At 34.0% G+C, this 53,481-nt stretch overlaps 3 protein-coding genes across 3 annotated transcripts; all 3 read right to left on the bottom strand.

The window, feature by feature from the left end:
- Positions 1–23,387: 23,387 nt before the first annotated feature.
- Positions 23,388–31,388, bottom strand: LOC18604152 (glycosyltransferase BC10-like). The gene is made up of 4 exons (XM_088804344.1): positions 31,330–31,388; positions 29,232–29,291; positions 25,502–26,090; positions 23,388–24,023 (listed from the first exon to the last, which is right to left on the bottom strand). Exons 1-4 carry the CDS (start codon positions 31,386–31,388, stop codon positions 23,388–23,390), a joined length of 1,344 nt encoding a protein of 447 aa, XP_088660470.1.
- A 1,748-nt stretch (positions 31,389–33,136) lies between these two features.
- Positions 33,137–35,364, bottom strand: LOC108661431 (glycosyltransferase BC10-like). Its single transcript, XM_018118378.2, has 2 exons — positions 34,736–35,364; positions 33,137–33,827 (listed from the first exon to the last, which is right to left on the bottom strand). Exons 1-2 carry the CDS (start codon positions 35,315–35,317, stop codon positions 33,174–33,176), a joined length of 1,236 nt encoding a protein of 411 aa, XP_017973867.2. The 5' UTR covers positions 35,318–35,364; the 3' UTR covers positions 33,137–33,173.
- Positions 35,365–38,242: 2,878 nt separating this feature from the next.
- Positions 38,243–41,503, bottom strand: DELTA-ADR (delta-adaptin). The gene has a single exon (XM_007036503.3). It carries the CDS (start codon positions 41,290–41,292, stop codon positions 38,467–38,469), a length of 2,826 nt encoding a protein of 941 aa, XP_007036565.3. The 5' UTR covers positions 41,293–41,503; the 3' UTR covers positions 38,243–38,466.
- Between the last annotated feature and the right edge of the window lie 11,978 nt (positions 41,504–53,481).

Here is a 53,481-nt window from a genome sequence, read left to right as displayed (position 1 = left end):
AGATTGTTTTTTATATTTAAAATGTAAAACTATAAACTGAAGAACACAAAATGGATAGTGATTTAAAAATAATTATTCTATATATGTCTGTGATTAAGCAAAATATATGTGTGTGTTGGTGTATAATAGTAAAATTATGCATATTGATGACAATTAAAACTCTGCCTTTTTTTGTTCTTTATATATATAAACACACTTAAATGTAAAATTAGGTAATAAAAGTGACAATAAAGGGGAAAATTACTATCTCCGAATCCTTCACAACTCATGCAAAACAATAGGGTGAATATTGTATCATAACCTTTCACAAAGTTTCAGTTTATTTTTAACAAAAGAAATTCAAAACTTTCATCTGTAAAACCTTCGTAAATCATATCAAAATCATCAATTTGACATTAAATTGTTCAATATTTGACTAAAATCTCCGCCTAAGGGTCATGTGTTGGGCACATAGCATATACATGTGTCGTTCAGCTTAAACCTTTTTTTTTTCCTATTTTTCGTTCTTCCTATTCTTGTCTCTTTCAACTGTTGCCAATTGCCACTAAGGCGACCAGTGACTAATACTATCACTGGCGACCAGTGACTAATAGTATCACTGGCATACTTAATCTGCCGTAATTGTTTACTATGATGCTCAATTGAAAGATTTGCAAGACATAAAGAATTTAAAAAAATTTAAAGTATTTCAGAATATTTTTCGATTCTCGAGTTAGTATATATATGGACGTAGGAGAATATGGAAATAAAATAATAAAGAGAATCAGGTAGGAGTGAAAAGGGTTAGAGCCCTTATCGAGGTTAGGTGACCTTATGCAAAAGCAAGGTTACCATCACGCCCTTAAACAAATATGATTCCTTTCGTTTTTTCTTTCCCCTTATTCTTCCCTTTGTTTCTTGTTGTTTGTTTCCTTCTCTTTGGTCGATTGGCACCAGATGACAGCCTAATCCAATCCTTCCCCTCACCCTCGTTTCTTTCTCTTCTCTTTCCATCTCTTCCTCCCCCTTTTTTTTTTTTTATTAATATGTGTTTCATATAATTAATACAAGCATGAAAACAGTGTAGTCTGATACAAGTTGATGTAACACCCAAATTGTTAATTCGAATGGAGGGAAAAAAGGGAAAAACCAATGCCATCTAAGGTGTACAAGGACACAGCCAGGAAGTCATGACCAAATTCAAGATGTCCATTCAGATAATTGTATAAATTAAAGTTGTTATACCATATTATTATGTAATCAGATTATAATATCTAATTAGAATTAATTTATGAATAGAATTAATCTTTTATATATATATATATATAATTTATTTACTTTTTTAATATATACAATTTTTTTATAATATAATATTTTTTCCTTGTAACATGATATAAGAGTATAATATGCCTCTTGTACGTATTTATCTAATATATGACGCTAATATGATATTAATTAATAAAGCATATAGGAGATAAAGTAAAACCCTTTGGGAGTAGCTGTCAGCAATACTAAATTCACCAAAGCAACAGAAAGAAAATAATAATAATAATAATAACTAATACAAGGTTTCAAGAGTTAGGACAGGTATGCATTCCATAATATGAAAGGGAAAGAAAACCAAAAGTTAGCAAGTTCAAGGTTTGTGGTTATGAGTTGAAGTCAATGAATGTAATTGAAACAGCGAGTAGGTGAGACGGGAGCCCCCAAAGATATTCAGAAATTGCCAATGGTTGAATGATGATGAGACATGGACCACAGTCCAGCATGTACGCCAGGTCCAGGGAAGTTGCTTCCGTGGCATCTGCCGTGCAATTTCTAGGCTTTTTCTTCGGGTGTAGCTAACAATTTGCAGACCTACAAATTTACAGTTGAATTTTTGAATTGAACAGCGACGTGACAGAAGGTGCTCTACCCCCTTTGAGCTCCGCTGCTGCTGAGTGATGACTACTGGGTCCCAGTCTCACCGAATTTTCTTTTTGTTAACTTAAATAGTGTGTACTGTTATGATCCACACCAATGTCAGAATAAATAGGTATGGAATTCATGACTTTTCTTTAAAATTGTGATTTCTTTCTCATTTTAATAAGGATTCAATTGTCTTCAGTGATACATCGTCCGTATCTAAAATTGATTCAGATTTTCAAATGTCACGATCTATACCAACATACAAGGTTCCACAATTTTATTTCACAAAAAGTTACTCAAAGATTTAAAATAATATAAATACTTAAATATCAAGTCTCACTTTAATACACAGCTAATGCAAAATTCAAGGCTCTTATTTGAGACCATGACATGCAACATTAACCTGGCAATGTGTGTTTTCGTGCTTTAATCATATTATGTAAACATAGAACATTAATGATTATATAGATAAATTGAAACACGACATAATTAATTAATCATGTCACGATCTTAAAGACTCACATAAATACATTTAATAAAAGTATAACATGATACGACACGATTAATACGTTTGTTAAATATATCAAGTAAAATTTTATAAGATATGACAAAATTTGTTTACACGATTAACATGATCAAATTTTATACAATTTATAGCATGCTTACACTATTTACACAATTAATATGATTAAAACACAACAATTAATACAATGAAAATAATTAAAATGATTAAATTAAAATATAATTCTTTTATTCAATTTATCGTAAAAAAATATAAATATCATAATATTTATCAAATATAATAAAATTTAACATCAATAAATCTTAATAATTGTAAACATAATAATTTTTATACGAATCAATAAATATTATAGTATATGAAACACGATCTCCTTAAATTCAAATTCACTTACATTTGTATCATGTTATATACATAATTATCAAATCTATCCTAAAATGGTTTACTTAATTTTTTTCAAACACTTGACGTGACCTTACCAAACTCCACTTCAAACCATTCATTGCTTGTGTTGAATGTGGCGGAGGTTTCCCACTGCTGGTCTCACACCCAGGTCACAAACGCGAAGGACTGCGGTCAAGCGATTTCGTGGGCCAACCAAGAAGGCCCGGAACAAGTTTCTAACTCCATTATTGTCATAAGGATCCAATTATAAATGGTCAGCCTCATGTGGGCTGAATAAGAAACCTTCAACCTCCACGTGTTTAATGCTGAATCAAAGCTGACTCAGAGTATCATTTGGACCAAAGATTTTATTTGCACAAGGATTTGGATTATCATTTCTAATATAAGCTAAAGGAGATATGTATTAAGTTTAATGTTTTTAATCTCCAGTGTTATTTGTTTCTTTTGATGTAATGTTTTCGTATTGTAAGAGAAATTATATAATATGATTGTTGCTTTTGGGTGTAATTTGAATTTTTTATATTATACTCACATGATACTCTATGCACTTCATCTATATTGACCTTTGAGATAAGAAATCATTATATTTAATTTTATCGTTTGTGATACTATATGTTCTTTTTATAAATGTTTTTACTTGACTTAATATTCATGAAGTATATTAATTAAGTATATATTGAATGTAATTTTAATTAGTTGTAAAAATGAATAGATTCATGACTTCTATTTAATAAGATTAATTATATTCATGAACTTGTTTTAGTTACACAAATAAATAGAATAATGGTAATTCATAATTCGCTAATTAGGTAATATTCGTATAATCATAACATAGAATACATGTATTAAGTTCAATGTTTTGAAAAAAAATAAAAAATATCTTGATAAATTAATTTATTATTAATTAATGTATGAATTAATAAATTATAAATTTATCGATTAAGTAATATCTCGATTAATTAATAAACTTTTATAGTCCAAAGGGTATTAATTTATAGAGATTTTACTATATTATAAAATTTAAAGAGCAATAGAAATAACAATTTATATACATGAAAAAATCGAGAAAAAAATTAATCTTTCAATTTGTGGTATCATAAATAAATTTAGGGAAAATAAATTTGCATTATAAATAATAACATCGTAGAAATTGTTAATGTTACAAATTTTTGGTTAAAGCACTATTTATAAAAGGTGGTGGCACTTGTTTAGTAAAAAAACTCTTACGTTTCTAACTTCTAAGAATTAGTTGAATTGTACATTATTTAAATAATTAATTTAATTAGAATTTTGCTAGTTAAAGCAAAAAATAAATGGAGCACTCCTTTGTAACTTGGCTACCCTATATATCCAACTATTTTTCCCGGCTTTGCAAAAAGTAAATTCAATTCATTTGCACCTTCAACATTGGAGGAATTTGTATTTGACTTAAATAACCAACGTATAGACATTTTCTAGTGGAAAATCAATAAACACAATTAGAAATCTTATTTACAAATTAGATAAATTTTATTAATATTTTAAATAAAAAAATATCTTAAATAACCATTTAGTGATAAAGAACAAAAATGCCTGCTTTTTTTTATCAAAATTTTGTCAACATCTCATTCCTTTTACATATAATTGTCGTAACGTGCAGGTTCGAAAACCCGACCTCTAGACGTGGGCGAAAATTATATATATGTGGGAGTCGCCATCAATCTTTTTTTTATCTAGGTGTGATTGGTCACCTATTAATCCAATTCTAATCGACGAAGTCCTAAATTAATTTTAGGTCCGTCGAAAGAACGAGAACTGATCCACGTTTTTTAGAGATGGGTTCGGGAGTGTGGTTACGCACGGAGAAGGGTTAGCACTTCTGTGGCACCCGTTCCACGAACGGTACCATTTAATCTTAAGTTATCTTAATATAGCCTACTTTTAATTTAATCGTCAGTTTCACGAACGGTACCATTTAATCTTAAGTTATCTTAATATAGCCTACTTATTAATTAAATTTTTATTAAATTGACTGATTGAGTTTTTTTATTCGGTTTTACGTATGCATATGATACAAGCGTAAAATGATGTCATGACTTGTTTATTTTAAATAATGGAGTCGGTAATCTTTTATTGAAAAATCATTCGAAGATCATCCCAACGCTTTGGTGAAGTCTCAAAATTTTTCGCACCTAGAGATATCTCCAGAAAAACTCGTCTCTACAAGCTCCTCGGGGAAATCCCATCATCGGGATTCCCACGTCATTTGCAAAATAAATGTGACGTGCTATGACAAGATAAAATACTGATGTCTACATGCTCGCGTTTATTGACTTAGGTGATTCATAATTCATCTAACTAAGTATTTAAATATTTATCACCTTGTTAATATACTTAGTATTATTTGTTATTAATTATTAATTATTATTTTTTTAGAGTTTCCTATTTAAATCAATATTCTTCAACTAGCATAGTGAATTAATATTCCATCTTATGTATTATTTTCCTTTTTTAATCAAATAAATAATTAATTAAATTAATGGTTAACTTAATTTTATTTAATAATATTTACTTGCTAATTAACTAACTACACTAACCTAGATTTAAATGTAATATTATGTAGATTTATTTTTTTCAATATTATTATTTTAGCAACGATTATTTGAGTTAATGGGTATTGAAGTTCAGAGTTCGGATTTATCCCGACGCTTCGGTGAAAATCCATCTCAAATTTCGTGTTAAAAAAAATCCCACTTAGAAAAGGCAACTCTTTACCTCTCTTAGGTGAAAATTTTCAAATAATCATTTCATTCATTTTTTTTACTTTTTTTCCATTTACTTATCATTATTACTATATTTATTTTAAAAAAAAAAACTAAATCTATTATGAATTTTCTTTCTATTTATTTACTTATTTTATATATATATTCTTATAAACTATGCATTTTTACTAATATTTTTTATTATTACTATCATTAATATTTTTTGATTTTCTAATATTAAATATAAGCATTCATAATATATATATACATATATATAAATAACTTTTCCTAATATGGTTTAAATCATAACAATAAAATGTAATTTATTTAACCAAATGGGCCAACCCAAAATTAATTGAGACAAGTCCAAAGCAAAGAAGATGGGTTATACCTTTCTGGGCTCAAATTAGCCCAACCCGCTGGCCCGCAGAAGCCCAAATCTGTTACACCCGGTCTGCTTCCTGAGGTCCACAAAGCAGAATTCAAAACGCACCGTTTGGTGCCTGTAGAGCCGCTCAAAACAACGCCGTTTGGGCCTGGACCTTCCAACTTTTGCCACTCCACTAAAACAGCACCGTTTTGCTCTCCTACACCTGGGTATAAAAACGCCTTTTTAGCCTTTTCTTTTCATTTTCAACTTTCATTTTTTCTCTCTAGTCGTCGGCCTCTCCACCTTCTCTCTACCCGCAGGCCACTACAAGGCCTCCCTTTTCCTTTCACTTCACCGGCGGCGGTTAAGATCTCCCTCTCTTCGCCGGTGCCGGTCTCTCTATCTTCTCTCTAACCCCCAACTGGTAGCCTAAAAAAACAACCCTTCCCTAATCAAAGGAGCACCCAAAGCTTTTCCCTTTTATTGCCGACAGCAGCTGCCTAAACTCCCTTCCGAGCTTCAACCGATAAACCCAAAAAATCCCGTTTTAATCCTAGAAACCCAGACCCGAAAAAGTCCCCCAAGACTCACTCCTTTCTCTCTTTTCGTTTCTTTTTGTTTTTTGCATGTTTGGGATTTTTCGTTGCTGTTGATTGTGGTTGTTTTCGGCTGCTAGAGATTTTAGGTCTTTTGGTTTTTTTGAAAAAGTTTCTTCTTGATTCTTCCCTTTGGTTTTGTAGGTTCGATTTTTAACAGCCTGGTTGTCCAAAAATTTGGACAACCCGGCAATAGGGTCCTGGCACCAAGGAGTTGGTAGCCAGAGCTCCATCATTCAAGGTGGTTGGGGGAAGGGATGGCTGGGCCTACGCCTAGCCATTCCTTCTCTTTTTTTTTTTTTAATTTATTTTACTTTATATTTTATTTTATTATAATTTAATTTTTTCATTTATTTTTTAGGTGTCTACAGTTGCCCCTCTTTGTACATTCTTGAGAATCAAAAATAGTACAAAGACGTAGACACCACATTCGGCTTATCTCGAAGCCAGTTGATTTAATCAAATCGATCTAGGCTTGATTTATTTCAAAATAAGTTTGATTTAAACAAAAATGAAATTTCTAGACTCGATCTAAGCTTGACCCATATCAGAACAAATCCGATTAAAATTTCTAGATTTAATCTTGGCTCGACCTATCTCACAATAGGTTTGATTTAAACAAAATTAAAATTTTAGACTTGATCTAGGCTTGACACATATTAGAATAAATTCGATTAAAATTTCTAGATTTAATCTAGGCTCGATCATCTTACAACAGGCTCGATTTAAACAAAATTGAAATTCCTAAACTAAATTTAGGCTCGGCCTATCTCATAATAGGTTCATTTAAACAAAATTGAAATTCTTAGACTTAATCTAGGCTCGATCTATCTCACAACAGGTTCGATTTAAATTAAATTAAAATTTCTAGACTTAATCTAGGCTCGACCTATTTCACAACAAGTTCGATTTAAATATTGAAATTCCTAAACTTAATTAGGGTCGACTTATCTCATAACAGGTTTGATTTAAACAAAATTAAAATTCTTAGACTTAATCTAGGCTCGATCTATCTCTCAACAGGTTCGATTTAAATATTGAAATTCCTAAACTTAATTTAGGCTCAACCTATCTCATAACAGGTTCGATTTAAACAAAATTAAAATTCCTAGACTTAATCTAGGCTCGAACTTTCTCACAACAAGTTCAGTTTAATTCTTTATGCTAACTTAATTGGATTAACATGAAATGAAAAAACTCAAATCCTTCCATCAAAGTTTTATAATCTTAACACTTTAGCTCGAGTGAATTTCTACTTTCGAAGCTTGGGACATGAATTAATTTTGATTCTTGTCGGGTGCATGGCTAGACATGTATGCATGATTGACATGATGAAATGTTTTCATGTTTATGATTTATTAAGGTTCCAAAATCCTTCTCTTGTTTCATCCGATTTTTCACTGCAACTTTCAATGACCTTCGTCTTGTACCTTTCTTCATTGGCTGACATTCTTGATTTTCCTTAGGCGTGCCCCCCCCCCCCCCCCTTTTTTTTTGACATTTGACCCCTTTTTTGATCAAGTTTAAAAACTCTACCATTCTTTTTTTCATCATCAAGTCTTTTGTTGAACAATGAGTGTAATTTCTTGCTTAATTAGTTTATTTCTTTCACCAGTCATCATTCATTTCTATGACAGCCATTATGTGAAATCAATGGGATGGTAAACAACGAAAAGGTTAAAATAAAAAGGTGAAGGAGAATTTCATATATGAGAAGTCAGATAATTCAAGGCAAAAAAGAATTTACAAGGCAAATATTAGATCTTTAAGTAATGAACACCTAGACCACTTAGAGAAAACAATCTGATATTCGACTTCAAGAATTGTCCTTGATTGGTGCTTTGAGTAAATCTGTAGGTTGCAAACTCCATAGCTTCCCTTATTTTGTGAAATTGTGGAGCTCCCTTCATGGTGTATTTCTACCTCAATCTTGTGTTCCCTTTAAGTTGACATCTTCAAATTCCATTCTAACTTCTTGCTTTTCGGCCTCAAGCCGCCCTTTTCGGGTTTTCAGCATGAGCCTCCTCCTTTAGGTACGAGCTACCATTTTCGGGTTTTCAGCACGAACCTCTTCCGTTTTTTTTTTTAAAGCATAGTACTTCTTCACCGCATCCGCATTTATCGGATTAGGCAAATCTTCCCCGTCCATGTCAGCCAAAATCAAAGCTCCTCCTGAAAAAGCTTTCTTTACCACATATAGCCCTTCCCGATTAGGCATCCACTTTCCCCGAAAATCAGTTTGATTAGGGAGTATTCTCTTGAGAACTAACTCTCCCTCTCGGAACTGCCTGGGACGAACTTTTTTCTCGTATGCTCTTATCATCCTTTGTTGGTACATCTGGCCATGACAAAGAGCTGCAAGCCTTTTCTCCTCAATCAGATTTAATTGCTCGTAGCGGGAGTGAACCCACTCAGCATCTTCCAATTCTGTTTCCCTCAACACCCTCAATGATGGGATTTCCACTTCAACAGGTAGAACTGCTTTTGTACCATACACTAATAAGTACGGAGTTACCCCGGTGGAAGTATGCACAGAAGTTCGGTATGCTTGTAAGGCAAAAGGAAATTTCTCATGCCAGTCTTTATAAACTTCAGTCATCTTTTCGATAATCTTTTTGATGTTTTTGTTGGCTGCCTCTACCATTCCGTTCATCTTCGGACGGTAAGTTGTCGAGTTATGATGCTTGATCTTGAATTTAGTGCAAACCTCCTTCACCATCGCATCATTCAAATTGCTTGCATTATCAGTAATGATCTTTTTCGATAGCCCATACCGACATATAATCTCCTTTCGGATGAACTTGCACACCACCTTTTGTGTCACATTGGCATAGGAAGCTGCTTCTACCCATTTCGTGAAATAATCAATGGCCACCAATATGAATCGATGTCCATTAGAGCCTTTCGGCGTAATAAGCCTAATCACATCCATTCCCCACATTGAAAATGGCCAAGGTGCTGTGAAAACGTGTAATGGGGCTGGTGGAGCATGGATTCTATCAGCGTAAACTTGACACTTGTGGCATTTTCGAGCAAAGTTTATGTAGTCTGATTCCAATGTCAACCAATAATAACCAGCTCTCATAATTTGTCTAGCCAACATATGTCCATTAGTATGAGCTCCACAAGTTCCTTCGTGGACTTCTTTCATTATTTTGTTGGCTTCTGTAACATCCACACATCTTAAGAGTACTTGATCTCGACTTCTTTTATAGAGCACTTCTCCACTAAGGAAGAAACCCATTGCTAATCTTCTAAGAGTTCGTTTGTCATTGTCCGTGGCATTCTCAAGATATGCTTGGTGCTTGATGTATTACATGATATCATGATACCACGGCTTACCATCAACCTCTTTCTCAACATTTAAGTAGTGTGCGGAGACTTCACGGACTTCTAAATCAAAAGGGCGTACATCAGCCGCTTCTTTCATTTTGAACATTGCTGTGAGGGTGGCCAAAGCATCAGCAATCTGATTCTCTTCTCGAGGCAAATGGTTGAAGCTGATTTCTTTGAACTGTTTGCTTAATTCTGTAACCAGCTTTTTATATGGAACTAGTTTAGAATCTCTAGTTTCCCATTCGCCTCTCATTTGACATATCACTAAAGCCGAATCTCCGTAAACATCTATCGCGTCAGCCTTCATCTCAATTGCTGCTTGTAATCCCATTACCAACGCTTCATACTCCACCATATTGTTAGTACAATTGAAATTCAATCTTGTCGTGGCTGGATAGTACTTTTCATTTGGAGAAATCAACACTGCCCTAATTTTATGCCCCAAAGCATTGGATGCTCCATCAAAATACATCATCCATGGATTAAGTTCATTGGGACCATCCTCTTCTATATGCAAGACGGCCATTAAATCTTCATTTAAAAAATCGAAACTTACAGATTCATAATCCTCATTAGCTCGATCTGCGAGGAAATCAGCGATGGCGCTCCCTTTGATTGACTTTTGGGACACACATACAATATCATATTCAGACAATAGCACTTGCCATCGAGTTACTTTTCCAGACAAAAAGGGTTTTTCAAAAATATACTTGATGGGATCTAATTTTGCCACCAACCATGTTGTGTGATACAACATGTATTGTCGGAGCCTCTGGGCGGTCCATGCTAGCGCACAACACATCTTTTCGAGCGCAGAGTATTTGGACTCATACTCCATGAATTTCTTGCTCAAGTAATATACGGCCCGTTCTTTTTTTCCAGTTTCATCATGTTGTCCCAATACACATCCCATAGAATTCTTGTTCACAGTCAAATACAAAATAAGAGGTTTTCCAACCGTCGATGGCACCAACACCGGTGGATTTGTGAGATATTCTTTGATTTTATCAAAGGCTATTTGACATTCTTCATTCCACTCTCCTGGGTCTCGTTTTCGAAGCAGCTTGAAGATTGGATCACATTTGCAAGTGAGCTGGGATATAAATCGAGCAATGTAATTCAACCTCCCTAAAAATCCCCTCACTTTTTTTTACGTTTTGGGAGGTGGCAGCCCTTGAATAGCTCGTATCTTATCTGGGTCCACTTCAATTCCTTTTTCACTTACTATGAACCCCAACAATTTCCCAGAAGTTACACCAAAAATGCATTTTGCAGGATTCAACTTAAGCTGAAACTTTCACAATCTCTCAAATAGCTTTTTGAGATTGACAGTATGATCTCTTTTTGTATGAGATTTTGCAATCATGTCATCCACATATACCTTTATCTCTTTGTGCATCATATCGTGAAACAAAGCTACCATTGCCCTTTGGTAGGTGGCACTTGCATTCTTCAATCTAAATGGCATTACTTTGTAACAAAATGTCCCCCACATGGTTACGAATGTTGTTTTTTCCATATCTTCGGGTGCCATCATGATCTGATTGTAACCAGAAAAACCATCCATAAATGAGAACAAAGCATGCTTTGTTGTGTTATCCACAAGAGTATCAATATGTGGCAAAGGGAAGCTATCCTTCGGACTCGCTCTGTTCAAATCCCTGTAATCAACACACATTCAAACTTTTCCATTCTTCTTAGGAACTGAAACTATATTAGCCACCCATTCAGGATACTTAGCCACCTTTAAGAATCCAGCATCGAATTGCTTCTTTATTTCTTCTTTAATCTTCAACAATATTTCTGGCTTCATCCTTCTCAACTTCTGTTTAATAGGCTTGCAATCTGGTCTCAAAGGTAACTTATGGACAACAATGTCAGTGTTGAGACCTGGCATGTCTTGATATAACCAAGCAAACACATCCACATATTCACGGAGCAGTTTTTCTAACTTCTGTCGTTCATTAGATGACAACGAGGTGCCAATCTTAACTTCTTTCTTTTCTTCCCTATTTTCGAGGTTAATCATTTCTGTGAGTTCCTGATGAAGTAAAATTTCCCTTTCCTCCTATTCCAACATTCTCGACAAATTAAGGGGTAAGCCATAGTCATCCACCTCCTCTTCATTTTTCAATTCATCAACATTCGGAATCATCTCAAAATCGATATTCAAATCATTGTCTAGATTGCCTTTGTGTTCATCATTTAAAGACTTGCAAACAGGTAGAATTGGACACGTGTATGAGCAAGTATTTATTGGCTAAAAGAATAGATGAAAGGAAACATGCAAAAAGATTGATGAATTATGAAACACATTATGCACTGTCATTTATTTAAATGATGAAGGTAACAGAAAGCCCTACTTAAATAAGAAATTACTCTTAACACCCTTGGGCATAGGCATTTGTTCATTACATTTTTGAAGACTTAAAGATGATGGGCAATTTTGTGACTGTCCAATTGCTTAGCTCCTCTCTTGACAGTACTAAATACACCACAAGGATCTTCTCGTTAGGTTCTTCATCTTTGATCATATGGATTGATAGCTCATCAAATATCCGTAGAACCTGATTGACCTTTGTTGGTGCTACGGGATGAATGAAACCTGCAGAGCAAAAAGTCTCATATAAGTGTGGGATTGTCCGTTCCCCAAATTCTTCTTCCTTTCGCTCAAGTTGAGCCATCCTTTTAATCTTCTTTCGAGCTGCCAGTTTCCTTCTCTCTTCTTTGGTAGGCTTGTACCCCAAACCAAACCTTTCTTCATTCTTTATTGGAGTCAGAAGACAGTTAATTCCTTGTAAATTCTTTCCTAACCCCAAACCGACACGGCATCCTTTACCCACTATCTGTTTACCCTCCCATTTTAGTTACTACTGATAAACGAGAAGTCGGTATCACTTCTCTTTTCCCCACATAAGTAGCATTAACAAATTCAAAAGATCTGAAAGAGCATTCTGGGACTTCTTCTGTCGCCTCTACATTGGGAGCAGATGATGGTTGAATAGCCAGTATGTCTTCCTCCGCAGATACACTTATCAGTTGGCCCTCAACTATGAATTTAACTTTTTGATGAAGGGAAGATGGTATGGCTCCCGCCATATGAATCCATGAACGCCCTAACAAGCAATTGTATGACGGGGCAATGTCCATGACTTGAAATTGGACCTCAAAAATGCAAGGGCCAATTTTTATCGGTAGTTCAATGTCTCCTACCACCTTCCTTATGGTCCCATCGAAGGCCCTTACAACCATGCGACTGGTTCTCATATAAGACACATCTACTGGCAACTTGGTTAAAGTAGAGCGAGGCATGACATTTAATGTTGAACCATTGTCGACCAAGACCCTAGGTATGGCATGGTCCTTGCATTTGATGGTAATGTGCAGAGCTTTGTTACGTCTTCGACCACCCGATGGGATTTCTTCATCATTAAAGGCAATGAAGTTCCCCACTGTAATGTTTCCCACAATGTGGTCTAACTTTTCCACTGATATATCTTGTGACACATAAGCTTGGTTCAAGACTTTAAGCAGCGCGTTCCTGTGTGCTTCCGAATTCAAAATCAAGGACAACAGTGAGATGCGAGCAGGCATTTTGGTTAATTGTTCTACCACACTGTATTCACTATGTTTAATAAACTTGAGAAATTCACTTGTTTCTTTCTCGATAACAGGATTTTTGACCTCATTGTTCGGAGCAACTACAGATTCGACAACTTGGTCCTTGGAAAAGGTATCTGCTTTCTTCAGGCCTCTCTCTCCCTGTGCAGGTTTCCATTTTCCAACTCTTTCCGCTATCTCAGGAGAATAGCATCGCCCACTTCGCGTTATACCCCCCACACCAGTTAGATCTTCAAAAGATGCTTGGGGGGCGAACGAAGCTGTGCCCAAAATATTACACTCATAATTCCATGGGACAGCCTTATTGCTCTTGTAAGGGAATGGGCTGGGGACTTCGATGGTAATATCACTTCTGATCATAGTAGGGGATGTATAATTCATTGGGCTCCTGTTTTCTTCATAGAAGATGGTGAGAGGTTTAGGTTTGTTCGCCTCAAATGAACTTGATGCCACTTCAGCTAGGGTGTCTCCATTTATGGTTCCGACCAAATTCTCTTCGGCTTTTTCATAAAACTCAATTACCGATTAATCCATCAATTCTTGCAACTTACAACGAAAGCTATCAAAATTTTGAATGGAATGCCCAATTGCCTCTATATGAAATTTGCAAGAATAAGCGAGATCATGCCCCAATTCCTTTGTGTCGATGGGTTCTGGAGTGATGGCATTTATCTTGGACAACGCCTCAAACACTTTATCCATTGGCGTTTGAATCTCATCAATACTCTTTTTCACCATTTGAATCATCCCTTCATGTATGATATTCACTGTCGGTCTTCCATGATTAGGTCAAGGATTCCTATCAACACGTGAACTATCTTTTTTGGCAAAATTTAAAAGTCCTGCCTTAATGAGTGCTTGGACTTTATGTTTTAAAGCAGTACAATTCTCGGCGGAGTGCCCTTGAATTCCAAAATGGTAATCACAATGTGCATTCGAGTCATACCATTTCGGGAAAGGTGGTCGGAGTGGTTTTAAAGGGGTTCGATCAATGAGTCGATTTTCTATGAGTTGTGGCAGCAATGTAGTGTAAGGGACTAGAATAGGATCAAACTTTGGTTTTTCTAAGGTAGTTTTTGGTCCTCTTTGACCATGACCAGGATTATTGGTTGAAGCTACCAGTCTTGGTGGTGGAGTTTGTGGAAGAACATTGATCTGAAACGTTGGTTGCGGGGCAGGTTGGTACACATATGGGTTTTGTGTGATGTTGCATATGTTCGGATAGAAAGGTTGGTATGGGGGGTACGAGCAATATGGGTTAAAATTGTGGGCTTGTTAGCCGTCGTGAGCGACTGCTTGCACATCCCCTTCTTTTTTCTTGGGCGTATTCCCTTTCTTTGAGCTGGCAACTTCATGCCCCTCAATTTTTTCATTTTTGATAGCTCCTTCTATTATTTCTCTCGATAAGACCAAATCTGCAAAGTTTTTTGTGGCATTGCCGATTAAACGCTCATAAAATGGTGCTCGAAATGTGTTTATGAACAACACAGTCATCTCCTTATCAGTAAGAGGTGGCTGAAATTGTGCTGCTATATCTCTCCACCTTTGGGCATATTCCTTGAAGTTCTCACTTTGCTTCTTTTCCATAGTCTGCAATGACAACCGATCAGGGGCTAATTCAGCCACATGCTTGTATTGGGCTATGAAGGCTCTTGCTAGGTCTTTCTAAGTCTTAATACAATTTCGATCTAGCTGTACGTACCACCGAGCAACTGACCCAGTCAAGCTATCTTGGAAAAAATGGATCAGTAACTTATCATCATGAGACTGTGCAGTCATCTTCCGACAATACATGGTAATATGTGCCATGAGACACTTTGTTCCGTCATATTTTTCAAATTTCGGAACCTTGAACTTGGCAGGGATCAATACATCCGGCACTAAGCATAGCTCGATTGCGTCCATGGTACCAAACCTATCAACTCCTTCGATAGCACGAAGACGTTATTCCAATAAATCGTACTTTTTTTAGTCTTTTTCATTTTCTCCTGTTTGTGACGAGTCTTTTCTTAGTTTCTCTTGCTCTTTTGGGTCGTTTAAATCTGGGACGTGTATTGGTTCAGCAGGATTTATCCCAAAATATGACCCAAATTGCCCATGAGTCGATTGATGGCCCATCGGGGTTGGTGCATTGTAATAAATGGATGGCATCACTTGGGGGTGGACCCTTTGAGCGGTTTGGGCATGTGGTGGAGTGAACCCTGGGGGATAGGGTGGATCATCCCTTTGGTTTCCACTGTCTTGAGCTGGTGGGTTTTCTAACGGAGCTGGCTCTTCAATCGCTCTTTTTCCTTTACTGAAACTCATCATCAATTCCATCATTTTTGCTAACTGTTCTCTCATTTCTTCCTGAGCTCTTTCCATTCTGTCCATTCGCTCTCTTTGTTCTTCTTCCATGATCCTTGCTCGCTGACACGTATTATGAACACGTTGGTCACTTGGCTTAGGTGATCGAGCTATTTTGGAACCTTATTGTAATCATAAACATGAATTAGATGCGTATTCGATGCATGAATGAAAAAATGAACCCATTATCTTTATTTTTAGATGAAAATACTTATTGTTATGAAATGATTATTTATGCATGTATGAATGATTATGTACTAAAAGTATTCGTCACATGACACCCAACAACAAAGTCATCCATTGCATAAGATATTTGTCTTTGATTACAACTCAAGAGTCATCTAAAAATATTCGCCAATCTTATTAGAATGGCTATGCACCTCATCTAAATACTTAATCAACTGTTGCTCTTGTTTTCCAACTGGAAAAACCTAGCTCCTTAATATGTCCGTCTTCCAAGCCATGCTTCTCGCCTTGTAAGCCACCTCCCTCATTTGCCAAACCAAGTAATCCATCTGGTCGTGTTTCTCTGTATAAGCTTGTTTGTAAGATTCACCCTACTCTTGAATTCTGGTGCTCTATTGCTTGAGGAGTTCATATTCCTATTGATAAGTCGTCATGACCCCTTCGAGCTCTTCATACTCCTATTTTAGTAATTGGATGGACTCTTGTTGGAATCGCACTTGACTTCTTAGTCCATCATTATGTGCTTGAAGTTCATTGCCTCGATTTTCTCTCACTTGTATTTCCCTTTGAAGTTCACTGGTTGTGGCAGAAAACTTATCATTCAGGCTCTCATACTTCCCTTCTATTTTTCGGACCTTCTTTCTTTGTTCAATTACTTTTCTTTTCATTTTCCCACACTCTTTTTAGAGGTCTTCATACCGTTGCTTCCAACTGGCATTTTCAGCTTCGGACTTCTTTCGAGCCAACTCACTTTCGAGCAAAGCGTCTTGTGGTTCTGGATCAACTGGGCCACGTAGTGCATCTTCTTTCGGATATACCACATCCTTAACTCGTTGGTCATTCCATATCTGATATCCAGTAGTCACTTCATCGGTGTACCTCCCTTGATCAACTCGGTTGGTTTTCTTCCAAGCTTGCGCAATCTCCTCAATCCTTTTCAGAAAACCTGGCTCTCCATAAGCAAACTCCAAAGTATTAAGTCGGTGTGTTATTGACACAAAATGCTCTGACCCAAATTATCTTTTCACCATAATTAGGGCGTAACTGATTGCTCCCCATGGCCCCATTAACGGTACCCAAGGTTCATTTTCTCATTTGTATAAGACCGAGTGATGCGGCATCCACGGAACTCTCCATGTTACTTCCATACACATGAGTTCCCGAAGTTTAGAGATCTATTGCTCCTTAGTCCTATTTTCTGGCCATTCACTCTCACAAAATTCTCTGATAGGGGCGGTTTGCGGATGAAATGGCTTTCTGAACTTATCGACCTTGCATTTAAAGTGACTTACTATCTAGATGGAAAGAAGCTGTGCACATCCCACAGATCATCCTTCCCCTTTTCTTCGACAGTAATTCAGTGATCTGAGAGTTTTCGCTAGAATAGAGGGTGAAGGATTGGCCTTGTTGATGACTTGCTCGAAGAAGTCTATAATTTCGACCTCTATATGTCCCAAGACCTTGGGAAAGATTACTAGCCCGTAAATTCCCAAGGCCATCACAAGCTGTCCTTGCTCGGTGTCCCGATGCTTCATGATATAGCTATGTAGAAAACTCCATGGGATACATTCATTGTCCCCTTTTTTCCTTAGGTTCTGATCAACTTTTGCCGGGGTAATACCCATCATCTTGGCTAACTTTCGCCTGTGTCCGATCTTTTGTCCTCTCTAATATATCTTGTATGGATTATCAAGATCGATTTGTAGGAGAGTCGAGTACTCTTCGATTGTGGGGACCATATCCACCTTATTGAACACGAAGCATCTATACGACGGATCCCAAAATTGCACAATGGCCTTCAACAACCGTTCATCTATCTGGACCTTAAGGAGTCGAGCTATGTGGCCATATTTCCTATCAAAATTTGCCCGAGTGGTAGCCCCCCACTTATCCCATATGTTGAGCAAATCGGTGAAGTTGTTCTGTTTAAGATCGAGGTGGACCCTATCAGGTAGTGACGAGAAGTGATCTTTTGGCAAACAATCTCCTTTACTTTGTTGGGCACTTGTCATATGCTGAGTCACTTCGTATATTCCATCGTAACTCAAGGATGGCCATGATGACTCCATGTATGCAATTGGATCTACTCTATCAACGGTTGTCAAGTGACAAAAACATTTCCTATATGCAAAATTATGATGCAAATATGCATGTGACAAAAAGTTTAAGTCAGTACCGTGAACAAAAATTCCAAAAGATGAATGAAAGTAATTAATAACCTGATACCTTTATTACTCGCGGAGAAGAATTTAGAACGAGGGGATTATGAAAATTCCTTCATGTGTACCTAGTCAAAAGGTATATTCTCACGGGTGAAGCTCTACCTAAGCAAAGGCAACTCTCGGTATTCTACATGCTGAGTTTGGGTTGAAAATGGAGCTAAAGGTTCCCAAATCACTTCTCACTGTCGTCCACACGAACTAGTAAGGCATCCCGATCCTCACCCATTACAGGCTTCAAACGGACTAGGTTTGATCTGAGTGGGAGTCTTCACTAGCCCATGCGGAGGTTATCACCTCACGAGAGCGTAGCTACTTAACTCCTTCCTAATTAAGAACAAAGCCCGGGTGGAAGGCTTATGCATGAATGTAAGATGTGTAGTGTGTGAGAAGGAATATACTGACCTTTGACCAATAATTTCACACTCCCCTTATCCTAAATTTCTTGCAATTATTAAAAACAGTGAAGTAATAATATATATGTGGGAGTCGCCACTAATCTTTTTTTTATCTAGGTGTGATTGGTCACCTATTAATCCAATTCTAATCGACGAAGTCTTAAATTAATTTTAGGTCCGTCGAAAGAACGAGAACTGATCCACGTTTTTTAGAGATGGGTTCGGGAGTGTGGTTACGCACGGAGAAGGGTTAGCACCTCCGTGGCGCCCGTTCCACGAACGGTACCATTTAATCTTAAGTTATCTTAATATAGCCTACTTTTAATTTAATCCCTACTTATTAATTAAATTTTTATTAAATTGACTGACTAAGTTTTTTTATTCGGTTTTACGTATGCACATGATGCAAGCGTAAAATGAAGTCATGACTTGTTTATTTTAAATAATGGAGTCGGTAATCTTTTATTGGAAAATCATTCGAAGACCATCCCAACGCTTTGGTGAGGTCTCGAAATTTTTCGCACCTAGAGATATCCCCAAAAAAAGTCATTTATACAAGCTCCTCGGGGAAATTCCATCATCGGGATTCTTGTGCCATTTGCAAAATAAATGTGGCGTGCTATGATAGGATAAAATGCTGATGTCTACATGCACGCGTTTATTGACTTAGGTGATTCATAATTCACCTAACTAAGTGTTTAAATATTTATCACCTTGTTTATATACTTAGTATTATTTGTTATTAATTATTAATTATTATTTTTTTAGAGTTTCCTATTTAAATCAATATTCTTCAACTAGCATAGTGAATTAATATTCCATCTTATGTATTATTTTCCTTTTTTAATCAAATAAACAATTAATTAAATTAATGGTTAACTTAATTTTATTTAATAATATTTACTTGCTAATTAACTAACTACACTAACCTAGATTTAAATGTAATATTATGTAGATTTATTTTTTTCAATATTATTATTTTAGCAACGATTATTTGAGTTAATGGGTATTGAAGTTCAGAGTTCGGATTTATCCTAACGCTTCGGTGAAAATTCGTCTCGAATTTCGCATTAAAAAAATCCCACTTAGAAGAGGCAACTCTTTACCTCTCTTAGGTGAAATTTTTCAAATAATCATTTCATTCATTTTTTTAATTTTTTTCCATTTACTTATCATTATTACTATATTTATTTTTAAAAAAAAAACTAAATCTATTATGAATTTTCTTTCTATTTATTTACTTATTATATATATATATATATATTCTTCTAAACTATGCATTTTTACTATTATTTTTTATTATTACTATCATTATTATTTTTTGATTTTCTAATATTAAATATAAGCATTCATAATATATATATATACTATATATAAATAACTTTTCCTAATATGGTTTAAATCATAACAATAAAATGTAATTTATTTAACCAAATGGGCCAACCCAAAATTAATTGAGACAAGTCCAAAGCAAAGAAGATGGGTTATACCTTTTTGGGTTCAAATTAGCCCAGCCCGTTGGCCCGCAGAAGCCCAAATTTGTTACACCCGGTCTGCTTCCTAAGGTCCACAAAGCAGAATTCAAAACGCACTGTTTGGTGCCTGTAGAACAGCTCAAAACAACGCCGTTTGGGCCTAGACCTTCCAACTTCTGCCACTCCACTAAAACGACACCGTTTTGCTCTCCTACACCTGAGAATAAAAACCCCTTTTTAGCCTTTTCTTTTCATTTTCAACTTTCATTTTCTCTCTCTAGCCACCGACCTCTCCACCTTCTCTTTACCCGCAGGCCACTACAAGGCCTCCCTTTTCCTTTCACTTCACCGGTGGCGGTTAAGATCTCCCTCTCTTCGTCGGCGTCGGTCTCTCTATCTTCTCTCTAACCCCCAACCGACAGTCTCAAAAAACAACCCTTCCCTAATCGGAGGAGCACCCAAAGCTTTTCCCTTTCATTGCCGGCAGCAGCTGCCTAAACTCCCTTCCGAGCTTCAACCGATAAACCCAAAAAATCTCGTTTTAATCCTAGAAACCCAGACCTGAAAAAGTCCCCCAAGACTCACTCCTTTCTCTCTTTTCGTTTCTTTTTGTTTTTTGCATGTTTGGGATTTTTCGTTGCTGTTGATTGTGGTTGTTTTCGGCTGCTAGAGATTTTAGGTCTTTTGGTTTTTTTGAAAAAGTTTCTTCTTGATTCTTCCCTTTGGTTTTGCAGGTTCGATTTTTAACAGCCGGGTTGTCCAAAAATTTGGACAACCCGGCAATGGGGTTCTGGCACCAAGGAGTTGGTAGCCAGAGCCCCATCATTCAGGGTGGTTGAGGGAAGGGATGGCTGGGCGTACGCCCAGCCATTCTTTCTCTTATTTATTTATTTATTTATTTTACTTTATATTTTATTTTATTATAATTTAATTTTTTCATTTATTTTTTAGGTGTCTACAATAATATTATAAATAGATATAATTTTTTTTTAAAGATTGCATTAAGTTCCATTAAGGTTTGTATTGTTGCTCTAAAGGTGAGTCCTTTTATAGGCATAGGTGTCTATTTCCAACATATACAATTATATCTGTTTCAAACAATCGGGTTTTTTTTTTTCAAGAAGCATGACTTTTTTTTATTTTTTTATATCCAACGTACATGACCCTTATTTTATTTTTTAATTTTTAATTGAGATAACTTTTTTTTTTCATTCCAAATTGGGAATGTATCCTATATTTATTTGAAAATGTCCAACATAAATAATTACCATATATACCATAATTATCTTTTATATCTCTCCACTATTATTTGCTGTACTTGAGCATTTAACTTAATCATAGGTGTATGTGATATTCTTGTTCAAAAAGTCATTTTGAATCCTTCCTTTTCCAATTAAAAAACGATTTTTTTTGCCTTTGTATTTATTTCCTTAGTTTCGTAGTCAAATTTCATTGTAAAATTTAATATAAATTTACAAATACTATTATTATGAAATGGTGTATTCTATAATGACTTTCTCTCAAAAATTATTGAAATTTAAAGTTTTGTTGTATAGTGTTGAATTGGTATGATTACAAAATTAAAAAAAATTTCTTGGATATGACTCCCCGTAATTTCTTTTGTGTCGCTTATATTATTTAATATATTCATCATTATCATTCAATTATGTAAAACCTAAACATGAATTATGGATTCCAAACATGTAAATGGTAAAGAAAGATACTAATAAAGTAATGGATAAAATTTCAACGAAGAAAAAAGCAATGGAAAAAAAGCTGAACAAAAACTTTTGCGCTCTTCATGATCCTTTATCTTGTTTCTATTTTTCATGGTTTGATTTCACCAAGTCCTTGAGCAATGACTCAATTTGAAAAATGGCATGGTACGCCAACATTTGGGTTATTTGGATTGCTAGAAATGAGGCGGTTTTCAATGAGAAAGAATGATATGATTGTCAAATATCCTCACCAAAGTAAGAGCTGTTTGGTGGATGAAGGCCACATGGCTTGATCCCAACCGTTCAATTAGAGATCTTACTAGATATCTGAATGAAGAAAGCAATCCAAGTCGAGGAATAAAGGTCAAGGGAAGGGCGATGTGGGATAAACTAGAGATTGATACTCTCAAATTCCATATGGATGGAGCTTCAAGAGGAAATCTGGAAGGATCCGAAATTGATAGCATTTTGAGAGATGAGAATGAAAATACTCTTATCCTATTTTTTGAAGTCTATTAGCCATTCAGACTCCAACTTGGCAGAGCCGTTAGCACTTAAAGAGGCAGTACCTTCTAAATGGAGCTCAACTTATCCCTTATCTTATTTCTTGAATGTGACTCTTATAACGTGGTGCAATGGACTCTTAACCCAACCAAGGTGCCTTGGAGAATGAGGTCGATTGTCACTCAGCTTTCCAATCTTCTTGCTTAAATCCAGTGTTGGCAGATCGAACATATGCCTAGATGTGCCAATGAGACAGCGGATGCGTTGGCTAGAGAGGGGTCCAAAGGACCTAATATCTACTATGGATCAAACCTGAGGTAATGTTTTTTAATCCAGGGCTTGCTGAATTTGAATCTGCACATATTGAGAATGACTGAATTGCTGGTATGAATCTGCACATATTGAGAATGTTTGAACTGCTGGTATTAGTTGTCGGATTCTGTGTTTTTGATTTAATGGTCAATGTTTGTTGAAACCAAGCTAGTCTCTTGGAGACCACACACGTAATGAGACTCTGAAAGGTTATTGTTTTTGCTGATTTTTCCTGTCCTCTGTTAATGGCACTACTCTGCCCTGTTTGCTGGAATTATGCATCTTGTATGGCTTTTTTGGTATTTATCAGATATCGGACCGAAATTACACCCAGGCTGCTTGGAAAGGGTGGTTGTGCTAATCCCTTTGTGATGAGTTTTCTCGGTCTTGGCAGGTTTTCTTTTTGCACAGGCAATGGTTTTTGTTTTGCCTTTTCCAAGTTGTACACGTTGAGCAATGAAAATGAAATCTTCATGTCTTTAGAAAACACAATATAATGTTGGCTTGGATGGATGGATTTCTGTATGGTCGAAGTTGTTCAAACGAATTTGAACTTGGATCAGTTAAGATTTAGGAATCGGCTAATTTAATTCCATACAGAGGGAATAACCAAAAAGATTAGCTTTCATCAAAATGAAAATGCGAAAGAGGAAAACGTAGGGTATTTCCTATATTGTATCTTAAATCCATTATAGTCCAGATACAATAAATTGTCAAACAAAAGACTTAAACTATACAAAGTAAAGAAGCAAACTAAAAATACATGACTTCTGGGGCAAAACTCAACAACCTATCTAGAGTATTAGCTGCAAACTTCCTTGCAAACAAGTAGCAAATATCGGCTTTCTCTCCATTATAATAGCAACTGGAATTTCTGAGCGTCTCCAGAAACTCCTTGGTCACATCTGAGCTTTCGAAGGTATACGGATGAGGTCCTCCCTTGGACCAGTCCACGTATGTCAAAGTCCTATTCAAGTTTCTCTCCAAAAAGTTGATACCAACAAATGTTGGCAGGTAATGCTCGTCCCCATAACATGCATCTTTGCAGAAAAGGTTGAATACGGGAAAATATGTTTGGTCAGAGATTACCTCGATGGCTAGAAAACGATCCATCTCAAACCATTGAGAGCCCTTTCGCCATTGTTCAATCGTAACCACGGGTTCCATCTCGGAGCTGTACCGGCCACGCCCTACGGGGCCTGGTAAATCGAACGACTCCACATGGGATTTTTCCGAGTGTATGAGGTGTTTGTAAATGGTAGTGAAATTAAAGAGAGGGATACATGACTCCGAAACCAGAACGAAACGCTCGTTTGAGATATCAAGCAAAGCATTTGCTAAGAGGCGGCGTTCTGCTGCGACCATATTCATTTCTCCCCAGCTCACGTTCTACATTGGTTAATGTTCAAAGAACACCATCATATATATAGGGTGCTAGGCCAAATAATAATGTACGTGCAGGTGCAAGCATGCAAATGAATGGATTAGTTCAATAACTTGACTAAAATCTACCCCCAATTGTGACAAAACATATTATCCCAGGTTATATGCCAGAACATTTTGCTTCAATTTTTCTCTATAACATGAGACAAACAATGAAGAAAACAATGTAACAAAGTGGAGCTAGAATGTGAAGAAAGGTGGATTAAAGAAGTAGAACAAAAGCAATGCATGAATATTATTTTTCTTAAAAAAAATAAAACAAGCATTCCATTTAAAGGTTAAAAAGAAATGTTAAATTACACTACAATTCCACTCCTAACAAAAAAAAATGTCCATAAATTAACAGTTTATTATTTTTATAAAGGAGTTGTTGAATAAATATCGAATTTAAAGATTTTAAGACATCTATATATATATATATATAAAATATTCTTTCAATATAATATAACATAAGTACTATTCTAAAAGGACATCCTTAATGATTATATATCTAAACTATTATTGTATATTAATTTTTGTAAATTATTACTTGATAATAGAATTTATAGATAAGAGAGAGTTGTAATTACATTGAATTACTTTCATAAAAGAAGTTTACTTCTAATATAATAGTAATTTCTTTTAAATGATCAAAAAAGAGATTAACTATAGTCACTTTTTGATATAACAGTGTTATTATTTATATAGAATTGTTATAGTTGATAAAATTTATAATTTTAATAATATTAAATTACTTTTAGATTTCAATTATTTGTTTTTAGACTTTATATTTTTAAAAAAATTATATATATATATTAATTTATTATTTAGTATTAAAAATAATGATCACCCACTTTGTGTCTATATTCATTATTTGGTGTACGCTGCATCTGTCTAATTATAATATAATTAATCCAGAATAAAACACATGCAATAATCACATTACTATGATGCCCCCACTACAGATATTTTACAATAAAAGGAGTGGAGAAGAATGAAGAATTATGTTAAACAATAGCCCCCTAATAGAAATATTCCAGAAAAAAAACAGTTCATAATATTTATTTGCACAGTTATGATTGGCCTTAAATAGTTAATAGCATCAAAATTGAGCTGTTAATGTTTCATTCTTTGGTGTAACATTTGAGTCAGACTTTATGTTTCTATAATAACGGGCCATTAATTAATGCAGCGTCCAAAAAACCAGGGTTTCGGATCCTCCTTCATTATTATTATTAATTACCTTGCTTAAATGGACGAAAATTGAGTTGTAAAATCTATATTTATGGCAAGTAAATCACAATTTATGCAATATTTCTATTTCCAATTTTAACATCTTCACAATAATTGGATGAAAACTAATTAACACAATGAAATTATAATGGCTATAGCTATGTTAGATGTAAAATGAAAAGAATGAATGGGAAAATTTGTGATGGACTGACCTTACTAGGAATCTGCCTGCCATAAAACACCGAACCTTGGGGCACTGTTTCATTGAAAGAAGGACTGGAATGGACGTAAATGGAGTATAACCCTTGATGTCCTTGAAAGAATTTCTCCCAAATTGGAGCTAATAACACTTTCCCTCTCGTCAGAAACAAAAATGCAAGTTTGGGGACTCGTTCGATTGGATATTCTTGGATTTTCGGAGCCATTGACGCTCTCCAAAACAACTCTTTATCCTTCATATCATGCATAGTTATTTCCGGCGGTTGAAAAAATTCTTCTATAGTGTACTTTTTGGTTTGGTTTGAGACGATGTTGTCTTGTGGAGGAGATGTTGAGACGGTATCGTCTTGAGGAGGAGATGGTTCGATGAGAAGAGGCAATATTCGGGTTTCCACCAAATTCTTATTTTGATTGGAAATGGAGGATGAATTAGTGGATGGCGGAGGAGGGTTTAGAACGGCACATGGTACCAGGAATGGAGAAGTGGAGAGTCGATTAAGTTGGGAATCCAAAGACGATTCTTTGAGATAGAAGCTGAGAGTGATTCCAAGGCCTAAACCGAATCCAAAGAGAAGCACATACCTAACAACATCATTGTATTGAACTTGTGCATGCAAACGCTGCTGCTCCATCACATTCATATTCATATTGGAAGAGAGAGCTGTAGGGATCAACAACGAAGATAGGAAGAAAGAGCACGCGGATGGAGAGCTGGTGCTTTATATAAAGAGCGGATGTATATTGTTTTTAATGTGAGAGAGAGTGGAAGAGGGCACAGATTCTTTTAAGTTACCTTTACAAGAATGAAGCTTCGGCTTTCATTCTCTAAAAGATTCTTGGATTAATTTGAAGAACCAATAATATATAGACTTAATGTTTATTTTCTTATGAAAATGGTTTTTACTTTAATTTAATAATTAAATTATATATAAAATATTTTGTTTAGATAATATCGATTAATAATGAAATTTATCTACATATCTACCCATTCACATACATTCTCACTCACACATTATATTATAAACAATCAAAATTTTATTTACTATAAAGAATGAAGCTTCGGCTTTCATCTTCCAAAAGATTCTTGGATTAACTTGAAGAACCAATAATATACAGACTTAATGTTTATTTTCTGGTGAAAATGGTTGCATTTTAATTTAATAATTAAAGATTATTAATTAAATTCTACATAAAATCTTTTGTTTAGATAATATCGATTAATAATGAAATTTATCTATATATCTACCCATTCACATACATTCTCACTCACACATTATATTATAAACAATTAAAATTTTATTTACTATTTTATATGCATCACATAGGTTGAGAACTAGTTGTTATATCACACAATGAAACTACTTTTAAAAAATATGATAAGTTAACAAAATTTAAGTATATGTAAAAAAATTGAAGTATATCTATTCAGAAAATCAATCTACGTAATAATTAAATTTTCTTATTAATAACAAGTTTTTCAATAAAGTTGTTTAAAAAAGTTAAAGATCACATAAAATTTGAGGAAAGAAAAAATAGGTAGAAACTTTTGGGATATAGCTAAAATTGTAAGAAAATTAAGAGGTCAAGGTAGAAGTTATATTATTGAACCAATAAGGCATATGTTATATAATTTGATTTATAGAAAGAAATATAGGAGGATATTATTAAGATATTTGGTTGGCAAAATCATATTGCGGAATGTGCAAGGATTAGCAAAAAAAAAAAATACTATTTTACCTTTCAATGAATACCAATAAGTTAATTAAAAATAAAAGTTTTTTTTTTTTTTTACATTTTTTCTTTTTTCCTCTTTCCCTTTTCATTTTTTCCTTTCTAATGTTTCCTCCATGAGTCGAAGACATGACTAGCTATGCAACGGCTCAAGTTAGTATACTTAATAGTTTTTTTCTTTGTTTTAATAATTTCCACAAAGAATTAGTAGTTTCAAGAGGCTTGAGATTAAAAAATATATATATAATTATCTAGGTGCTAGTTGAACTTTACGTATTTTCTCTCTTCAAGTGACAAATGTAAAAACACAAATATATCAAATGTCGTATCATTATTTTCTCAACAATTATGTTCGTTATAATTGCATTTTTCATAATTATATTGTATTGTAGGACACTAAACGCCATCAAATAATAATTACACATTTATTTCAAAGAAAAGATTTTTTAATTTTAAGTCCTTTATATTAAGTTATCAAATGAAAAAAAAAATACTAAAAGTCTAGGCATAATATCTAAAAAGTTTTTAAATTATTCAAAAAATTTTAAATAAACCATTATACTCTTATTGCGTTTAACGAAATCATTGTACTTTTATTTTAAATCAAATAAGTCATTATATTTTTATTTTTGATCAAATAAATCCTTATAACTAATGGTTAGTTTAGTCAAAATATCACTTGTCGTTTTATAAAACGTAATGCTAACCTGACACTAACATAGCATATTGACATCTCATTATTAATGGATGATTACGTTGTATATTGATGTGGCATGATGAGAAAAATGACTATTTACATATTATATCATTATTTATGTCTTTTCATTTTCCATTTTGACTATTTAACATATTTCTAAAAAAAACGTAAATTGCTTTGTAATTGAATTTACTTGTGCCTTTAAGACATTTAAAAGATAAAACAAAAAAACCCTTGCCTAGCTATCAAATAATTAGATAGCTATAAGCAATTTATACTTTAATAATTTTGCATTGATTAGATCTTGAAATGGGGGTATGCTGTTTTAGCTAAGTTTAAACGTCCTTTTATTTTTTTTAATGTTTAGAGAAAAGAGGATTCATGGTGATCTTAAAATTTTGAAAACTCGCTAATAATGTTTAATAGGGAGACTTGTAACGACTAGACTGTGGGTCATATGTACTAGTCAAGTCTGTCCAATTTGGCTCAATAGCTCAATGGCACACAAACTAACATGCTATATGTGTCACATGTACAATGTATCCATTCATCATTGATTTCTAGTGGGTTACAGTGGGAGTCGTTGGCTCTTGCATTCAAAGGTTTTCTTTCTGGTACTAGACCAATTTCTTTGGTCAAGGCTACTATTTTCTTTTGTTCAAAATATCCTCTGTTAAACGGTAGATATTGAAAATCACTTTTCATGAAAATTATTGATAAGATTTGAATTTAAGATCATTTATATATCAAAATAAACAAACTTACTTGAATTTACTAATTGAGTCAATTTACGGTTGTTAAAATTAAACTGACATTCAAAAAGATAAAATATTTCAAGAAATGTGATGATTGAAAAGGGTGAAAACAATGATAGATTGATGATAGTGTGGTAGGAACTAGGACATATGTGTGAACTAACCTTGCTTGGAATTCTTCTTCCATGAAAAACAGAGTCCTTTGGCACAGAATCCTTGTAAAGAGGATGGGGGTGAACATATATGTTGTGAAGCCCCTCATGTCCTTTGAAGAACTTCTCCCACAAGGAGGCTAGAGGTATAGCTCCCTTTGTCAAGAACATGAAGGCGATTTTAGGGACATTCTCAGATGGAAACTCTTTAACTCTCGGAACAAACGATGCTCGCAAAAACTACTCTTCATCACCCATCTTGTGCATAAAAGGTGGCCATATATTTGAGTCAAAACTACTATAATGAGGTACAAATGGGGAAGGTGGTGGAGGTGGCAGAGGCGGCGGCAAGGGTGGTGGTGATAGTAGGGGTAGCAAGGATGAAAACGAGAAGAGATGATCTATATGTAAATGGGAATTGGAACTAACTATAATTCCTAGGGACAAACTAATAGCAAAGGACACAAGATGAAAGAGATGAGCAAAGTGGAAATGGGAACTGAAAAGCTTGGCAAAAGTTGGGGTTTTCTTGAGTTTCACTTCCCATTGCCTTTGCCTCCATGGGAGAAAAAGGAAGAGAGATAAGGAAATCTTTTTTATTGAGTCTATAGCAAAAACATTGAAGATAGTCCAAATGGACGACCTAAGGACATCGAATGCCTTTCTACCTAAATCATGGGCACAAAGTTATAAGGATTCAAACACAAGATTAATTAGGAAGAAAGGGAGAAACCATAATTAAATAATTTAATTATTTTCTGATGAAATTTACGTTTTCAGTTTGAAGGCATTGTTTGATGATGTTGATGATTTCCATATTTGTAAGAGGAAAACCAATGTTATTATAACAGAGCAATTGAAAATGCAATGAAATTGCTCCATCATCGTGTGGAATAGGGTACACAAGCCACACGTCAGGCGCGTTTTAAGGGAAGAAAAGCTAAACCATTTTCTTTAGTTGAAGACTTTAATGGGAAGAAAAGAGGAAGCAATCAAAGTCATAGATTACAACTATTTTTGGATTTTTTTTATTACATCTGAGGTCGTCAAAATATGAATTTATAGACAAATATACGGGAAGTAATAACAATTTTGAAAGGGTGATGAAGACTTATAATTTACCACTGAAATTTAGAATCAAACTTTGAGATAAAATTATTAAAAATTTATGCATAAAAGTAACTTGCATATCAAGTAGTAATAATTTGTATTGTCAATAACTTAGTTAGGTTAGAATTCTAATATGTACATTTTTAAGCGTCAGTTAATCAACCGTTAATCATAAAAATCTATTTTGTTCAAAACAAAAATACATGCACTTGATTGATTGAAATAAAATAATAATAATTTTATTAAAATTTTTCTAAATAATTCAAATTTTTTTTAAAAACATTATACCTTTTATTTATATAATGCATATAAACTTTGAGAAATAATTCCAGTAACAAAATCTATAGCTGCTAAACTAACCTCAGCAAGAGATTCCTAAAGGCTAAAATAAACAACTAAAGGTTCCAAAGATGTGCTAAAAATTTAATTTTAGAGCAACATAATTTTGTTAATATAATTAAGAATGTGGATTGGATTATGCATTATACTGCCCACTTGATTCCCCTTCAAGGTTATGTTCCAACCAAATTGTAACATACTGGCAAAATCAGCAGGATGAGCCTAATTAACGTCCATCTACAAAAGAAGTAGAACAAAAACACCACAATTTCAACATTAAAGCCCACACAACGACATGAGCAATCGCTTGAACAAAACCATCAGATTGTTAGTAAGGTAAGGTAAACTCAATTCGTTGCATTGAGTTAGTAAAGCCTAATCCATTGACTGAATAAGGCGACGAGGATGCTGACGACTTCCACATCCAACACAAGAACATGCACAGCATGTAGATATTATATACTGGTGAGTAAAACATAAGTTGTTGACTGAATAATGTGACTATGATGCTGATGATTTCCACATCTAACATAAGGACATGCACAGAGATGTAGTATTCACAACGGGAGTGCAAGAAACACAAGGTTCCAATTAAAATAATAGTACAACTCGAAACATAGGCGTTTCAAGACTCGAAACTATAACATAGACAAGAATATATTCATTTTGAAGCTCAGGTGCCAGAATGTTTCGAAATTGAAACTTTACTTCACAAAATTTAATGCTCTATAAGGAAATTAGGAATCACAGGTGTTTGTGGGGAAACATTCAAGTGCTTGTCTTTCTCTTTCCTCAGCATTCTTCTTCCTTGGACTTTTATGTCTTCTCTCTTTACCACGTTCTTACTTTGATTGGAAATGGAGGATCGATGAATCAGCAGGTGGCGGAGGAGGGTTTAGAACGGCACTCGGCAAATTAAAAGGATAGGAGAAGAAACCTCGGAGGGTTGATTAAGTTGGGAATCCACAGACAAATCTTTGAGATAAAAGCCGAGAGTGATCCCAAGGCCGAAACCGAATGTAAAGAGAAGAATATACCTAGCAACGTCATTGTATTGAACTTGTTCCGGTAACTGTGGACGTTGGTGCTCCAACATATTCTTTGTCGTTGAAAGTGCGATAGGGATGTTGGGATGGAGAGCTGGTGTTATATAAAAATGACGTTATCTTTGGCTTTTAATGCAAGAGAGAGTTAGAGAGGGAAAGGGCACAGATTCTTTTGAGTTTCATTCTCCAAAATTCTCGGATTAATATAAAGAACCAACAATATATAGATTTAATGTTTATTTTTGTGTGAAAATGGTTGCATTTTAATGTAATTGTTAAAATTTATTAATTAAATTATATAAAAAATATTTGGTTTAGATAATATTGATTAATAATGAAATTTATCCATATATGTACCTATTTACATACATTTTCACTCACATTTTTATAAACCATTAAAATTTTATTTATATGTATCACATAAGTTGAAAACTAGTTACTATGTCATATAATGAAACTACTTTTAAGAAATGTGATAAGTTAAAAACAAATTAAGTATAAGTTGAATTTATCCCTTCGTTAGTTCTAACAAGTTGGAATTCTCTTTGAGTTTAATATTGGTAGCCAGAATCTTCAGGATACCAACTAACCTAGGGTCAAAAATTTATAGACATGGACATATTGTTAATAAAAAATAATTTCAAGAAAATAATTTTATATTGAGTATTTACACATAACTATAGTTTTGGTCTCATCCGTAGCACATGATCCCATCGTTAAATTTAATTTCTTTTCATGTTTTGATGAGAATAGTTTGATTATATATAATTATCTAATATTAATTATTCTCTTCTAAAAGAATAATAAATTCAAATCAATATAATAAAGAAGAAGAAATTCTAATTATATTGAATCACTTTTCTTATAAGACATTTAGTTCATTAAATGAAATAAAAAAATAATAGAATAACTATTTTGTGAAAATAAAAATAGAAAAAGAATAACTTTTCTTACACAAAATAAAATAAAAAGATAATAGAAAAACAAACTATTCTATCACAATAGAATAGAAAAGAAATAATTATTATGTAATTTGATTTATAGAATGAAATATATGAGAAATATTATTAAGAATTTGGTTGGTAAAATCATATTGAAGAATGTATGAGGAATAGAAAGAAAAATACTATTTTTCCGTTCAATGAATAATAATAATTTGATTAAAAAATAAAAATGTATTTTTTTACATTTTTTCCTTTTTCCCTTCTCATGTTTCCTCCATGAGTCGGAGACATGACTAGCTTTGAACTGGCTCGAGTTGGTTGTCGAATTACCGATCTAGGACTTCCAACCGTCAGATCTGGAACTCAAGTTGATAAGTTTAAGATAGGGTATGAATAGAGATTTTAAGTTCGAATGGTACCTTTTTTGTACCCAAAAAATTAAACACGTTAATAATCAAAGTTTAAATTTTCAAAAATTTAACCAATTAGGTACATTTAATAGTTTTTTCTTTGTTTTAATGATTTCTATACTAAGAATTAGTAGTTTCCATAAGACTGAGATTAAAAAAATATACAATTATGTAGTTGCTAGTTCAACTCTACATGTATATTTTCTCTCTTTAAGTGACAAATATAAAGACACAAATATACTATTATTATTTTCTTAATAATTACATTTTTTGTAATTATATTGTATTGTAAACAGCGAACATCATTAAATAGAACGCACACATTTGTTTCGAAGAGAGAATTTTTTAAATATAAATCCTCTCTATTAAGCTATCAAAACGAAAAAAATGGAATATTAAAAGTCTAATAATCTTACAAATGGCTTTTTGAAAAAAAAATCTTATAAATACAATTGGGTAGCTTAGTATTAAATGGGTACACTCATGTCAAGAATTGATTAGAGCTTAACAACATGGTTGCAATGTCCAACAAGGGTTGCAATGTATTTGGCAGGAATTTCCTAGCAAACAGAAAGCACATGGAAGTAATATTCCCATTATAACAGCAATTACCAGCAAACCTTACTTTATTCAGAAAATCTTCCGAAATAGCTCCCTTCCCAAATTTCCCAGGGTGAGGACCAGCCTTTGACCAATCTACCCAAGTAACACTCCTATTCGAGTTTTGCTCTGGCCAAGCAATGTACACCAAGGTTGGTATGTAGTGCTCGTCCATGTAGCAAGGAGGGCTACAATATTTTCTAAAACTCTCGTAGTATTTTTTGTCTGATACGATTTCGATAGCAAGGCTGCGAGTCACTTCAAACCATTGGGAGCCTTTACGCCACTGAGCTATGGAAATGGCAGGGAACATTTTGGGATTGTATCTGCCACGGCCTACCTTCCTTGGATCATCATATGAACCTATATAACTTTGATTGGAGTTGAGGAGGTAATTGTATATTGTTGTGAAGTTGAATAAAGGAATGCAAGTCTCCGAGAGCAACACAAATCTGTCGTTTGTGAAATCAAGGAGAGCATTCGCTAAAAGCCGTCTCTCTGCATCGATCATCGTCTTTTTTCCCCATTCCACGGGCTGCGATCAAGGAGAGAAAATGACTATTTACATATTATATTATTATTTCTGTTTTTTCATTTTAATTCTATCTATTCAACACATCTCTCAAAGAAAATAAAAGATACGTAATTGTTGAAGTTGTTTCTAATTGGGTTTGCTTGTGCCATTGAGACATTAAATAAAAAAAAAAAAACCCTTCTCTGGCTATCAAGTAATTAGATAGCTATAAGCAATTTATACTTTAATAATTTTGCATTGATTAGATCTTGAAACGGGGGTATGCTATTTTGGCTAAGTTCAAACACTTTTATTCTTTTATTTATTTTTAGAGAAAAGAGGATTCATGGTGATCTTAAAATTTTGAAAACTCGCTAATAATGTTTAATAGGGAGACTTGTAACGACTAGATTGTGGGTGACATGCACTAGTCAAGTCTGTACAATTTGGCTCAATAGCTCAATGGCACACAAACTAACATGCTATATGTGTCACATGTACAATGTATCCATTCATCGTTGATTTCTAAAGTGGGTTATAGTGGAAGTCGTTGGCTGCTGCATTCAAAGGTTTTCTTTCTGGTACCAGACCAATTTCTTTAGTGAAGACTACTTTTTTTGGTCAAAATATCCTATGTTGATAGGTCACTTTATTAGTTGGTGCATGATTTTCTACTTAAAACGTAGAGTTCGAATCCCCTTTTCTCAAATAAAAAAATTATATATCAATAAGACTTGAAATTAAGATCATTTATTTCAAAACAATCAAATTTACTAATTGAACCAATTTAAGATTGTTAGAATTAAAGGATTTTTATCTTGAATAACAAAAAGAGAAATTATTTCAAGAAATGTGATAATTGAAAAAGGTGAAAACAATTTGAGATGGATGATAGTGTGGTAGGAACTAGGAAATATGACTGAACTAACCTTGCTTGGAATTCTTCTTCCATAAAAAACAGAGTCCTCTGGCACAGAATCCTTGTAAAGGGGATGGGGGTGAACGTATATGTTGTAAAGCCCCTCATGTCCTTTGAAGAACATCTCCCATAAAGGGGCTAGAGGTAAAGCTCCCTTTGTCAAGAACATGAAGGCGATTTTAGGGACATTCTCAAATGGAAACTCTTTAACTCTCGGAACAAACGATGCTCGCCAAAACAACTCTTCATCACTCATATTGTGCATGAGAGGTGGCCATATATTTGAGTCAAAACTACTATGATGAGGTACAGATGGGGGTGGTGGTGGTGGAGGTGGCAGAGACGGAGGTGGCGGCAAGGGTGGTGGTGACAGTGGAAGCAATGATGGTGGTGGTGGTGGTGGTGGTGATAGTAAGGGTTGCAAGGATGAAAACGAGAAGAGATGATCTATGTGTAAGTGGGAATTGGAACTAACTATAATTCCTAGGGACAAACCAATAACAAAGGACACTAGATGAAAGAGATGAACTAATTGGAAATGGGAACTGAAAAGCTTGGCGGAAGTTGGGGTTTTTTCAGTTTCATTTCCCATTGCCTTTGCCTGTATTGTATGGGAGAAAAAGGAAGAGAGATAAGCAATCTTTTTTATTGAGTCTATAGCAAAAACATCGAAGCGTACGTTAAGATGGAATTCATGTGGTTGGGTCCAACCTAAGGATATCGAATGCCTTTCTACCTAAATCATAGGCATAATGTTATAAGAATTCAAACACAAAATTAATTTATTATAACTAGTCAATAAAGTAAACGGGTGCTTCTTTAAGCTAACATACTTGAATATCTCGAAATTTTGATAACAATCTTCCAATTAATTAGGAAGAATAGAGAGAAACCACAATTAAATAATTTAATTCTTTTCAAATTCAATTGACGTTTTTAATTTGTTTTATTTTTTAAAAATACGAATATTACATAATTATTTTTACTTGTTTTAACTATAATTAATTAAAGCTATCACAAAACATCTCCATATTTGATTTAATAATAAATACATATATTTTCTTATAATTGAATTGCAATCCATCGTTCCCTTCTTTAAAAAAAAATATATTATCAAGTGAATCTTAAAAAGGAGAGATTTTGACGTTTGACTCTTGGCGGCTACTCTTCAATAAAGAAACAAAATGCTTTCCATACCTTTGAAGCCATTGTTTGGCGATGCTGATTACCCTAATTGTAATAAGAAGAAAACCAATATTATTATAATATACCCAAAACCTTATTAATTAGTTAATACAGAAAACCCTCTTAGGATGTGACTAGGTAGTGCAATTGAAGATGCAATGAAATTTCTCCATTGCCGTATGGAATAGGATACACAAACCACACGTCAAGCTCATGTTTAGGTGTTGCTTTGGGAAGAAAAGTTATGACCATTTTGAAGACTTTATACCATGTTTGGTTCATTAGAAAAAATAGAATGAGAATAGAATAATCATTCCAAAGAAATAGAATAGAAAAAGAATAGCTATTATGTAGATTGATTCATGAAAATGGAATAAGATAAAAATTACTATTATTATTTATTCTATTATTTGGTTGGTAAGAATAATTTTAAAAATAATTAAGGAATAATGGGTGAATGATAAAATACCCTTTATTAAAATTTGAAGATTTTTTAATTAAAAACAAAAAAATTATAATGAGAGATAAATATTCTTTATTAAAATTAAAAAATTTATTTTGTTAAAAGATAAAAATATTCTGAGCAATAAAATCAAAATAACTTTTATTATAATTAAATAATATTTTCACCAAAATACAAACATATTTTTATTATAATTTAATAATATTTTGTATTAAAAGATAATTAAACCTTTTATTATAATTAAATAATATTTAATATTAAAAGATAAAATATATTCTTCATTAAATTTAAATAATACTAAATAATATACTTTATTACATTTATTATATTCAAATAATAATATTAAGTAACATGCTTTATAATATTTATTATAGTGAAATAATATTAATATATTAAATAATATTTAAATATTTTCATTTTCCTTTTTTTTTAAATGAAGTAAAAAATTTTGTGTCTTTTGTGCTTTAGAGAGAGGAGTGAGAAGGAGAGAGAAAAAAATAAGTTTCATATTTTTTTTATAAAGTAATTTTTTAAATTATAAAAAGATATATTTGTCTAATCAATTTCTTTTTTTATTCTCAACAATTTGGAACAACTATTACCAAAAAAGACCTTGGTAATAGCTATTCAGGCTTCTCTTAAAATGATTATTCTAAAAAATAACTATTCCATTGAACTAAATGCAGCTTTATTTCAAGAATGAGAATAAGGGAGGAATGGCTATTCCATTCCCCTAACCAAACATGCACTTAATGGGAAGAAAAGAGAAAGCAATCAAAGTCATGGATTACAACATTTTTTATATTTTCTTTTATCACAAATAAGCATAAAATGCAGTGAAATCACATTGTCACACGACAATTTTTCATCTTCCACGTGAGCATAAAATGATAAATGAAATTTTGACTAACGACAGTTAATTTTATTTAAATTTTATTAAATAGTTCAAAGACTTTTTATAGCATTATACCATTTATTTATGTAATGCATATCAAAATTGAGAAATAATTGCAGTAACAAAATTCGCTGCTGCTCAACTAACCTCAGCAGGAGAATTCCTAAAGGCTAAAATAAACAACTAAAGCTTCCAAAATATATATTCTAAAATTGAATTTTAGAGCAACATAGTTTTTCCAATATAATTAAGAGAGTTGATTGCATTATGCATTATGCTACCACCTGATTCCCCTTCACAGTTATGTTCCAACCAAATTGTAACATACTTGCAAAATCAGCCGGATGCAATCGTATAACAAAAACACTACAATTTCAACATAAAGTCCACACAAGGATATGAGCAGTAACTTCAACAAAACCATCAGATTGTTAGCCAAGGTAAACTCAATTCGTTGCATTGAGTCAGCAAAGCCTAATCTGTTGACTAAATAATGAGACAACGATGCTGATGAATTCCACATCTAACACAAGAACATGCACAGCGTGTAGACATTATATATTGGTGAGTAAAGCATAAGTTGTTGACTGAATAATGCGACTATGATGCTGATGATTTCCACATCTAACATAAGGGCATGCACAGAGATGTAGATATTATAACCTAGTATTCACAATGGGATGATTGCAAGAAACAGAGGGTTCCAAGGAAAATAACTAGACTATGGCCCATGCGGTGCACACACGGGCCACTTTCTACCTGCTTTCTTCTTTCTCTTTTTACCTCTCTTTTTCTTTCTTCAATACTTTTTTTCCTTTTTTCTATGGCCTCCACGTGGCTAGAGGAGGAAGCTCCTTTGAGGCTTCCTTTTACTTATGTAATAGATAGTACAACTCGAAACACATAGGCATTTCAAGACTCAAAACTATAACATACAGAGAATATATTCATTTTAAAGCTCAGGTGCCAGAACATTTCGCAATTGAAACTTTACCTCACAAAATTGAATTTCAACATGTATAATGTCCAAAACCAATCCCAGAGTTTAAATTTCAATAAACCACAAACCCCAAACAAAAACAGAAAGTATAAATTTACAGCAGAACTAACCTTAGCATGCAAGAAGGCAGAATACAGGGGATATTATCGGCCAACTTCTATCAAGCAGTTTCTGACTATTGGATCAAAAAATTTAATGCTATAAAAGGAAATCAGGAATAACAGGAGTTTGTGGAGAAACATTCAAAAGCTCATCAGCTCTTCGTCGAGATTTATGCCTTCCATGGCGATGACTGCTCTTCTCTTTTTCTTTCTGACCATTATCTTCTCTTTCCTCAGCATTCTTCTTCCTTGGACTTTTATGTCTTCTCTCTTTACCATGACTATGGTGTTTTCTCCTTCTTGAACTAGGATTTCCATCATCAACTAAATTTTCTTTTGATTCCACATGAGGATCTGTATCTTGTTTTTCCTTCCCCCTTCTCTTGCTAGATGGCTTACCAGAAAGGTTGCTTCGTGATGAAGTGGGTATCACATCTTCACTACCTAAAAGAATATCCCGCACAGCACCTGAGAGTGAATCATCCTTTGCCTCAGGCTTCTTCATTGCAATAGGTTTCTCATCCACTTCATCCAATTTTACCACTACAGGCCTAGGCTTGGCATGGTTTGGTTTTTTCTTTGGGAAAAGTGATTCCTCTGTAAGTTTAGCAAGATCATCAGAATTATCATTGACATTACCCTGTGATGTGGGGTCATTTGCAGGAGGATAATCATTGGAAATTATTTCACTCTTCCCTGAAGGAAGATAATACAATCCATGGCGCTTACGATGCTCAGCTAACAGAGATGTGGACTCATTTGATTGCTCAAAGTCTTCTTTGATCTGAAGGTTAGAGAAAGAAACACCAACCTTCTCCTCATAAGGACTTCCAAAAGAAAATGAGTTTGATGAAGGTAGTTCAATATCACCACAGATCATTTCCAAGTCGCCAAGGTTCTCCTTAAGCATTAACCCATCCGGTAGAGGAACTTTTCCCTGGGCAGTTAAAGAGACGGGACCAAGCTCCTCAGAAAAGGCATCATGCATCAGTTCAATGGTTTTGTAAGCTTCAACTCCTTTTCTCTCTAAACCCTTGTCCTCTTGAGCAGAAGGATTAAGTAAATCTAGTTTTGTCATATCAACAAAGCCAAGCACATTCCGTGCTCTCCCCTGTACTTCCACATCATGGCTTCCTAATAGAGGGCCCAAAGCTATTTCAACCAGATTCAACAGGTTTACAATAGATTCATCAGTCATAGAAGCAGAAGTAGATGTCAGACTGTGTGTAACAGCTGCATCCCCACCATTTTCTACAGACAGACCGTCAAATGATTCATAGGACACAGATGCTGAAACTCCTGAGGGCAAATTATCAGGACATGCCGAGGAAGTGGTACTTTCCCGTTGCATAAGGTAAGTATGTAGGCAAAAAACTAACACTTTAAAGGCAGACTGAATATAAATTGCCCTAATAGATGGTGGCAACAAACTAGTACGAGGTTGTAATAGTGCTTCCATAAGTTCTAATGGGTTCCTTGAAAACTCAACATATTCTCCAGATGCCCAGGCAGCAGCAGATAATACCCTATGCAAGAAAGGATTTCCAAGTAAAGCAGGATCAATCAGCAGATCACGAGCGACACGAACAAGTTCTGGCCTAACTTGCTTGACCCTCAATCCAATATCAATAAGCTGATTTTCAATTTCTTCTCCCTTCTGGCAATGTGGGATTCTTGACATCTCCCCAAGAAGTGATACATACCAATCAAAGTCAACAATAATTTCATATAGATTCCTAGAACAAGTTGATAAAATAGAATTAAGAATCTCGTTACAAAACTCAGGATCAGCTTTAAGTGCATAGTTGACCAAAACTCTGGAAATTTCAGCCACATTATGTTCAGACACCATTGCCATCACAAGATGCAAGGACTCAATCTTAATATTAGGATCTGCATCACTCAATGACTTAATCACAACTTCCTTATTCTCCGACACAGCCCACAAGTGCTTGGGTGCTACAATTGAAAGAGCCTGCAATCCAAGATACTTAAGATTTGGATCCTCATCCACCAAAAACTCTCGAACCTTTCCCACTGCAAGCCTCACAGCAGAGTCATACTCACTCAAACTAGTAACCACAGTCCTAACACACTCAAACAACAGCGACTTCGCCCCGGTTCTCCTCATATGATCACAAACCGGCTCAACAACCCGTTTTGCTAACCTCGGTTCCAAGGGAGCCAACTTAGCTAAAATCTTCAAAACCTTAATCAAAACCCAATTGTTCTTTGAATCAACCAAAATCTTATAAAACTCAGGCGCCAAAGGAAGATACGATCTGGGATCTTTACAAGCAAGTTCACAAAACACCCCAACAACAGCAGACAAAATCTGAGGATCATAATTCTCTAAATTTTCAACTAAACGTTTAAAACACACCCTAACAGAATCTGGGTATTTCTCAAAAACCCTTAAAACTACAGCTACCGCCCTTTTTCGAACATAAAGTTTATTACTAGACAGTAGTGTGAAAATTTCCGGGGTCAAATCCCTAGCAAGATCAACATTAGCAATTCTAGATAAGCATTGGAGAGATAAACTTACTTCAAACTCATTGGTACTGGTAAGATCCTTGCGTAGATGATTAGTTATAAGGAGAAGAACAGGAGTGGAATCATGGAAGGAAAGTGAGATTGCATGGTAAGCAATTTTTTTGTGGGAAAAACGAGGGGAAGAGAGGACTTCCAAAGCATGGAAACTTGCAAACGCCATGTCGTGGAAGTGAAGGGAGGAAAGGTAAGAGAGTTTAAGGAGAGCTGTGGATTTGGTTGAGAGGTCAGTGGATTTAATTTCTTTACGGATTTCTTCCAGGGCTTTGGAAATGAAAGCTTGCTCACCGATCAATTGTTGTCTGAGGCCTTTGATCAAGTCCTCTAAAGTGCGTTGAAACAGGGAATCTATGAGTGATGGACCTGACATTATTGGGAAATACGGAGGAAATGGAGATTAGGGTCCTTGACAATTTTGGGTTATTTGATGGAATATTGCATTGGAATTTGGGAGGTTTTTGGTTTGAGGAATGCAAGGGGAGAACTAGAAATTCTCTGGGAATTTTGGGTTGGAGAAAGAAAGGGGATTGTTTTTCTTTTTATTTTAAAAAAAATACTTTCCTTTTTTAATGAGAGAAACGACAGACGATGGTGGGATTCATAATGCTTTTGAATACAAATGTGATACCCACCAAAAGGGGCTTGTTTGGTAGCTGGGAAAAAGCTGGAAAATTTGTGATTTTAAAGCTGGCTTTGTTTGTTTTTCTTTTTTATATGTTTTATGATGAAAACAAACACTAATCTCCGAATCAAAAGAATTTTGTCAATGAAATTACTATGAAATTGAGATTTGTTTAGAGCAATTGTGCATTTAGTGTAACAAATTGTTTTCTGATTTTTTTTATTCATTATATAATTGATTGATTGGAAATAGCAATTTATGTCAATTAAATATCTATGTTTTCAAAACTTATTAACATATAAATTAATTTTTTTAGAACATAAATATAAATATTTTTAATACAAGAATCTCTAAAAAAATTTTAAGCACAAATACTTAAAAAGGTTAATTGATAAATATATAATATTTTTTTGAAAAGTAATAAATAAATGTATAATATTAGGATTAAGAAATACCATGAAACTATGAAAGATTGATTTTTTGAAAAGAAAATGAAAGATTAGAATTTATAAATTTTAATAGGGTTTACAAATAACTCATGAAATATAATAACTTATGTTTGAGAAAAAAAGAAAAATTTACTACCAATACATTTTACATTTCATTAAATTTAAAACATAATTTTTTATTTTAAAATATTTTATATTAATACTATTATATTTAATATCCAAAAATTAAAAAAATCATAAATAATAAATTTAGAATATATTTTCTCTATCTTATTATTATTATGTTATTTTTTATCAAACGACTTCAATTTTGATCATTAATTTATTAAAATGCACTAAGCTTGTGTAAAACGGTTTGCTTTAGTTCATTTGAAATTGGATATAAGAGAAATTGGTATTGTTGGAAGTTACAAGATTGTGCAAAATAAGATCCAAACCCAAAATTTTCTCAATCTTTCATGATTTGCTAAATAATTTTTCAAGAAAATTTTATTATTAATGAAATTAAAAATAGTCTATGAGAGTTTAGACATAATAAATTTATAGTAAATAGAAGGAAAAAATTCAAAAAACTCTCTCAAAACAGTTCAAAATGACACTTTAATCTCTATTGTTTCAAATGATGTTTTACACTGTTAACATCATTAGTCAATAGTTAAAAAAATTAAACTTAATACTACATAAATATTTTTATATATAAATATCTCTTATATTAATTTTTAATTTAAGCATATTCTCTTTTAAAAAAAAAATCTGCTCATCCTTCTCTCAAAAACCTTAATAAAAAAATCTAAAAGTTTTTTATTTGAAGGCTTGGAAATTTGAAGCTACATCTCCCTTGAAAACCATAAACTTCTTTCTTGAGATAAAGTCTATTGTCATAAAACTCTTTATTTCTACAACAATTTGAGAAATTTTTTTCATTGGAAAGAATGTATTAAAATTAGATCTGTCAAAATAGGCTTGGTCCATTAGATCGACTCATTTTTTATTAAAAGTGAAGTGGGTTAGGTTTCAAACTTAGTCTCATATTACAATCGAGCTTAAATGGGTTAGCCCATCTGATCAATGGGCTGTCCAAGATTGGGGCGGGCTAGCCCTATGGGTCAAAAGAAAAATAAATAAATTAATAATTTAGTTACTAATTGTATTGTTTATTTTATATATTTTAATTTCTTTAACCTTTATTATCAAATTAATAACTTTAGTCAAGATTGAAATTCACTATTTTTTTTTTTGCAATGAATATTAGATGATAAATTAATAATGATTTAGACCTTGAGACATCATTGTTGTTTAAATAAGATTCAAATGTTTTACTTGAAGATGAAAATTGAGAAGGACATAAATGAATATTCAAGTTTCTATTTGTTTTGTTATATACTTATGTTTATGGGCTGGAAGTTTATGTTAGAAATTGAAACTTTATTTATATTTTATGTAATTTATTTACTTATTTATATTTAGTGTAATTTATTTGTTTGTAATATATTTTTATTATTCAATTTATGTATTAAATTATGGAACAATTTTATTGATAAGGAATGAAAATGCCTTGTTTCTTTGAGTTATAAAAAAAAAAAAAAAGTGGAAAACGAACTCAACTAGTACGCTTCCCCCAAATTCTCCCAACCTTAAGGAATGGCAGCTGGCCGGCTGTCGGACCCTCCCCTCACCATCCCACCGGTTGCTCTTTCCCTCCAAAGGCATCCTAGACCTTCCCATAACCCTACTGCACTTGAAAACCCACAGCTACCACTTCCCCATGGCTTGCCGCAAGCCATACAGAATATGAATCAACCCCCCATATCTCCCCGCACAACAAAAATTCATTTTTGTCTGTAGCGATGGGTGAAAAACCACCCATAATCCCTCCCTCTTGTGAGTCGTGTTGGTATAAGGACAAACCAACAGTCTTTTTTTTCGATGATGAAATCATAGCCTTAGCACTGTCGTTCAAGCATTCCATGTTAGGGAAGTTTTCTCGAATGCCTTGGTTGAATGCGATTCGGGCTACCTTTAAAGGCATCACTCTTGTTGGTGCATATGAAATCCGCTAGCTTGATTACAAGTATATTTTGATTCATTTATCTAATGAGCATGATCTAAATAGAATTTGGATGAAACAAGTGTGGTTTATCGCAAACCAAAAGATGCGAGTGTTTAAATGGTCTCTTGACTTTCAACTTTAGAAGAAATCCTCATTGGTTTCTGTATGGATTTTGTTCCCTAATTTGAGGGCTCATTTTTATGAGAAATTGGCATTGTTGATGATCGTGAAGACTGTAGGGAGGCCCCTGTTTGTGGACAAAGCCATAGTGAATGGAACAAGGCCGAGTGTGGCTTGTGTTTGCATCGAGTTTGATTGTTAAAAGCCACTGATTGATCAGATCTGGATAGTGACGAGATATCGACAAACAAGAGCCATCTCTGATGGATTTAAGCTAAAAGTGAAATTTTCAAAGTTACCAAGTTATTGCACCCATTGTTGTCATGTCAGGCACACTGTTTTAAATTGTTTGGTGATAGGGAATTGGCTAGAAAAGCAAGGCAAGCCTCTGGGAAAGCCTCTGAAAGATGTTGACATAAAGATGCAGAGGGCAGATGGAATAGATCAGACATAAAGGAGAAAAAAAAAAGAACCGATGCTGGTGAATCGACAAAAATAGAGCATGAAATGGTAGTTGGTGGGAAAAATTGGGAAAAACGGAGTTAATGATGCTACAGGTCAGGAAATCATGGAAGATGACCCTAGGAGTCAACCGGTGATATTGTCAAACAGATTTGAAAGGATAGGAATGTGTGAGGATGGGGAGCTGGTGCAACACGTAGAACAGGGCCGAACATAACACGTGAACAGTACCCTATAACCCAAAAAAATTTATGCAACAAACGAGCGTGTAACCACTGAGAATCTGAAACAATTTAAAGAAGGAAGTTCTAGTGGTATGCAAGCCAACAAAACTATGGAAAGTAAGGAGAAAGAGAGGACTGGAGAGGATCATAACTGGCGATCAACAAAAAGAATGATGGTGAATAGTTTTGAGGTGGATGAAGAACCCTCGGATAGCATTCAAAACACTGGTAACCACGATTACATCAAATGGGCAATAGAGAATGCTCAAAACGTCACAACTAGAAAACACAAAAAGAAAAAAAAAAGGAACAGTACTGGCTCAGTCAATTGAATCAAAAGTGGTCGGTGATAATTATCTCCTGCATGGAAGTACCCTTTAGGAGGCAGGGAAAGAGCAAATAATGGCATTGGGTAATCCCTTGCCAAACATGATACAAGACTAGTATAAGTCTCGACAAGAGAAAAATGTTTATAACATTACCAAGGAAGTGCCACGTTCTCGAGTGTACAAGGATGAGGTAGAAAATAATGTAGAGAGTTGTGATGAGAATGAGTTGGAAGAGCAATTAATCATGGAAAGGCAGTTTCTACATAGAGGCATGAGTCAACCAAAAAGTAGGCATCAAGATATAACCAGCACATTGCATGCACATGGGGTTAACCGGGAACCTGCTTCTGTGCCTTCTATAATGCAGTCTAGAAGCCAACCAATTGAAGTTCATCCCACAATTTTCAAAAGGAAGATATCTGATAGTAAGGTATCCTATAACCCTACTGATGACAACTCTTCGAAGAAGGACGAGACAGATGGAGCCAATGAAGATTCCATCTCCATGCAATTCACCACCAGATCGTGTCCATGATCAAGGCACTGATATGGAACTTTAAAGGTATAGCTAATAGAATTATCCAAAGAAGAATAAAAAAATTAAAGTTAATGCATCATATTAAGATCCTGGTCATTTTAGAACCTATGGTTGATGTTTCTAAGCTTGCATTCTTTAGGAGAAAACTGGGTTTTGAGGGAGGCGATCAACATTGCTCTTAAAAATTTGGATCTTCTGGACCCATGAGGTATCTTTTACTGTTAAGCTAGATCATGCTTAATGTTTGCACGTTCAAATCTCTCTCCCATGGCTGCCTTATGCTTTTCAAACATCCTTTATCTATGCTAAATGTACTCGGCTTGAAAGAAAGGATTTGTGAGATTGCTTGAGAAATATAGTTGTAGGGACGCAAGAACCATGGTTGGCAAAAGGAGATTTTAATGTGATACTATGCAGAGATGAAAGACTTCTTGGTGCTGATCCAAATGCAAGTTCCATGGAAGATTTTGCATTCACTTTACTTGACTGTGGCTTGTCAAATATAGGGTTTGAAGGAAATAAATATACTTGGACCAATGGCCATATGTTCCAATACTTAGATCGGGTAGTTTTTAACATGCAATGGGCCTCTCATTTCTCCAGTACATGGATTCAACACTTAAATCGTGATGGATCATATGATTGTCCATTACTGATTTCCTGTTCGGATTCTTCTTTAAAAAAAAGCCTTCTTCATTTCGGTTTATTCATGCTTGGGTAAAACATCACAATTTTTTTGATTTTGTACACAGCAGTTGGACACAACCAGTGCAGGGGACGGGTTTGATGGCCTTTTGGCTCAAACAGTAAAGATTAAAACAGAGCTTGAAAGGCTGGAATAAAGAAGTTTTTGGGGACATTTTCAACAACCTCCAAGCTACCGAAATTTATGCCGAGGATAAGGAGCAAATATTCCAACAGGACCCATCCGAGATTAACCGCTCCCAACTGCAATTAACATATGTATGACTTAACTATCAACTGAGTGTGGAGGGAATGTTCTGGTAACAAAAATTCGGAGTAAGGTGGCTAGTTGAGGGAAAAAGAAAAACAAGATTTTTCACATGAGAGTGCAAAAAAAAAGTGTAAAAACTCGATTTTTAAAATAAAAAACAGCGAAGGGGATATTATTGAGGAGCCAACACAAATTGAATCTTCAGCAATAGATTTTTTTGCCCATCTCTTGAAGGCGGAAGCTACAAATCTTACCAGGTTTAATGCTAATTTTATCCCTCATTTAATTTATGAACATGACAATCATAACTTGTGTGCAGAACCCACCATGACAGAATTGAGGGCAACAGTATTTGATATTGACAAGGACAGTGTAGCGAGACCAAATGGCTTTTCATCCTATTTTTATCAGCAATGTTGGCCTATAATTGCAGATGATCTTTTGGCAGGAGTAAAGGATTTCTTCAATGGAGCTAAGTTACGAGGGGGGTAACTTCTGCAACTTTAGTCCTTTTATCTAAGAAACTGAATGCAGATTCATGGGGTGATTTTCGCCCAATCAGTTATGTACAGTATTGAATAAAATAATTACAAAACTGTTGGCAAACCGGTTAACTAAAGTTTTACCTTCCTTAATCTCGGATAACCAAAATGGTTTTGTGAGTGGCAGATTGATAAGTGATAATATTTTGTTAACCCATAAACTAGTTGGTAAGATTGATTATAAAGCTCGAGGAGGTAATGTGATATTGAAGCTTGATATGATGAAGGCACATGACAGGTTGAATTGGGACTTCTTGTATTTAATCTTGGAGGCATTTGGCTTTAATTCACATTGGGTTGACATGATTCGGCGATGCATCTCAAATTGTTGGTTTTCTATCCTAATTAATGGGCATTCGGCTGGTTACTTCAAATCGAAAAGAGGGTTAAGACAAGGTGATTTAATCTCACCCTTTTTATTTATACTAGTAGCTGAGTATTTATCTAGAGGTATTAATTATTTATTCTTTCAGTATGGCTCGTTGCATTTCCATTTTGGTCCTTCCATAAATATTACTCACTTAACCTTCAAAGATGATATTATGATATTCACTAATGGAAGCAAATCAACATTGGGAAAAATTCTTGAGTTTTTACAAAAATATGAGCAGATTTTGGGATAAAAAGTTAATCCTCAGAAGAGTTGTTTTATTATAGCTCGTAATATGGCTTGTTCAAGATGGCACATTATCTCTCAAACCACGAGTTTTGTACATAAAACTCTGCCAATTATTTATTTGGGTGCACCTCTCTATAAAGGTCCTAAAAAGGTCATGTTATTTGATTCACTCATCACTAAAATCCAGGAATGCATCACAGGTTGGGAAAATAAAATTCTCTCCTGGCGGTCGTATCACTATATTACGTAATGTGCTTTCTTCTTTGCCCATATATCTTTTGCAGGTACTAAACCCTTCGGTGAGTGTTATTGAAAAAATAGAGAGACTTTTTAATAGTTTCTTATGGGGAGGATCCACGGATAGCAAAAAGATTCATTGGGCATCTTGGGCTAAACTTACTTTTCCTGGTTCCGAAGGTGGTCTGGATATTCAAAGCTTGAATGATGTTTTTGAGGCTTTCTCTGCAAAGCTTTGGTGGCAATTTCAGGCTTGTAGTAACTTGTGGACACAGTATATAAGAACTAAATATTGTACTGGCAAAAATCCTCACACAATCATTACTAAACCACATGACTCCCCTACATGGAAGAGAATGATCAGTGGGAGAGACAAATCCGGGTAGCAAATAAGGTGGCGGATTGGTAAGGGAGAATTTCTTTTTTGGCATGATGCTTGGTTGGGTGATGAGCCATTGGTAAATTCTTTTCCTGCTTTTTCTCATTCAATGATTAAAGTGAATTATTTCTTTCATGAAAATGAATGGGATGTGGATAAACTTAAAGCTGTATTACCAACTATTATTATTAATTAGATCTTGAAGGTTTCTGTCAATTGTACCCAGGAAGATTCGGCATATTGGGCCCTCACATCAAATGGAGAATTTAATACCAAGAGTGCATGGGCATTACTTTGCCAAAGACAACCTATTCACCCATTGGGTAAGTTTATTTGGCATTCGAGCATCCCACTTACTGATTCTTTTTTTTTTATGGCGCGTGGTGCATAATTGGATTCTTGTGGAGTTACGGATGAAATCAAAAGGCTTTCAGTTAGCATCAAAATGTCTATGTTACAGGTCAGAGGAGACGGTTATGCATGTACTATGGGAAGATCCAGTTGCACAACAGGTTTGGAATTATTTTGCAAAATTCTTTCAAATCTATGTTACTAACCCAGAAATGTTGTGCAAATTATTCAATCTTGGTATTATTTTGGGGATTATACTAAACCTGGTCATATTCGAGTATTATTGCCTTTGGTGATTTCTTGGTTTCTTTGGGTTGAAAGAAATGATGCAATGCATAGGGGCCTCGAAATGTATCTTGATAGAGTTATTTGGAGGGTTCTGAAAATGTTAGGGCAGCTTTTTCAAGGTAATTTGTTACATCAATGTTAATGGCAAGGAAATCTTGATATTGCTACACAGTGGGGTTTTCGGTTTGAATGGAAGAGCCAGGATCTGCCAAAAATTATTTACTAGTATCGACGATTGATAGGTGAGTTTAAGTTGAACGTCGATGGTAGCTCCAAAGATACCTTTCAGAATGCTGCTGGTGGAGGAATTCTTCGGGACCATACAGGTACTATGATTTTTGGCTTTTCTGAAAATTCTGAACCTTATAATTCATTACAGACAGAGTTAATGGCATTATATCGAGGTTTGCTTTTATGTATTGAATACAATGTATCTAGAATTTAGATAGAAATGAATACAAAAGTAGTTGTACAAATGATACAAGAGGGACATAAAAAGGTTCCTCTCAAATTCGATATTTGTTGGCCTCTATCCGAAAATGCTTAAGCTGTATCTCTTTTCGGATTACACACATTCACAAAGAAAGGAATCAGGCTATAGATTATCTCTCCAATCAAGGGTAGACATACTAGAACCTACAGGTATTTTCAACAGCCGAAGGTGAGCTTAGAGGAATTCTTAGATTAGACAAAACAAATTTACCTTATGTTCATTTTAAATAAATATAAAGGAGTAGTACTCTTAATTTCTATTTGTTATTTTTATTTTGTTAATTATTTAGAATCTTGTAACAGTGAAGTATTTCAATTTTATGGTTGCATTCATAATTATGCACGTAAAATGAAACATTCCACTTTATGTATTTATTTAAATTCTTCTCAAACTCATGTAATTTTGGAGGTTCGGTCTATGTCTCCCTCCCTATTGTATCTTTATTTTTAATTAATAAAATTTTAACAAGGTAGCTGGGCCTTGCAAGAATTTCCAACATAAAAAAAATTATTGATTAGGAGTTTGTTAAGTAAAATTGTAAAAATGATTTTTTTAAAAAAATAAAATGGGTTGGCCCAACTTGACCTATGGGCTGGCAAAAGATAGGTTGGATTGGATTTTGAAGACCCATATAAAAAATGAGTTGGCTTGGCCCAACCCATATTTTCTCAACCCACAAGGGTTTGGGCTAAGTTGGGCCAAGCTAGCTCATATCAGTACCTCTAATTAAAATTACATTTTTTGTTCAATTATGAATATTTCAAATTTACTAGTGTCAGGTTAAGAGATTAATTTTTTACTTATGATTACTAATTTTGTTGAAAAATTTTTACCCAAATTTATTCTTTGAGATTAGGGTTTATGTGACGTAAAAAGATTTTGACTTTATTATTATATATCAAAAGTTTTATGTTTTTACTTCTATATCAAATATTGAATTTTATTAAGTATAAAAGTAAGACAAATTACCGCATCACAAATTCCATTTTAAAATTTTATCAAGCTTTAAATTTTTTTTGTCAAATATTGAATTTTATTAAACATCAAAGTAAATTTTATTAAGTTTTGAAAAGAAACACTAGTAGATTTTTTTAAGAGAGTATTTATGTCCTAAAATATTTATACTGTTAACCAATAATGTTACCAGTTAAGAGATCAAAAATATTATTTTGAAATAAGAAAGATCCAAGTATCCTTTGGACATGTTTTAAGGAGACATTTTGAATTTTACCCGTAAATAGAATGATACTCTTTTGTTGAAAAATTTGACAAATAAATAATGAACTTAACTCACATTGAGTTAATAGTGTCCTTGATTTGGGATAATCAGGGTTGTTTGTGATTGATGGGAGAAAATAGAAGGATTAAGAGGATGGGTTTGGTTTTGCATTTTGTTTGTTGGGTTGAAACATTGGGGCGGTAAGAGTATTGGGCTATTGGGTTTAAGGGTAGTACTTGGGGTCAGTAGAGTACAGGTGTTGGAACTCATGCTGATTTTGACCAGAACCTGTAAAACTCCATTTTCATGAGCACAATAGCTGAAACAAGCATCAGCCATGGATATCCAGGATACGTTAAGCTATGTGTGGATGCTAAAATGGTGATGGAAATTGCAACTTTGTAGCAAAAACCTTGCTTTGATATGGTGTCAAACCCAGCTTTGGAACCAGATAAATCCATCACCAAAACATGCTTCTGTTTGAAGGAATAATCATGTTCTACAGCCAAGCCTCGTCATATTCCAATTTCAGGAATCAAAAGTGGCAGAATCCCATTTCGGGATTATGAATTTGCACGCCACAGGCAGATTGGCGCACAGATTTGCAAAGCCCTTGTTGAATGCAAAGCAATTGACTTTGTTTTTTTGGTTGATGATGTGATTTAAAGGGGACTTTGCCAAGGTTAATTTTGGCTTTCTCACTATTCATTTTGTTGGCTTTCCTTCCTGGAACCAAGCTTTATCTTTATAGACCAATATCACTACAATCAAAGCAGTTTATAAAGTATATATCAAGCATTTGGCCAATGAGGAATATCCAGCCCCCAATCAAACAAATATGATGTTGGTGAAGCCAAAAAGGAGAAAGATAATGCTTGACTTTGAATCATCTGAGTGCTTGTTAAATCACATTGCTAGACACAGAAATAGTGAGTTCAAAACGGGGATCCTGCGGCAGCTATGGGGTAACATGGGTGGCATCTTGTTGTCCATTTTGCTTGCCCCCACTGAGTAAGAAGTGGCCCTTTTTTTTTTTATTTCGAGCATTTGCTTGAAATGCCATTGCCTAATCACATTCACGGATGAAAGGAACGATTAATTCTTTTTTCGCATCAAATATCAAATACTTATTAAATAAAACAAGATTCTTATTTATAAATTTGAGATCTATTTCATATCTTTTTTACGTAGATTTGTGACATTTCCTCCATTCAATTGTGCTATGCTTTCATTGCATTGACTCTTTTACTTGTAAAAAAGAGAGACTCACCTTAATGCGAACTTATTTGAATTTATAATATCTCTTGTGGAGTGTTTCGGATCAATGAAGAATTGGGTAAGTTAAATCATTTTTTACGAGCCCATAATTTCAATTAAAAAATGTACCTATTAAATGGAGGAAAATTCTTATTTATAAACTCAAGATTCATTTCATCTCTTTTCGATATGAGAACCGTGACATACATGCTATTCCTACTGTGCATTTCATATCTATTGCTTTAATTCTCATGTGTGTGCTTTTGATGTTAGAAATGGATTATACTTCTAGCATTTACATCAAACTTCTTTTTGACAAAATTTAAAAATTTTCATTTTCATTCCAAACTCAATTACATGAAAATAATCATAAAAGTTGTCACATTATCATTGTTCTATTATAATTCACTAGGATGGTGCCCATAACGACGTTGGAAAAAAAATCACAGGAAATATAAATTATATTGTATTGGATTTCAATTTGATACCTTCAAAAGAGTTTGTAAATAAAGTTATATTAGTCAACTGTATGAATGTATGGTTTTTGTTGATAGAGAAAAACATAAGCTGATATTAATTACATATGGTTATTTGCTTTGGTTTCAATAACTGGAAAGCTGGTCCTGGATATATAGTTTTATAAACCTAAACCTCAAACAAATATGGTGTCTAGAGGGGCAATCTTTGTTCTTTCTTTTTGAGCATTTAATCTTTGAAATTGACATGCATAGATCTTGTAAGTATGAACTTCATGACTAGCTTTGAATGGGAATGTTATGTGCACAAATATTGTCAAATTGGAGATTATGTTTTATATTGTGATTTTTGAAGAAAAAAAAAAGATGTTTTCTTTTCACAAAAATAATGAAAATGGTTTCAAAAGATTTGGTAGTTGTTATTTGAAATGAGCACGTACAAATAAACACGTCAAATCAACTTTCCGAACACTTTCATAATCTAGACCATTCAAGTATTGACTCCAAAAACAGAAAATTTTTTAAAATTTCATCAATCTTATCATGTGATACCAAAAATTGATAATTGTTGTCTAGGCAATGATCAATCAAATAAATTGGTTAGGCACTCTGATAAAAAATCTGTATTTGATATAATTAATAGGTGTCAAAAGTACACTAAAACTTCACAAAACACAAACCCCTCGACTTATTTTCTAAAATTATAATCTACTCATTGTTTGTATATCTTGGAGCAAGATGATAAAGAGAGTAAGATTACCCTATTCTCCTAAGACAACAAAGCTTGTGTGCCACTCTTTTTCCCTCTCATTGAGTGAAAAGAACATGAATAACGTCACTTACGTTACAGATCGATGCGGTGCATTCTACAAGAATCTGGCTTTTTGGCGAAAGTTGATTTAAACGTGAATTATGGAAGCATAAAAAAAATGAGAGAGAAGTGAGGAAA

The sequence above is a fragment of the Theobroma cacao genome, chromosome 3 (genome assembly GCF_053813885.1).
Source record: "Theobroma cacao isolate CCN51 chromosome 3, ASM5381388v1, whole genome shotgun sequence".
Lineage (NCBI taxonomy): Eukaryota > Viridiplantae > Streptophyta > Magnoliopsida > Malvales > Malvaceae > Theobroma > Theobroma cacao.
The sequence above is the reverse complement of the archived record's forward strand: the minus strand, read 5'-3'. Positions and strand labels throughout refer to the sequence as shown.

Coding starts and splice junctions, on each gene's coding strand:
- LOC18604152 (XM_088804344.1), bottom strand. CDS start 31,388: ATGTTGGAGCACCAACGTCCACAGTTACCGGAACAAGTTCAATACAAT. Junction 29,292..31,329: donor CAATACAATGACGTTGCTAG/GTATATTCTTCT, acceptor CTTTGCTATTAG/TTTGTCCCTAGGAATTATAG. Junction 26,091..29,231: donor CATATAGATCATCTCTTCTC/GTTTTCATCCTT, acceptor TGATGTTGTTAG/GTATGTGCTTCTCTTTGGAT.
- LOC108661431 (XM_018118378.2), bottom strand. CDS start 35,317: ATGGGAAATGAAACTGAAAAAACCCCAACTTCCGCCAAGCTTTTCAGT. Junction 33,828..34,735: donor GAAGAAGAATTCCAAGCAAG/GTTAGTTCAGTC, acceptor CCTTGATCGCAG/CCCGTGGAATGGGGAAAAAA.
- DELTA-ADR (XM_007036503.3), bottom strand. CDS start 41,292: ATGTCAGGTCCATCACTCATAGATTCCCTGTTTCAACGCACTTTAGAG.